The 72,089-nt window shown below is 43.3% G+C and overlaps 3 protein-coding genes across 3 annotated transcripts in view; all 3 read left to right on the plus strand.

The window, feature by feature from the left end:
• The first annotated feature begins 2,163 nt into the window (after nucleotides 1–2,163).
• Nucleotides 2,164–10,318, plus strand: LOC308295265 (H-2 class II histocompatibility antigen, E-S beta chain-like). Its single transcript, XM_080738280.1, has 7 exons — nucleotides 2,164–2,330; nucleotides 2,638–2,910; nucleotides 4,109–4,325; nucleotides 6,971–7,038; nucleotides 7,768–7,881; nucleotides 8,203–8,261; nucleotides 10,212–10,318. The coding sequence occupies exons 1-6, from the start codon at nucleotides 2,270–2,272 to the stop codon at nucleotides 8,238–8,240; spliced, it is 771 nt and encodes a 256-aa protein (XP_080594406.1). The 5' UTR covers nucleotides 2,164–2,269; the 3' UTR covers nucleotides 8,241–8,261; nucleotides 10,212–10,318.
• Nucleotides 10,319–23,157: 12,839 nt separating this feature from the next.
• elmod3 (ELMO/CED-12 domain containing 3) lies at nucleotides 23,158–42,782 on the plus strand. The gene is made up of 10 exons (XM_080737962.1): nucleotides 23,158–23,369; nucleotides 28,327–28,396; nucleotides 30,350–30,412; nucleotides 31,522–31,610; nucleotides 32,028–32,151; nucleotides 32,349–32,471; nucleotides 36,578–36,708; nucleotides 37,845–37,921; nucleotides 39,357–39,484; nucleotides 40,305–42,782. The coding sequence occupies exons 1-10, from the start codon at nucleotides 23,280–23,282 to the stop codon at nucleotides 40,532–40,534; spliced, it is 1,125 nt and encodes a 374-aa protein (XP_080594088.1). The 5' UTR covers nucleotides 23,158–23,279; the 3' UTR covers nucleotides 40,535–42,782.
• Nucleotides 42,783–65,556: 22,774 nt separating this feature from the next.
• Nucleotides 65,557–72,089, plus strand: part of aebp1b (AE binding protein 1b) — a 75,668-nt gene continuing 69,135 nt past the window's right edge. The window contains exon 1 of the mRNA XM_080739515.1: nucleotides 65,557–65,906. Coding sequence (XP_080595641.1) covers nucleotides 65,645–65,906 — 262 coding nt within the window. The 5' untranslated portion in view covers nucleotides 65,557–65,644. The remainder of the gene's footprint in view (nucleotides 65,907–72,089) is intronic.

Below are 72,089 nucleotides of genomic sequence, written 5' to 3' on the forward strand. Positions count from 1 at the left end.
CACGGGGGTCGAGCTCCGTCGGGATCGGTTTCCACAATATCACGAGGCTCTTGATCCACTTTTGGAACCCGGTTCTTCGCGACTGGCACCATCTTCAATCTTTTTATCTTCAATACCAACGGCTACAGTGATCTTTTTCTCTTCTTCATCATCATCATCATCATCACGACCACCACCACCATTCGTGGGCGCTGCCTGGTCCTGAGTCACCAACGCGGGTAGGTTTGTAATCCTAATTCTAACAAAGTTTGTTTCTATCCGTGGATCTGCTCTGCTGCTGGCTGCTGCTGCTGCTCCTCGGCCAGGGGGGGTGGGTCGCACTTCGGCGGAATGATACCAGCAAGTTGAGGCTGAGTTGGCCTAATACATCTCAATATTCTAGTACTGCTAAATACTACTACCTACTACAATTACTATACTACTAATACTATAAAACAACTGATTTCCGACAAAATGATCGCTTTTACCAACGTGTCTCTCTCTCTCGCTCTCTCTCTCTACTAACAAAAAAAACAATATAATCCCTCAAGGCTAGCAGGCGGAGCCAGGCAGGGGCGTCAATTGGGTATGGCAGGGGTATGCAGCTGCCATACCTTGGCTCCAGGGGGAAATAATAAAAATGTACTTTTCATCGTGCCTGTTGCTAAGGTATGGCAACATGCCTGGTGACACCAGTCATGTTGCCATACCTTAGCTTGTTCTGAACTGACGCCACTGGAGCCAGGACAGTCTGTTTACTTTTTTTTTATGACGCGGTTTCCGGCTGTCCTCAAAACGACCCGACGACCAATTATACATTGAAAAGTTGCGCAAGGACGTCTTTTATCATAATCCATAAAAAACATCAAACGAACGAACGGCCGTATTGGCCGTCCCCACTCTCTAGAATTGGGGCGAACAGGAACGTCCAAAGCAGTATAAGAGTTAATACTTTAATATTAAACAAATACTGTTAATGTAAATGCTAAAACTGAGAGAGTGTAGGCTACACATGAATGGTCCTTTCTGTTTTGAGGACAAGAGAGACAAGAGAGAAAGAGAAAGAGAGAGAGAGAGAGAGAGAGAGGGAGAGGGAGATGAGAGACGAGAAAGAGAACAAAAAACGATAGAGGGTCGGGGGAGGGTAAGGCTGGGTTAGGAGCGTTGTCATTGTGAGTCTGTCTGTGCGTGTGTGAGAGAGACTTGTTTTTTTTCATTGTCGAAATAATACCGTGCTGCCTTGTCGAACTGTTGTTGTGTAGGACAGTTGGGATTCGAAACACTGGCGCCCTTTTTTTCGGAAAACGGTGCCGTCGAAAGAGCGGCGCCGGAATCTCGCGATCCCATAGTCGAACTATCGCTGCGTCAAGTTGCCTGCCGTCGAACATCTGACACGTCGAAAAAGCGAGATTTCCCCCTTTCAAATATGGTAGCCATGTTTGTTTACATCTGCAGAAAACATAATGGCTGCTAAATCATGAATGCCTGAACGGATTTCCAAGCGGATTTTTTTGTTTGATTGCAACTTAAGTGTTACCCCCCCTCCCCCCAGGCCCTAACTCGCAAAGGCCCAGCTTGGCTTTACTAATTAACATACGTTTTATGCCCATATATGGAGATCCCTGTCCCAATGTCATCAATATTAAGGACATATCTGGGAATGCCCATATTTGGTCATGCCCATATATGGGTATGTTTTAACATAACATTGTTGACTATCATGCAGGGGTCTCCATACATGGGTAACTGGTCCAATATATCACATCACTGGCCAGATGGCCAAGAATTGGCGCGACCTCGCCCTGAAGGGTGAGGTCGCATGTGACCCTGAGGTGTTTTACTAGTTATAATTATTATTATTATTATTATGAAGTTAGAGAGACCTAGTTCACCCTCTGTTTTGGATGCCATGTGGTCCAGCTGCCTTTTCTTTTTTTTTCAAATGTATAGGGATTATCTGGAATAAGTATGAGAGGTAAAAATTGAGTCAATAATGGTTTGTGTAGCAGGACACACTTGTAGAATATACATTATTAAAACTATCTGCTTTAGTTTTGGTTTAGTGTCTACCTGGTAACAAGTGATGAGAGTGAATAGTGTTTTTTCATTGGTTCTTGTAGATTAGAGACAGTTGGAGAACCGAGTCAGTGTTCATTTCTCTGAAACATCTCAACTCATCAACACTTCAACTAAACTCTGAAACATCTCAACTCATCAACACTTCAACTAAACTCTGAAACATCTCAACTCATCAACACTTCAACTAAACTCTGAAACATCTCAACTCATCATGACTTCATCTCATCTCTGGCTCTGTGTTTCACTGAGTTTCATCTGTTTCCATGCAGCAGGTAAACTTTATTTAATTATTTAATAATTCACACTAGTCTGAGTTTCAACATGTTTCATCTGTTGAACCATTTAAACCCTACTTATTAACCTGACCGGAGTACCTCAGGGCTGTACGATAGGCTCCGACGCCCCATTGTCCTCTACACTAAATATCATAGACATGGACGATCTACAAGCTCACAACGTGATGTATAGTGTAGAACTGATATACTGAATGGACGCTATATGGGTCATGTGGTTAAATAGAGCAGGACAGGTCAACTTTATTTAATTGAACATTGATGACATATATGTTTCTATTTCCAGATGGACATGAGTTCTATTGGGCTTCCCGCTGTGTGTTCAACTCCAGTGAGCTGAATGACATACAGTACATACTGTCATATAATTTCAATACTGACGAGTTCATCAGGTGGGACAGCAGAGTGGATCAGTATGTTGGATACACTGAGTTTGGTGTGAAGAACGCAGAGGCCTGGAATAAAGATCCTGGAGTACTGGCTGGGCAGAGAGCAGACCGAGTGGCATTCTGCAAACACAACATTGAGCTCTACTACTCCAATGTTCTGGACAAGAGAGGTGAGCTGATCTCAGAGCAGCACTCAACACTCCTCACCTCATAAACTAACATAATAATTAATAATATTGTGAGCTGATTAATTGTGTTAATATTAATCTTATCTTCATTTGCTGATAAACATTGAAAATAGCTGATCTACAAGCTCACAACTCGTTGTGTCACCAATGCCATTGCACTACGACTATGACATTTAGATCTAGGCTATTGTGTTTTCACCTGTCATGTCTGACATAGTGACACCATGCAGGAATAATGTGGTCAAATTAACTTAAAAAGATTCTGTGATAAAACAAACCTCTGTTGCTTTCATTTTTATTTTGATTATTGTCTTTGCTAATTTATTTTGCCCAATGTTAATCAATTGATAACAATTTCACAGGATTAGTTGTTTTTCTACTCTTTTGTTCATTTGAACTATTTTCATTAAAATACATTGCTTGATTTATTGCTGTATGTAAAGCATGGGTAACTGTAAAATATTCAATATAATGTTTAAATTACATGACATTTGTATTCTACACTGTAGAAAACTGTAGAATGTTGTAGAAGCTACTCTATTCTATTCTATGAAACGTTGTTCTGTGGTGCCACCTGGTGGCCAAACATTGACATTATACAAACATATTAAGAATAAGATAATAGTAGTGTTCTCACCTTAATTGAAGTCTGCCAGTCAGCATTGATGCCGACTTTGGCGAAGGAATTACCCACAGTTCATAGCGTTACCAGGGGAATCCTCTAAATATCAACCAGTTGAGTATGTAAATTATTCATGAATCGCAGTTAGAGCGTCAACAAACAGTAGTGCTTTCTCACTGTTCTCAAAGGGAGACAGAATGGAAGATACTGTAGGCCTATATATTTAGTCAAACATAAGGGGACGCATGATAAGAAATGTACAAAGTAAATACAGAATATGCAAATACAATTTAAAATGAATTACATTATAACCCTTAATCTAAACAAATTAAAACAAGCAGATTAATGAAAATATTATAATAATATAATAATAATCGACAATCACAGCCTTTAAAGCAATGACTGTAAATAAGGAAGTAAAGAGTTTTAGATGTGATGTAAAGTGTCATGAATGAAACATTCATCTTAAGTGCTGTTCCATTCCTTTTATACCATAGTGTCCTTGCAGTCCTTACATTGTTATTGGGCCATAATAATTATGTTGTTGTTCTTTTTCAGTGGAGCCCTACGTGAGACTGACCTCAGCAACCCCCTTCACTAGCAGCAAACACACTCACATGCTGCAGTGCAGTTCCTATGACTTCTACCCCAAAGTGATCATCGTCACCTGGCTGAGAGACGGAGAAGAGACCACCTCTGATGTCACTTCCTCTTATGAGCTGTCTGATGGAGACTGGTACTACCAGTACCACTCCTACCTGGAGTACACACCCAGGTACCTAATAGACTATACATTGAAAAACACACCTACTATGTGAGTTAGTAGCTTTTTTGCAGTCTATTTCAAGTATAGCTTTGAGACAGTTTTTTTTTCTGGCTATTTCCAGTTGCTTTGAGACAGTTTTGAGCAGTCTATTTCCAGTAACAGTATAGCTTTGAGACTGTTTTGCTATTTCCAATGCGTAGCTGTGAGAGGTCTGCCGATTGCAGGAATGCCCAATAGAAACACGGGCTCCTACAAATTCACGCCCCCTATTGTGACAGCGGCCCCACTTCAGCACTGCAGCTGCCAATGCAATCCCAATGAGAGGCATCGTGAAATAACATAATTTGAGTGGTTGAGGACGTAGCGATTTCTTTTGTGTTCCAACAAAGTATCCCATGTGTTTAATTTGGCCTTTTTAAAGTGGCATATCTGTCATCTTGATACACTACCTCCAATATACTTTAATATACTTCATCAATGGGGGGAAAGTGCTAGCATTGGAAATCTTAAATTTAAGTGGTCGCATGGTACACACGTCATGGACGCATCCCTTGAGGTTTTCAATACCCAGATATGCTTGTTTCTCGTGTATAATTAGGCTATTTATTTTTTGAAAATTATCGCATCTCGCTTCTTCCAAACGGAGTATTGCAGGTTATTTTTTCGATTAATACTAACCTGGAGAATTCACTCTGTAGTTGAAATAGCCAGGTTCTTAAAAGTCGGTGCTCCTAAACGCACAGCAGTAAAGACAGTGATGTCACTAAAAAGCGACATGTTCTCTGTCTGCCATCTCCTCTCTGCCCTGTTAACATTATGGGTAATCCATTCAAGTGGCAAATTAAATGTGACACACATCATGTATTTAGAAAACAAGAAGATATGTTGACAAAGCCGGTCCATACATCTAGAAACATATTTTTATTTAAATCAATATAGTCTTCAGTTTGTGTAGGATTATTTTAATATTAGGCTAACTACAAATGAATTGCAATGGCTTTCAGTACACCGTTCTCCCTTACCCTAAGTGGGGCCGCTGTCTCAATTGTGGGCGTGAATTTGTAGGCGCCTGTGTGTCTCTATCCACCTGTTTCCGCGAGAATTTACTGTAGCATTATTTGCGGGACACTTCCGGTTAACAGCAGACATACAAGCTCACGTCGCGTCGCAGATGCAACCATTGTGAGCTTGTAGATCACTCTCGGCTGCGGCGCCGGAAGCTGCCTGCACATTCTGCGCAATGCATGATGGGATGTTGGAAAATTGTGGATAAGCTATAAGAGCTGACATTGCATTGGCTGAATTCTGTTCAGTGTCTGTGATAATTGGCAGTTGCCATATAGAGCATCGCAATGAGGTGTCGGATTCGGAAGTAAACAGCCCATTCATTTTCACCATAGGGTTTTTCATTATCAGCCACTAAGTCGTAGCAATTCAATGTACCACTAGGCTGGTGGTTGTAAAATGGTTCTAGATGCTCCTGATGCTCCTGTAGTGTATGTATGCAATCACTCTAGTTTTAGTAAAAACACATTTTAATCAAGATCGCATGGAGAAGAACTGCATGCATTACCCATATTGCTAAAAATGTACATCTGGTGAAATCGACATCTGTGATTGGTCTAGCGTCTTCTTCTTTCATGTAGGTCTATCTTGTGGTTACCGCGGAAGTAGCTTACTACCCCTGTCTTCCCGGCGGATTATTGCACTTCAGCAGAAATCCGTGAGCGAGTGTCTTTCTTTTACAAATATGATGCACTAGGTTAAAGATGACGATAAGAGCGTCCACAGAGATGAAAATCACTACATGTCAGGCCATGCTGGCCTGGATAACTAAACTGACCGTGATTTAAGGGATATATTTCAGGAAACTAGTGTCATTCGCAATGCATTCTGGGAGTGTAGTTTCCACAATTTTTTTAAATAATGTTGTACACAGTCTTGTACCCTTTTTTATCAGCTTTCTAATCAATCTTTGCATTTAAAAAAAAGAATGAATATTGTCATGATTCCTCACCAGCCGAGGTGGCTTTGTCTGAGGCTTAAAAACGTTTAAATAAATACTTTATGAAATGTCTATGGAAGAAATGAATGAGGAAAACGCTTCTGACTCCAGAGTGAAAACGGGTGGGTCTTCAACTGTGATGCTCTATGGAGCAGGCAATGCTTCCTGTGTCCATGATCTATATCCTGTGTGTGTGTGTGTGTGTTAGGGTGACCAGATGTCCCCCTTTGCGAGGGACAGTCCCACATTTCCATTACTTTTCAGGCGTCCCCCAAATTGAGACTCTGTCCCACATTGTGACACAGCAAGCTAGACTGGACCACACTGGACTACTATATTAATAATATGTTATAGGGCATTCCATTTTAAAGTAAATCTCTCATTGTCTCTTTTAACTGCAAGATATGTTTTTAAGACTCTATAGGGGGGTAAATAACAAATAATTAGGCAGTATTAGGGCTATGGTCGAATATGACATCAAAGCTTAAGCATTTATTAGCAACTTAAGTAATAATTTGCTATGCCCAGTTGCCCACCCGTCCCACATTGTCCCACACAAGTGGTACTTCTGTCCCTCAAATGAACAGTTTGGATCTGGTCACCCTAGTGTGTGTGTGTGTGTGTGTGTGTGTGTGTGTGTGTGTTACAGATCAGGAGAGAAGATCTCATGCATGGTGGAACATCCCAGCCTGACCGCACCTATCATGATGGACTGGGGTCAGTTACTGCTGTAATCTTCTGTAATCATCTTTGTTTACTAGTGTAATGACTGCAGATAATCATCTTTGCATTAATATCAATGGTAAATGGTTCATTAATATCAATGGTAAATGGTTCATTAATATCAATGGTAAATGGAGCATTAATATCAATGGTAAATGGTTCATGGTAAATGGTTCATTAATATCAAAATGGTTAATTAATATCAATGGTAAACGGAGCATTATTATCAATGGTAATGCCTTGTGGTCAGAGTGTCTGCTCAAAGATTGGGAGGTTGGGATTGGATTCCCTGGCAGGGACCAAAGACTCTCTGTGAAGTCTATGACTTACTCTGTCCCAACATTCCTCTGAATACACATTACACAGTCTGTTTATAATCATCATAGTATAAAGATTCCTATTAATACACATTCTACAGTCTGGTTTATAATTATCATAGTATAAAGATCATCTTAATACACATTCTACACTCTGGTTTATAATCATCATAGTATAAAGTTGAGACATGTCTTCTAAAATCTATAATCATATCATCTGTTTTGGATGTATTTATAGCTCTGAGAAGTCCTCAGGACTCATTATTATTTAACAGACTCACAATGACTGTGTCGTCTGTTGTTCTATTATCAGATGACTCCATGCCAGAGCCAGTGAAGAACAAGGTGTTTTAATAAACTGTAATAATATCATATATGTAATATCATATCATATTTCTATCATCAGATGACTCCATGCCAGAGGCAGTGAAGAACCAGCTGGCCATCGGAGCATCAGGTCTGGTTCTGGGTCTGGTCTTGTTCCTGACTGGATTCATCTACTTCCACTGGAAGAAGAGAGGTGATTAACATGTTCATTTAATGTGTTTAATAAGCATGTTTAATTAATTAATCTACTACCAGTGGAAGAAACAAGGTGATTAGCATGCTTAATTATCATGTTCCATGTACATGTTTCATTAACATAGTTCATTAATTAATTAACTATACCAGTGGAAGACGGCGAGGTCAGATCAACAGATATGTGGAACTGTCGTCAAAAGGCCTGATTGAAATACACTGATATAATGACAACATATAAAACAATATTATCTGTCTGTCTGTCTGTCTGTCTGTCTGTCTGCCTGTCTGTCTGTTTTAACTGTCTCTCTTCTTCTACCAGGTCGTGTTCTGGTGCCGACAACAAATGACGATCTTTAGACTCCTCCCACACACACCCAGGTTCACTTCCTCTTTCTTTTTAATTCACTTTTATTTAAAATGTATACAAGTGTATAAAACACATGCTTGTGTAAGAAGTGAAACAACTAGACTAGGACCCTAATTAAAACTAGGGCCGGATCTAGCCTGTAGGACTGGAGGGCAAGAAGAAACAGAAGGTGGGCGACCTTTGGGACTCAAAACCCCCAAAATGCATAGAAAACTATGCATTTTGTTATACCTATAATACACAATATAAACACAACAGATCTTACACCTGCATCTGGATACTGCATCACAGGTTATAACAAGTTCTATTCATACCATAATGCCCTCAAGATTTTATTATTATCATTAGCTTACTTTTTTTTGCAGATTTGGGTGGGCTTAGATCCCATAGCCTGAGAGGACGTTCAGGTGATCCAGTCAGGAAGTGATTCAGTTCAGTGAAGAGACAACACAATGCAGACAAACTCTGAACCAGTCATTTGAACACAATGATTCAGTGAACTGAACCCAGTGATTCAGTACATTGAACACAACATATCAGTGAACTGAACCCAGTGATTCAATACATTGAACACAACATTTCAGTGAACTGAACCCAGTGATTCAGTACATTGAAAACCCAGCAGGATCAAAGACAGAACCTTGTGGTCCAAAGGAGAGTTCTCTACCAACTGAGCTACTCTTCCTACTAAGATACACTACTGACTAAAGGGGAGCACACACTGGACACGGGCGGCCGCGCAGCGTCGCGCCACGGTATCGACGCACGTGAAGTGCCGCGGGGTAACCCCAACTGGATGCGGCGTGCTGCCACACAACACATCCATTTCCCCCGGTGGGGAGAACCATGGGAGAACATGTTCACCACGCGGCAACGCTGGAAAAATAGAACAGTGGCGTATCGGCGCGGCAGGCGAGGCGGCAGACCCGCGACTGCGCGCGTCTGACAGCGGCGGTGTGGGTTAGTTCATTGAAAATAATGGGGCCGTATGTTTTGACGCGCCGCTTCGGCACCGCCTCCGCGTCCAGTGTGTGTTCCCCTAAAGTATTGGTCACATGTTGTTAGAATGGACTGAGTTGTTTCTACTCTAATGGTTACTGTAGTTACAGGGAGGATGCTGGGAGCTTAGCTTTTTAACTAGTTTACTAATAACTAATGTACTGTATAGCATAGTTTTAAATTATAACATTAACCAACTTGTCAAACATTTAACAATTCATGAATAACACATTAACTAGTTATGTGTGAATGATTGATTTACTATTTTCTAACCCTAACCCATTTACTATAAGGGAAGGTTGCTCTGTATAAGGGAAGTGTTTACATTTTAACACATTTATTACCCCAGCAAGCACATCAGGACCTGGACCAATCAGTGACGTCTGGATTGGAGCCAGATCACAGCCCATATGGGGATGGTCTTGACGTCATTACCAGGACGTCATATGGACTTTTTTTGTTTGACAGACAGGATTATTGTTATTGTTTGTAATGTTAGTTGAAATATGAGAATATAATGTTATATTCTGGGACATATCTAACTAGTTATGATATTTATCTAGCCTCACGTAGCCAGGCTTACTCATCTGCGAAGAGAAAAGCCTGGTTATGACCATAGGCTGAAACGGCATGAAACTGTGCTACTTCCACCGGGAGAATTTCACCGGAAACTGCAACACATGATGTAACTTTGTTAACCGCGGCACTTCCAGTGTCTGCAGATTCATGCCATTTACATCGCCTATTGTGGCCATGGTGATATTTATCTGGCCTAGAATATCACCTGATTTCAACCAACATAAATCCTGTCAAACAAAAAAGTCCATATGACGTCCTGGTAATGATGTCAAGATCATCCCCATGTGGGCTGTGATCTGGCTCCAATCCAGACGTCACTGGTCCTGACCTGACCATGCTTGCTGGGACATTCTGATTCTTATTGGTTCATTGTCTTTTCACAGAACACCTGGATGTGTTTACAGAGAGGCAGACAGTCATTGCTGCCCTCTGGTGGAGAGAGGAGGAAATACATGTGTGTCCAATCACCTTTTAAATAGGCTTACTCATAGCAGCAGCAGCAGCAGCAGCAGCAGCACAGTGATGACATAATTAACCTCTTTCACAAATGTGTCTTTTAAACCAAATGCTAACTGGATAGCCAAGGCTAACAAGAATTAGTGTTCTCCTTGTGTTTCGCCCATGTTATGTGGTTTTAAAGTTCTGAAAGTTTCTGTGAGGTTAGAGTTGGGGTCGATACTCGACTTTTAGAGACAAATGATTTTGGTTAGGCTCTGTCTAAACTACAATTGGTTAGGGTTAGTGTTAGGTTCATCACATTACTGTTGTGTGGGCAGTTCATTATATTACTATAGTTTCTGTGGTCAGGATATTTGCATAATATTTCAGTTCTACACTATATTGAAACAGTAAATAAATGATCAGAGTTATTCATAACATTAATATTAATATCCATCTGAATGGAAGTCAGTCAGCCATGTTTGTGAAAACGGTTTTATTGTTATTTTATAATTGACCGTAAGTCATTTGTGTAGGTTAATCATTTATAATGTGTGATAATTAATGTGTTAGGATCATTATGACATCACTATTTCCCTGTGATGGGTGGACCTAGAGCCTCTAGGGTGGTCTGAGGTGATGGGTGGACCTAGAGCCTCTAGGGTGGTCTGAGGTGATGGGTGGACCTAGAGCCTCTAGGGTGGTCTGAGGTGATGGGTCGACCTAGAGCCTCTAGGGTGGTCTGAGGTGATGGGTGGACCTATAGCCTCTAGGGTGGTCTGAGGTGATGGGTGGACCTAGGGCCTCTAGGGTGGTCTGAGGTGATGGGTGGACCTAGAGCCTCTAGGGTGGTCTGAGGTGATGGGTGGACCTAGAGCCTCTAGGGTGGTCTGAGGTGATGGGTGGACCTAGAGCCTCTAGGGTGGTCTGCGGTGATGGGTGAGAGTCTCTAGGGTGGTCTGAGGTGATGGGTGGACCTGGTTTAGACAATGAAGGGCTGTCACAGTCTAGGAAATGAATGGTAAACAGTGATGACATGCAATAATTTATATTAATTAATCATTTATATGTAATCATTATGTAATCATGAGCAGAGGAGCAGATCTCAGTACAACTTAGAGAGGAACCACAAATGAATCTTCTCATTAATAAAATCACCAACATAGAGTTAACGCTAGGATTTTAAACTAACTATAATGTCCACAATAATTACAGTTTGTCTGACATTTGGTATGAAATAATAATGCTGTATCCATGTTCAATGCATGAAACAAACTATAATGTTGTAATGATGTAAATAACTCATTATAGGTTGACATCACCTGACTTAACAACAAATACATTAACATGTCTGCATGTTGAACTGCAGGGCTTACAAACATTGATACTGTTACATTAATTTAAATAATTTGATAATTCTAAACTAAACAGTCAGATCAATGTCTAAAATACTTATACAACTGGGTAGGGCTGCCTTTCAGTTCATGAATAATCATACTTAGCACTATTTAAAGGACACTTAGTTAAGTGTCAGTGCCACATGAGAGTCAACAGTAACAGAAAGGTTGTGCAAACGTTACTAAAGTAAATAACAGAATAAGTGTCTAATTTGGAAAGTTTAAATATTCCTTGATCAGTATTTATTTATTTTCTTTCCGTTTTCAGCTCCACTGCTGTGTTTCTATCCATTCATATTGGCTGAACTTCACTCATTAATTAAACTATTTAACAGTTTAGTTAACAGTTAAACTAGTTAACAGCTCAGTGGATTGTGTTGTTAATGATCAGGAAACAAACCCTTCATAATGTATTGTGTTTACTGTATGTGAGAATAATTTCTAAAGTGGAATCAGCTTCTATTAAACATATATTTTAAATTACATCATTTATTTCTAAAGACGTTATTTGAGGAAACACCTAGCCTGATTTCAGACTCTGAGAGTGGGCGGTGTCTATGGTCTGGAACCAGGCAAGGAAACACCTCCTTCTCCCTGGGATCTGCACCCCTGACCATGAATGGTTTGATGTTCACATGTTAGATTGTGGCTTTAATTTGCTTGCTTTGATTGGAAGGACACGATGTATCAATAAAGGAATCTGAAACATAATTGGGCCTCATGTTTTTTAGGTTTCACTCATACAGTATTTGGTCTTAACTTTCTGTTAAGAGAATAATCTTCAGTGAACTCTGCTGAACTTGAACACATTGTTTTATGTTGTAATAATTATAATTGTCCTCTTACTCCATGCTGATCGCTGCGTCTAGAAAGGCTTGACTGCACTTAGTTGAGTGTGGCGTCAAACACCGATAATGGCAGATCTGCAAGCTCACAACGTGTCGCAGCACGATGCCATGTGTGCTTGAAGATCGGCTATTTTCGTTGCACAAGGAAGCATATCAATAGTTGTATAAGCTGTCAATAACTAGAGAGAAGAAAATTAAATTAAATAAAAAACAGCACTTGTGGAGACATGATTGGATGGGTCACCAAACAGAGTTGTTCAGTACTTCAGTTTGGTCATGAGAATAAAATCAATATAAACGGCTTAGTTTTTATCATGAGAATAAAACCAATATAAAACAGAAGATCTGCTCGAGACAGTAAAGCTGGTAAGAATATACTTCCTGTTTATGTTTTTAAAAGTGTCTGAATATAATGTTATACTGTAGCAAAATGTTGTCTTTATCCGAACACTGTTTGTGTGTGTGTGTGTGTGTGTGTGTGTGTGTGTGTGTGTGTGTGTGTGTGTGTGTGTGTGTGTGTGTGTGTGTGTGTGTGTGTGTGTGTGTGTACCAACACACACATTGGACCAACACCAGCAATGCAATGGTTTTGCCCAAACTGTGTTTTATCAAGTTCAGAGTCAACACAGCCATCTACCCGGGGATTTCAGAGCACTCTGTGCTTCCGTAGGTTGACAAGCTTTATGGAGATGTTGATTTCCTTTAGCCAGAAGCACTTGGCACCTGCCCACAAAGCCAAAACTACTAGTAAGGGTTGGGGTATTACTGACCGTGGTATTACTGGGCTTAACTGACCAACTGACTTAACTGGGGCGCATAGCTCAGGGGTAGAGAAACCATTATTAGAGCACAAAGGGTTCCCGAAAGGTTCCCAGTTTGAATCCGGGCTCCCCCTGAGTTAATGTTGAAGGGTCTTTGAGCAAGACTCTGAACCCCTAATTGCTCCCGGTGAGTAGGTTGGTGCCTTGCATGGTTTCCTCCGCCACCGGTGTATGAATGGGTGAATGTAATGTACAATCTATGTAAAGCGCCTTGGATAAAAGCGCTATATAAATTTACCATTTATTACCAACTGGCCTGACCTGAACCCCACAGAGAATCTGTGTTGTGTTGTCATGAGGAAGATGAGAGACACCAGACTCAACCACACAGATGAGCTTAAGGCCTCAAAGCAAACCTGGGCTTCCATAACACCTCAGCAGTATACCACAGGCTGACCACATTCATGCCACGCCCCATCGATGAAGACATTTGTTCAAAAGTAATCCAGACCAAGTACTGAGTGCATAAATTATCATAACATAACCAGAGATTTGACATTTCTGTTTTTAAATCCTTGGTTGTGTGTAATATTCTAATTCTAATTCTTGAGATATGGATTTTTGATTTTCAATGTCAATATTGCCAAAGCATGAAGTGCAGTAAAAACTAAAAAATAATAATGAACATATAAATAAAAACATGAATTTATATAATATGCAATACAGTCAAAAGGATCCAAATGTACTGTACTAGATGTTCGCGGACTTTCGGGTCGCTCACCTCTAGTCTTGTTGCGTCTATAGGATTAAAGGACAACTTTTGTCAACGTGCAGGCACATTTATCTGCGTTTGTTGGTGTGTGTGTCTCTGTGTGTGTGTGTGCGCGTCACGTTGTTGTTGTGTGCGTGCCGATAGAAGACGCAGTTACACAACGTTTCGTTTACCTATCGAATTCAGTTCACGTGCCGTTGGATCCACATGTTATCTACTCTTTTGGTGAGGGAGATGCAAGGTGTTGATCCATGGAAAGGACACGCAGTTTGTGTCGCACTTCTCACCCTATATCTAAGGGAGATACCAGCCACCTGTCTGAGGAAAACCATTTTGGCCGCGACCTTATACTTTGGGTCATGACCCACACTTCATGACCATAGTTGAGACAGGGCTGCCAAGTCTCACGCTTTGAGCGTGAGAGTCACGCTCTTCTCACGCCACACGCCACACTTGCCATTTCACACGCATTTTACAGCAATCCCACCGGCCTCTCCCAAAAGTTGCGGAGGTTTTCTCACTCGGTAAAAGTCGCACGGATAATTATGTGAATGCAGCTGCTCTGCTCCTCCACTCTCTCTCCCCTCTACACATACAAACATGCAGGCGACGGAGCGAGAGAGAGAGCCCTACAGACGGTGGTTACTGTTCCACTTCTCTTGAACCCTAATATCCCCATATTCTGAGGAGGGCTTTAGAAGAGATAGGGCGGTTTGCACCAACACTACTACTCTGCTCCCCAGTTAAAATATGATTATTTTGGGCACAGAGAGAGAGAGAGAGAGAGAGAGAGAGAGAGAGAGAGAGAGAGAGAGAGAGAGCTTATAGTGATGACGTAATGAACATAGAGCCAGGCAGGCAGGCAAGAAAACCACAATTCCCAGAATGCATTGGGACTGAGTCTGTAGTGTCCAGTGAACGGGGGAAGGGAAGGAAGCACAGATTGGAGGAGAGAGAGAGAGAGAGAGAGAGAGAGAGAGAGAGAGAGAGGATCACACAAACTGGAGGTATTTATCAGTTTATAAATGACTTCATTGTTGCATGAATGTGTTTGATGTCACGCACGCACCGTGCGTGTTGTTGTTATGATCGGCGTAGTAGTGTGCTGTGGCAGTGGTTCTCAACCAGTGGTCCGGGGACCACCGGTGGTCCTTTATGATAGTGATCCTATTAATGATGGAGAGTTGGTAACCAAATGGACTTGCTTTAACTCTTTAAAGTGTCGAATGAAACATAATGAACCCTAATACGGGGGTCCGTTACGCTCTCAAGAGTTAAATAATTGTTACAAATGTGCATTACTTCATTTACAAGAAGTCTGCACTAGTAGAAGAATTGTTGTTTTGATTGTTGTTATCTGATGTCAATACAGCATGGAAGGAATCGTGGACAAAATATTATCCAAAGACTACAAAATATGCTATTCAAGTTAAGTGTTGGGAGCTAGGTTCTGAGAGGCTAAATGTCATCAAACGGTGGTCCGCGGCTCAAACGCTGAATAAATAATGTGTAAATCTGCTGTGAAAAAGGCTTGACAAAGCATGGAACAGATTTATTTCAGCGTTAGCTGGGTGACATTACAGCATGCTGTGGAAGGGACCGTTCCACTAGCGCACCGCCTGAGGTCTTAATGTAGTTAAAACAAATAAAACAAAACATACTATTTCTCTATTCACCCAAACAAATGCACTTTTATGAAGTTGGAAGACTGTTCTCCACGGTGGCTAAGGTCCCAGACCGACACTTTTTGTGTAAAACGCAGCATAAAATAAAACATTACATGTCGGTCACGGCGGATAGTGTTTTATTCTTACTCGAGTGCGCTGCCTACAGGTCTGCTTTATGGCATTTTCCTATTGACCAGGTCCATAGGCGGCGCGCTTGAGTAAATAAAACAACATCCCATCTGGTCTGGTCGACATGTTTGATCTTTCTGCACAAAAACGTGGGTTCTACACAAAAGCTGTGGTTCTGAAACCTTCCCCACCGCAAAGAACGCTCTTTAGACGTCCTAGAAGAGCCTTTGTTTGGGTGACTGGTGAAATGGTTGTCTTATTGTTCACTACAGTTCAGAGCTTATGGTTATAGTCTGTGGTTAACATCACTGCCCCGGCATAGCGGCACAGAGTAGCAGACATGATAGCCTCAGCACTCTTCTTTGGATTACAATTTGCACTTTCCACGATTATTATTGTTCACTTTATTGACATGTTCACATTTAGTTCAGTTTAGTTAGGTTTAGGTTCCACCGGTGCAGGGACATTAACGCTCGTTCCGTTTAATTTGGGTTTTGGTGTTTTGTTGCTAGCTTTAGCTAGGCTGCAGTGTTGCCAGGTTTTGTGTGAGAAAGAGGCAACCCAGGTGGTTTATGAAAAAGCCCAGTTAAAGTTCATTGTTCTTCTAATGTTGTCTTTAGAACTGTGGTTTCTTCTGAAACCTCTCATCTCCATGTTTTAAAGGACAACTTTGTTTTTTTACAACAAGGGTTCATATTTTTGTAATTAGAGAAAAGAAAAGACGAGTGTTTATATGTTTTCATTTACTGCTTTCTATCATTTTAGCTATTTTAATAATTTTGATTGCGTACAATTGGCTAAATATGTATTTTTAGACCCAACAAGATTTATGGGGGCTAACAGTGTTACTGTAAAAAATGGCTAAAACGATAGGAAGCAGTAAATGAAAATATTTTAACACTCATCTTTTCTTTTCTCTAATTACAATCTAAAATATAAAGTTGTCTTTTAACTTTTTTTCTTTCTTTTTTAAATAAATTAAACTAATTAAGTGTGCTGATACTTGCAGGCCTACTGACCAGCTCTAACTAAAGTGTACTGATGCTTGCAGGCCTACTGACCAGCTCTAACTAAAGTGTACTGATGCTTGCAGGCCTACTGGCCTCTCTAACTAAAGTGTACTGATGCTTGCAGGCCTACTGGCCTCTCTAACTAAAGTGTACTGATGCTTGCAGGCCTACTGGCCTCTCTAACTAAAGTGTACAGTACTGATGCTTCTGGCCTCTCTAACTAAAGTGTACTGATGCTTGTAGGCCTACTGACCAGCTCTAACCAAAGTGTACTGATACTTGTAGACCTACTGGCCTCTAACTAAAGTGTACTGATGCTTGCAGGCCTACTGGCCTCTCTAACCAAAGTGTACTGATGCTTGCAGGCCTACTGCGAGACCTACTGGCTTGTGGAGGACAGGAAGCCGCGAGGATTCCAGGAAACAAATCCTGCATCGACGGATAACTCCCTCCTCCAATCGGCTCGTCCGGAAGGCTTTGTGTGCATCGGCAATCACACGCACGCACGCAGCCACGCACTCACACACGCAGCCACGCACTCACACACACACACACACACACACACACACACACACACACACACACACACACACACACACACACACACACACACACACACACACCCCGAGAGATAGAGCGCCACAAGAGAATACACTTCATCAACCGTAGCGAGGAGACGACTTCTGCCACACTGAGGGATAAAACATTTAGAATAAAAATCATGCCTGAAGAATACGATGACGAGTGCCACCTGGAAGACACCTGCGTCCCCATAAGGCTGTTCTGAGATCAGGTGCTAAGAGACGTTGGAACGCTGGGACTGAACGCGGTTCAGAAGGGCTGGTTGAGGACCGCATGGAGGCCGGGGACCCCCACGGAGGAGACCCTAGACCTGGGGGGCTGGGGTCTGGAGGACACGCTTACCCACAGACAGACTGACACTCACACACGCACGCACACACACACACAATGGAAGAAGACACTGAAGACACTGGTGTCACGACACCACACACTGAGGTAAGGATGTGTCACCTTAACCCATTTCATGAGTCGTGAAAGTCGTGTTTTTAGTTTTTTTAACACATTCTTTTAAAAAATAGAACAATATATCGAGGAAAATAAGTGGAAGAAGGCATCAGGCTTATTTGGAATCCTTTCCTTGGTGGAAGAGGTCATTAATTAAACTGATTAAAAGTTCAATAAGAACAATACAAAATAATACAGTTTACAGTTTAGGCATTTATTAGACGCTTTTAATCCAAAGCGACTTACAATAAGCAGATATTGTGATATATCATCACAATAATAAACAAGATAATATGTCAGTACATCAACAGCAATATAACAAATGCAAATGGATATCTATCTAGAAAAAAAAACACAATATAATCAAAGTTCTAAAAACCTAAAAAACAAATGCTAACTAGCTTCATGTATCGTCATTGATTTTTTCTTTAGTGCTAAGGGTTTAGGTGGAGTCTGAAAAGGTGAGTCTTCAGTCCACGGCGAAAGCTAGCGAGTGAGTCCGTTGTTCTAAGTGCGACAGGGAGTTTATCTGTGCAATAAATAAATAAAAACACAGAAACTGCACAAAAGAGAGAGAAGGCCAAAACAAACGACAGCAAAAAAAAAAAACATATTAGGTAAGATCACACATCAGTAGATGAAATAACGTGGACTACAGTGAGGAAGAAATAAGATTAATACGATTGTTTCAGATGTTTCTTAAATATTGGTAAGGATGGTGATGACTTAAGTCAGGGGTCTTCAACGTTTTCAGCCCAAGGACCCCTTAGTTGAGAGAGAGATGAAGCAGGGACCGCCACAACCTGTTCATAGATTCCATATAGTTTCATTGTTTGACAGCACAATCGTCAGTGTATTTGGAATCATGTCAATTTGTGTTTTCAGATATTTAACCACTTGAACCGTCAATACTTAATAAACTTGACTCTGCTCTTTTTCCCCTCTACACCGAAGCTCTTTGCAGAAAATAGCCGATCTACAAGCTCACAATGCCTCGCACTGCGAGGCGTTGTCAGCTTGTAGATCTGCTATTTTTGGCTAAAGTTCTCAGAATATGGACACTAGGGTTGAAGTGGTTAATATAAGAAAAGGAGAAAAAACCTTTCTATCACTCAAAGATTTGAAACAGGACCCCCTGTAGTAACTCTGAGGACCACCGAGAGGTCCCGGACCCCCTTTTGAATACCCCTGACTTAAGTGATGCATTTAGAGAGCTCCACAAATGAGGGTCTCTAAATGTAATGAATGATTGATGTTCAACAAAAAGGTAAATCAACATCTCTTTGCCTTGTGGGGTAGGAGTTAGGGATGGGCCGAAAGCAAAATTCTTGGCCGAAACCGAATACCGAATACTGGAAACATTCCACCGAATACCGAATACCGAATAGCCGAATAATACATGTATATAATTTATTTTGTATAATAAATGTTTGTACCATTGCTGTACCTTTGTTGTAAAGCTACCTGATTATGGCAAACCCTAACTTAAATAATAATCACCATATGGTTCCATAAAACATTTATTTCTCACTTTTGAATGCACACATAACAAAATAAAATATTTTCTCTTTGCAATGTTAGCATAAAACAAAGTCAAAATAGTGCAACTATTTCTGTAGTATCCTACAGAGATAAAAGTGCATCAGAACAAGGTGCTTAAAACTGCAGAATGATCTAGGCCTACAACAAAATATTATTGTAAACACAAGGGCTGTAACAGCCAGGCCTTCAACAACAAATGCACATACTGTATGTTGCAAAATGATCTAGGGCCCAGGGGTCCTCAAATACAAATCTTGAAGGTCCAGAAATATTTTTTTGAAACAGGTCCAGGTCCGAAAAAAAGGCGAAGGCGAAATAAGGCGGATACATTTATACAGTATGTACTGTATGTATGTATGTTTATTATAATCATTAGAATTGTTTATTTTAATTATTATTATTATTATTTGGAACTTTGGAAATCTCAGTTGGAACTGTTACCCCTGCTACCTGATGCTGGATAAGCGGTTGAAGATGGATGGATGGATGAATGGATAATTATTTATGCATGTAGAGTAGGCTACATTATTTACATTTATTGTGTAGCAATAAAACACTGGCTTATAGTTTAATTATTGGAAACTAAAGAGCATAAATGCAATATTAGGCTTGTCGTTCAGAATGGAAAATAAAGTGGAACTTAGCGTGAGGGGGAGAGGATTACTTGACATTCAGTTAGTTGACACACGTACTGCACAAGCCAGACTGACTGTGCTGATTGACTATGTCAAATGACCAGTCAAATCAGGGTCAACGAGTCATAGTTATTAACCTAACACAGCCTAGGATAGCTGGCAATAATATGCGACGACACATCACATTGTTAAAGACGCATGATCACGCATCGCGAGTTTCGCGACCATTTCTCGTCTAATGCAAGCAGTTGGAGCCTTACATCGTGGATATTAATGTGTTGCTGTTGTCCTCTCCAATTGAACAGCCAAAGGTAGAAGATCTCTAAGTTATTAATCCAGTGGGAGCAATGGTTTCCAAGAGGTTTTAGCAACTTTTTTAAGGCAGCGAGCGGCATGAGTGTGTGGAGAGGAGAGGAGAGGAGAGGGGAGGGGGGGGAGCAGCATGGAGAGCAGACTGCGTCGGAGACTCGGAGGGAAGGAAAACCTTTGATCTACAAGCCCACAGCACGTTGCACCCGCGACGCTTTGTGGGCTTGCAAATTGGCGTAGGGGTGTGTCTTGTGAGCCTGTGTATGTGTTTGAGCGAATGAGCACAATCAGCACATACACACCCACGCACACACAAACACACATCACACACAGTCAGTCCGATCGTCAGATACAACTGTGCGGAGATTTCTCAGAAATGTGCCGCGGTCCGGACATGGACTGCGGTCCGCCTATTGAGGACCCCTGACCCTGTCCTTCACACTATTCGGTGCTCAACTATTCGGTTTTAAAAGCTATCCAGCCGAAAACCGAAAATGCATTTTTAGCCATTTTCGGCCGAAAATTTTCGGTGCCGAATATTCGGCCTCATCCCTAGTAGGAGTGAACTTAAAGGAGTAGTTCACCCCCAAAATGACTTTTTTTCTATTGATTAGTCATGCCATGGAGACTAGAGTTCGATCATTTTTTTTGTTTTTTGTCGCATTCCTAAGACAAAAATGTGATAACAATAAATTTACCCCCATTCATTCCGGATGGTGACCCGTTTCGAAACAGGTCACCATCCGGAATCAATGGGGGTAAATTTACTCGAATCAAATTTTTGTCTTAGGAATGTGACAAAAACCAAAAAATATTATTGAACTCTACTCTCCATGGCATGACTAATCAATAGAAAAAAAGTCATTTTGGGGGTGAACTACTCCTTTAAATTACTGTATTGTAAGCATCTGCCTCCCCCCTCCCAGGGCCTGAATGGTTTCTCCCATGACTGTAAAGCAGAGGACCAGACCATCAACGGGGGAAACTCCAACCATAAGTCTGTGAGTCTTTATTCTGTCTTTATTATATATTATATAGTACAACATGTCACCTTTATTCTATCTTTATTTGACATTTATTTTAAGATTTTACATTATATTTTTGAATATATTCATGGGTTGCATTTGTAGTCCTAAACCCATATTGAGGACCAACACAGGTGTTCAATTTGTCTGATTGGCATAGAACTAATGGTCTACCTTAATCAAAAAACCTGTGTTGGTCCTCAAAATGGCTGGTGTAGGACTACAAATGCAACCCATGAATAGGGGCAATGCTCGGGGCAATGCTTGTCACTTTTGATGATGATGTCCATCCCTATGGACTTTATGGGATGCATGAGAAAAATGAATACCCAACTTAACTGTTCTGCTGCTGTAGACGATCCTCACCGTCATTCAAATCGGTGACTACATGACGCCGTTGACGGCGAGGACTGTCAATCTTACTGTATATACAGTAAAGATATTATTACTTACTTAATGTCGCTCCGGTCCCGCCCGCATCGGTAATGTCGGCGATTTGTTTACAACGCACGTTGGGCGTGCACGCGAAGTAAAGCTCCTCAATGTTAAGTCAATGGAGAGGCCCATAAAGAAACTTCATTTAAACAAAATAGCCATTTTGAGACATTTTGCAACAGATCTAAATGTAAACAAGGCACAAGGCAGGGCGCAGCCATCTTCCTCTTCTTGTCCCACACTGTCATGTGACTAGATGACGTAATCGTTGCCGTCAAGTGATAATCCAAAAAAGCAAAAACAACCCCCTTCCAGCCCTTCAAAATAATAGCGGCGGCCGACGGAGGAAACGACGCGGCACCAAGGCAACAAGCAACCTTCAGATTAAGAGGCACGGGTTGTGTTAATAATTCCTAAGGTTAATATGAGCATCAAATCAATATTTTAGTTTTTTTTTTCTTTTTTTTTTTTTGCACATGCATTCCATAAATTCGGAGCCCGTCCATACTGTCTCCGACCACTGAACCGTTCGTCCGGTTCAACTACAAAATGATGTCGCTTGCATCTTCCGAAAAGCATTACCCCCAATTAGAGATCGGAAAGCTGCACGCCGGAAAGTCAGAACTCTCTGACGAAAGGTTGGGTGGTTGGAGACAATATGGACAGGCCTTGAGGCTAGACCACACATGGGCAAATTACATCATCAACAAAGTCTTCAAAACAGACTTTCCCACACAATAATCTAGTTTAGTGGTTGAACTGGGGACCCCCCCACAGCACTAAGAGTTGAGGCATTACATTTTGTTAGATCTTCATGCTCACAACGCCTCTCAACTCGAGGTGTTTGAGCATGTAGATCTGCTGTTTTCACAATTTCTGAGGGAGAGAGAGATATTTGACAATTTGGCCAATGTTTAACTTGCCATTTTAGAGCTGTTAAAAAGACCTTAAATTGCCACTTAAGATAGCCTGTGCAGATAGCCTCTATAGCCTACACTTAAACTTCATGTTGGTTTGTTTTTCTGTTGAGTGAGAAAACAATGTTGCACATTAAGCTAATCATTCTGGGGACCCCCCAAAATAATTTGTGTGTGTGTGTGCGTGCGCACGCGCGCGTGTGTGTGTGTGTGGGGTGTGTGTGGGGTGTGTGTGTGTGTTCAGATCATGAATGGAGTGCTAAAATGGTAAATGGTAAATGGTGCATTTATATAGCGCTTTTAATCCAAAGCGCTTTACATAGATTGTGCATTACATTCACCCATTCACACACACATTCATACACCGGTGGCGGAGGAAGCCATGCAAGGCACCAACCTACTCACCGGAGGCAATTAGGGGTTCAGAGTCTTGCCCAAGGACCCTTCGACATTAACTCAGGGGGAGCCCGGATTCGAACTGGGAACCCTTCGGGATTTATACCCTTCGTGCTCTAATACCAGTTTCTCTACCCCTGAGCTATGCCGCCCCCGCCCCCGCTAACCCTCCATAGTGTCCCGGACCACCCTGACCCCAGCAGTGCTGCGACCCCCCCGCTCTCAGCCCTGCCTGTGAGTCTCTCCTTTGTTTCTCTTTAATTAGTTATTCTCCATTTCACAAACATCAGGGATCCAACACTGAGGTCTGAGATCGGTGCGCTGGGCAGCTACAGTAGCTTTACACTGAGGTCTGAGATCGGTGCGCTGGGCAGCTACAGTAGCTTTACACTGAGGTCTGAGATCGGTGCGCTGGGCAGCTACAGTAGCTTTACACTGAGGTCTGAGATCGGTGCGCTGGGCAGCTACAGTAGCTTTACACTGAGGTCTGAGATCGGTGCGCTGGGCAGCTACAGTAGCTTTACACTGAGTCTGAGGTCGGTGCGCTGGGCAGCTACAGTAGCTTTACACTGAGTCTGAGGTCGGTGCGCTGGGCAGCTACAGTAGCTTTACACTGAGTCTGAGGTCGGTGCGCTGGGCAGCTACAGTAGCTTTACACTGAGTCTGAGGTCGGTGCGCTGGGCAGCTACAGTAGCTTTACACTGAGTCTGAGATCGGTGCGCTGGGCAGCTACAGTAGCTTTACACTGAGTCTGAGGTCGGTGCGCTGGGCAGCTACAGTAGCTTTACACTGAGTCTGAGGTCGGTGCGCTGGGCAGCTACAGTAGCTTTACACTGAGTCTGAGGTCGGTGCGCTGGGCAGCTACAGTAGCTTTACACTGAGGTCTGAGATCGGTGCGCTGGGCAGCTACAGTAGCTTTACACTGAGTCTGAGGTCGGTGCGCTGGGCAGCTACAGTAGCTTTACACTGAGTCTGAGGTCGGTGCGCTGGGCAGCTACAGTAGCTTTACACTGAGTCTGAGGTCGGTGCGCTGGGCAGCTACAGTAGCTTTACACTGAGTCTGAGGTCGGTGCGCTGGGCAGCTACAGTAGCTTTACACTGAGTCTGAGATCGGTGCGCTGGGCAGCTACAGTAGCTTTACACTGAGTCTGAGGTCGGTGCGCTGGGCAGCTACAGTAGCTTTACACTGAGGTCTGAGATCGGTGCGCTGGGCAGCTACAGTAGCTTTACACTGAGGTCTGAGATCGGTGCGCTGGGCAGCTACAGTAGCTTTACACTGAGTCTGAGGTCGGTGCGCTGGGCAGCTACAGTAGCTTTACACTGAGTCTGAGGTCGGTGCGCTGGGCAGCTACAGTAGCTTTACACTGAGTCTGAGATCGGTGCGCTGGGCAGCTACAGTAGCTTTACACTGAGTCTGAGGTCGGTGCGCTGGGCAGCTACAGTAGCTTTACACTGAGTCTGAGGTCGGTGCGCTGGGCAGCTACAGTAGCTTTACACTGAGTCTGAGGTCGGTGCGCTGGGCAGCTACAGTAGCTTTACACTGAGGTCTGAGATCGGTGCGCTGGGCAGCTACAGTAGCTTTACACTGAGTCTGAGGTCGGTGCGCTGGGCAGCTACAGTAGCTTTACACTGAGTCTGAGGTCGGTGCGCTGGGCAGCTACAGTAGCTTTACACTGAGTCTGAGGTCGGTGCGCTGGGCAGCTACAGTAGCTTTACACTGAGTCTGAGATCGGTGCGCTGGGCAGCTACAGTAGCTTTACACTGAGTCTGTGGTCGGTGCGCTGGGCAGCTACAGTAGCTTTACACTGAGTCTGAGGTCGGTGCGCTGGGCAGCTACAGTAGCTTTACACTGAGTCTGAGGTCGGTGCGCTGGGCAGCTACAGTAGCTTTACACTGAGTCTGAGGTCGGTGCGCTGGGCAGCTACAGTAGCTTTACACTGAGTCTGAGGTCGGTGCGCTGGGCAGCTACAGTAGCTTTACACTGAGTCTGAGATCGGTGCGCTGGGCAGCTACAGTAGCTTTACACTGAGTCTGAGGTCGGTGCGCTGGGCAGCTACAGTAGCTTTACACTGAGTCTGAGGTCGGTGCGCTGGGCAGCTACAGTAGCTTTACACTGAGTCTGAGGTCGGTGCGCTGGGCAGCTACAGTAGCTTTACACTGAGGTCTGAGATCGGTGCGCTGGGCAGCTACAGTAGCTTTACACTGAGTCTGAGGTCGGTGCGCTGGGCAGCTACAGTAGCTTTACACTGAGTCTGAGATCGGTGCGCTGGGCAGCTACAGTAGCTTTACACTGAGTCTGAGGTCGGTGCGCTGGGCAGCTACAGTAGCTTTACACTGAGTCTGAGGTCGGTGCGCTGGGCAGCTACAGTAGCTTTACACTGAGTCTGAGGTCGGTGCGCTGGGCAGCTACAGTAGCTTTACACTGAGTCTGAGATCGGTGCGCTGGGCAGCTACAGTAGCTTTACACTGAGTCTGAGGTCGGTGCGCTGGGCAGCTACAGTAGCTTTACACTGAGTCTGAGGTCGGTGTGGTGGGCAGCTACAGTAGCTTTACACTGAGTCTGAGGTTGGTGCGTTGGGCAGCTACAGTAGCTTTACACTGAGTCTGAGGTCGGTGCGCTGGGCAGCTACAGTAGCTTTACACTGAGTCTGAGGTCGGTGTGGTGGGAGCTACAGTAGCTTTAGGGCCGCGTCCACAGAAAGCCTATTATTGCGACCGGAGGTTACAGTTTAGTATGAGAAATGGCACATCATGTCTTCCTCCGTCCGTGTACGCTTTTTTTTACGGTCTATGGGTTTGCCGTTCAGACATCTTGCTCTGACATCACTGTGATGTCAGGGGAACCACACTAACATAATCCCCTTTATGCCCATATATGGATTGTATTAAGCCCATATCTAACAGGACTTCATATGGGAATGCCCATATATGGAGGCCACATCGGCCACATACCACACTAACAGAATCCATATATGGCCAAGACAGCCCATATCTGTGTGGCTGGTTCTACAGACTGAGATCTCCATATATGGGCATGAGTATGATGTCAGATGTCATAGACGTCATTTCACATAATGAATAACTGAGTAAGCATGTTTGAGCTCTCACAGCATATCTCCATATACAGTACATAGATCTCCATATATGGGTACCAGGCCTCTCCATATTTGGGTAACTGGTCCGATATACATCACTGGCCAGATGGCCATTGTCGCCCTGAGGCTTTTTAATTTTACTTATTTTAGTCCGGGAAAAAAAGGGTGATTTTTGGCTGAACGTGGTTTCGACGGTAAAAGTTTTTTTCTCAACTGATTCTTGTAGCTTGGGGTCACCTCTTAAGGATTCAAGATGATGACAAGTGATATCCATTGAGCATTTTTTATTACTAGAAGCTGGGCCGCCCTTCGGGCGGCCCAGCGTCTAGTCGGCGACCTGGCCAACTCGGGAACGATGTAAATAGGGAATGAATGCCCCGCCCTTTAATGCAAACCCCATTATACCTGTTGTCATAGGACCCGTTTTGACCATCTGTTTGCCTGTGTCCATTTATGCCCATATATGGAGTTATCTGTCTGTCTGTCTGTCAGCATCCATTTTATGTCCATATATGGAGATCACTGCAGATATAGTTCTGGGTCCATTGTATGCCCATATATGCCCATATATGGAGATATCTGTCTATTTGCGTCCATTTCATGCCCATATATGGAGATCTCTGTATCTGTCTGTCTGTGTCCCTTTATGCCCGTATATGGAGATCTTTGTGATTCTGCGTAAATTTTATGCCCATATATGCCATTTGCGTCCATTTTATGCCCATTTATGGAGATCTCTGTATCCGTCTGTCTGTGTCCCTTTATGCCCTTTTATGCCCATATATGCTATATATGGAGATATTCAGAGATTTTTTGTTGACTCATGTGGCGTACGTGATGTCAGAGCCTTTTATGAGTGATGTCACAATGAGTCAGCGCTTGCGCCGATTTCCTCCGGAACAGCCTGATGTCAACAATCAGCTCCGCATAAGGATATTCCTAACGTTTCGGGACGGTTTCGGAAAACCGCGAGTCGGGTCGGGTCGAGGCCCGGCACTGCACTCCGTGCCGCGGCGGGGAACGCGCGTGCCGAATCTGAAGCCGGTGGGACGAACGGTTCTCGAGATACGCGGATTACAGACAGACAGACAGACAGACAGACAGACAGACAGACAGACACACAGAGACTTCTCACATTTATAGATAGATTAACCCCTTAATGCCTGAAACATGGGCTCCCATTGACTTTCTATACAGAAGGAAAATACCCAGAAAAAGATTATTTTTCTGGGTATTTAAGGAGGATCTGAGGGGTCTAACTAGGGGGTTGTCATGATGCTGAATACATTGCAGGCATTTGTTTTGCACAAAAAAACATTCTGTGGGCTAGAAATGGCCTCAGAAAATAATACACGTATGGGTGAGTATTCATGTTAGTCGGAGGCTGTAGCTCAGGGCTTGCTCTAATGATTTAGCTAGGGCGCCCGAGTCTGCGACATTCGGGGTCGCCACAGCGGCCAAATCAAGTTGGGCTCCCATCGACTTTCGTGATGAAAAGTGATGAGTCATCACTTTTGTGGGTGTTGTGGTGACCCCAAAGGTCGCCGACTCGGGCGCCCTAGCTAAATCATTAGAGCATGCCCTGAGCTACATCTGTGCAAAATTTTGCACTTTTAGACTGATTAGCACGAGAAAAAAAACCATAAGGCCTCCGACTAACATGAATACTCACCCATACGTGTATTGTTTTCTGAGGCTATTTCTAGCCCACGGAATGTTTTTTTGTGCAAAACAAATGCCTGCAATGGATTCAGCATCATGACAAACCCTTAGTTAGACCCCTCAGATCCTCCTTAAATACCCAGAAAAATAATCTTTTTCTGGGTATTTTCCTCCTGTATAGAAAGTCAATGGGAGCCCATGTTTCAGGCATTAAGGGGTTAATAATAAAAAATGCTCAATGGATATCACTGGTCATCCTCTTGAATCCTTAAGAGGTGACCCCAAGCTACAAGAATCAGTTGAGAAAAAAACTTTTACAGGCGAATCCACGTTCACCCCACGGCTCCCGGACTATTTTTATTAACTGACTTATTGATATCAGATATCACCCTAGAGGGTCAATATGTAAACTAACTGGTCTTATTACCACACAGATATCAGCTCTGAAACAGAATGGTCTGCTGCAGAGCCTGGCTATGGGAGGGGAAGCGCCTAAGGCTGCAGGTAAAGCACGCACGCACGCACGCACGCACGCACGCACGCACGCACACACACACACACACACACACACACACACACACACACACACACACACACACACACACACACACACACGCGCCCCCTTTAGTCTAGCGGTGTCCTCTGGGCTCCATTGTCTCCTAGATACTAGAGGCCTGCTCTCCCTGGGGCTTGTGTGAAATGCTGCGGGTTCATGTAGCATTACGTCTGACAGAGTACAGCACACTGTATACAGTACAGTACAGCAGCAGGGGTCTTCAACGTTTTCAGGCCAAGGACCGCTTAGCTGAGAGAGAGATGAAGCAGGGACCCCCACTACATTTTGTATTGTATTGTATACATAATTGTGTTATGTTCATAGATTTCTTAGACATACTGTACTTGTTTGACAGCACTGTCATCGTGTTGGAGTAATGTGTATTCTCACCCTAACCCTAACCCTAACCCAAACCCTAACCTTAACCTCAGTGAGGGAACATAGGGTTGAGGGAACAACCCCCATTTAAAGGTATATTCAGTGTTTGTATTTCATTCAAATAAAAATATAATTGGTACATTTTCCATTCATTCTCCTCACTAGAGGAGTGTGCTGACCATATAAGGACTTACACCATTGCCCGTGTTATGAGCATAGCTAGATTCCGTTTTCAGAGGTGGCCAGCCAGTCCTCGACCAATCAGGGTAGAGTATGGCCGTAGTTATGTTATGATGTTTAGTTATGATGGTCAAAATAAAAGTTTTGAGAACCACAGTCGCTCTGAATTAAGAACGTCTGCTAAATGCCTAGATTGTAAACTACTGAACTCATAAAATGCCACAGTCTCGTAGTAAATCAGTATCATACATATCCTGAAGATGGAGACGTAGCTGGAGGCCTACCGATATTCAGTGATTGGGTCTAATGATCAAAACGAGAACATTATAATTGTGTAAAAAATTTATAAAAAAACTAAACATTTCCACGCTGTAAGGCCAGTAAGGGACAAGATGACCCCCGGCCACTTTCATTATCACTGAATACACCTTTAACCACTTGAACCGTCAAATACTTAGTCTGCTCTTCTTTTCCCTCTACAAACCGCTTTTCCAAAAACAGCCGATCTACAAGCTTACAACGCCTCGCAGCGCTGTTTTTGGCTTATGTTCCAGTGGGGAACATTAGGGTTCAAATGGTTAATGTAAAAACCATGATCTTATATATCAGGGGCTTTCAAAGTGGGTGACGGGGCACCCTGGGGTGCCGTGATGCCAGTCTAGGGGTGCCGCGAGATAATTTGATAATATTTGGAATTCATCAATATCACTACATCAATATCAATTCACTATGCTTAGTAAAACAGACCTGATTTGCACTGTACTTGAGTTATTTTTCCATCTACGACACCTCTCTTCACCAAAAATAGCAGATCTACATGCTCACAACGCGTCACGTTGTGACACGTTGTGACACGTTGTGTGCTTGTAGATCGGCTATTTTTGGTGAACCTTCCCCCCAGAATAGACATGCTGGGGTTCAAGTGGTTAAACGTCAAGTATAAAATTATTTTCAGTTCTGATGGAAACGAATATTTCTCCAATAGGTTGTAAGATTCTAAAAAATAACAGTGTAATTCAGGGGTGCCGTGGATGAAAAGGTTATTTACAGGGGTGCCCTGAGTCAAAGAAGTTTGAAAACCCCTGCTATGTATCACACAAAGATTTGGAGGTCCCCCTGTGAGTCTGAGGACCCCTTAGGGGTCCCAGACCTTGGGGGGTGACAATATGACAGAGGTGACCGAGGCAGTGCCGTTGGTCCCTGGCCCGTGGGCTATACCTGTCACGTGTGTGCGTCGCAGCCGGTGAGTTTGTGATGTGGACTGGACGGGACTGGACTGGACTGTGATCGGTGGGTTAGTTTCTGTTTGCTCACCTTTTTCCCCCTGTTTTCTGTTCTTCCAGAGGAGGACTATGAGCTGGAGAGAGCCAGGGAGGAGTGGGAGGCTGTGGAGGGCAGCCAGCCAGGTGAGAGACTACATCACACTGTCAGGGTTCCCACGGTCATGAAATTCCTGGAAATATTTTGAAATTAGAAAAATATTTTTCCAGTACTGGAAAAGTTTTGGAATTGATCAAGGGTCCTGGAAGGTCCTGGAAAGAAATTGCCATTTATTGTCTTTTGGTTTATTGTATTTGGTTATTATTTTGTTAATACCTCTGAAATGACGAATTAAACATTGGCCAAATTGTCAAATATTAGAGGCAGAAATTGTGAAAATAGCAGATCTACATGCTCACAACGCCTCGCGCTGCGAGGCGTTGTGAGCATGTAGATCTGCTATTTTCTCAATAAAACTGTGTTATACAAAATGCCTCAACTCCTAGTGCTCGTCAGGGTGCCGGGGTCCCCAGTTCAAATATGATTATTTCGGGGGTCACGGTCTGAAGTTGAGAACCACTGGCATACACTACCTGTCTTTAGGCATTGCGCATAGGAGTAAGCGACTCGTTATTGAGCTGAATTATTGTTATATAGTCCTGGAAATCGTGTTAAATATTCTGGAAAAGTTTTGGAAAGGTTTTGGAAATTAATTGGTAAGGATGTGTGGGAACACTGCACTATACTTACTGTATAGTGTTTCATTTGGAATGTGTGATGCAGGCCTAGACTTCGTCATTTTAGAGGCACGGCCACTTGGCCTTTGGTGTTGTCCATATTTTGAGGGCACAAAGGCCAAATGCCAGGGCAGGAAGGCCATCAAATAAAACAACATTTTAGTCCATTGAAAGAATGTGTTGAAATGAAGGTTTAGGGATGATAATCTAATCTGCAGTGAAATAGATCAATGATGGTATTTACAATTTGATCCATGCTCAGCCCTGCACCAATCAAATACACTGGATTGGTTTAAAGATGGTTTAATGTAGGGGTTGATCAGGTTTTGGAGGTATGGAGGAGCCATACCTTTGGCTGCTTTGAAGGCCAGCATCAGTTTTCTCTCTAAAGGGTTTTAATGTTCTCTCTCCAAACAGCTCTGTGCGAGGACAGCGGTCCTGTCCCTCTAAAGGGTTTTAATGTTCTCTAAAGGGTTTTAATGCTCTCTAAAGGGTTTTAATGTTCTCTCTCCAAACAGCTCTGGGCGAGGACAGCGGTCCCGTCTCTCTCATCTCCTTCAACGAGGCCCTGCAGCACTTCCAGACCACCGACTTTGGAGACGTGCTGGTAAGGGGCAATTCTCGCTATTTCCACGTGTCATTATTTCGACTAAGGGTTAGGTTTTATGGTTAGGTTCAGGCATAGTGGTTAACATTCACCCGCGGCGAACAAATAGAACGTCGAACAAATGATATGTCGCAATATCGAAGAGTCCTGTTAAAATACGCAGTGAGAAGGGGAAAGAGACAATTGTTCAATCTGATACCAGGGCAGTGCTCTGTCAAGGGAGGGGGGGGGGGGGGTCATAGAACAGTAGTTTGGGAAGTCCCAGCCCCTTTCTTTCCTGAATAAAGGTGAAGTTTATCTAATCGCACCAAGCACAATCGGTAGACGGGTTCTGATGAGGGGTTGATGAACTGATATGTGTGTGTGTGTGCGTATGTGTGTGTGTGTGTGTGTGTGTGCGTGCGTGCGTGCATGTAGAAGAACATCCAGCCCACCATCCACAGGACGGGTCTGGCAGCCATCACACACTTCCTGTTCGGCCCGCCGCGGCTTCACCGCCACCTGCTGGCGGAGAGAGACCTGGTGTTCGCCATCGCACAATGTGAGCTCTCACACCCTCCGGTCCACGTCCACACCTTGTTTTACCACTCACCCTCCGAGCCATATCCTCACATTGTACTGTACTGTACTGTACTGTGTGTGTGTGTGTGTGTGTGTGTGTGTGTGTGTGTGTGTGTGTGTGTGTGTGTGTGTGTGTGTGTGTGTGTGTGTGTGTGTGTGTGTGTGTGTGTTGTCCAGGCCCCCTGGACACCAGCCAGGTGGTCCACATGCGTGTCCTCCAGACGGTGTACAGGAGGCTGCTGGACAGCAGGATGGACTGTCCTCGCTACGGGGACCACTGGGAGAACATCGGCTTTCAGGGTCAGTTCACCACACAGCACACACGGTGCCTGTCCCGATTCCCCACTGAGGCCAGGATTCTCGGGATTTCAAATCCGACCGCCGAGTGCTTTTCCCGACTTACAAAGACCTTCTAAAGCTACATTCACACTGCAGATATATAGTTGAACGTTTAGCTTGGTAGTTCAATGTTATCTCTATGGAAACCAGCTTCCATGCTCGAAAAAAAGCTTGGAAATGAAAAGTTTGCTTTTTTTTCACTAGTCCTCAATTTTATAGCAGCTTTTTTTTAGCGTTCACACTGCAACATAGCTTGCTTTGTTTTGCCCAACCAATCAGAGCACAGCATGGTCTGAGTAGGCGGGGATTCAGCCCCCCGAATCAACTCGTCTGACCACAGACGGAGCGGCAGAAATTGCGACATAAATATTTCAACTTTTTTTAAATAACGGCGCTATATATGTAATATTAATGATAATTTGGCTTAAATATGGACTTAAATGAAAGGATATACAACCAACAAGTCGTGAAAACCCCGTGTCCTCCCGTGAGCGAGTATTCCTACCGTAGGAGACGGTGGAACCACCGTCACTACCACCGTCTCCTACGTTTGGAAGAATAGCCTTCCGTGAGATCCCCCTGCGTGCAAGAGAGAGAGAGACGCTGACACTGAGTAGGCCAGCTGCCACCGGGTACTTAACATTCCAATCAATTAGCATTCCCTTTGTTCTACGGCTGGGCAGCTTTCGCTTTCGTTTCTGCAGAAGCGACACTGTTCGTTTGCTCGTTGAAACTCATATAACTCGGTGGCGTTCCCCACTGCTGTCCCTTCTTCCATTGGATGTTTATTTTGCGGCGCTTTGTCCGCTCTGGCCGTGGTCTGTGTCATCTGCCCAGGGACAGGAGCAGTGAGGGGAGAAGCTATGTGAACGACGCGGTGTGTGTGTGTGTGTGTGTGTGTGTCTCTCTCTCCCAGCCCACGTACAGGCAACGGTACCGACCAAAACGGCTCGTGAAGTTATTTAACAGCTTGTTTGAATGTTCTATTCTTATTTTGTTTACCAGAAAAAGCTTATGTAGTAACTTATCTCCCATCTAGAGAGGCTATTTTATATTATAGGTTTCCGAATGCACTCCTGTTAAAACAACCTGTTTTCTCTGATTGAAAGCAGGCTGACTGGTTGAGTGACAGTTACCTTGGACCGCTCATTTGCATAAAAATAAAGCTGCATGGTTTTGACCAAGCTGCCTGGTTGTTTAGCTCGCTTATTTTTATAACTATATATCTGCAGTGTGAATGAGGCTTAAAGCAGGGTTCCCCAATTAGTTTTCCCCAAGGGCCGAATTATGTCTAGGGTACCAAGCCGAGGGCCACAATATTGAATTATGTCTAGGGTACCAAGCCGAGGGCCACAACATTGAATTATGTCTAGGGTACCAAGCCGAGGGCCACAATATTGAATTATGTCTAGGGTACCAAGCCGAGGGCCACAACATTGAATTATGTCTAGGGTACCAAGCCGAGGGCCACAACATTGCAGGGGGCGACGGTGGCGTTCCCGCTACTCCAGCGACAGTTTTCATTGTTGTCGGGTCAAAATCTTGTATGTACAAAACCGTTCGTTTTGAATTTATCATTTTAAAAATGATTTAAACTAGTGAAAACAGCCGATCTACAAGCACACAACGCCTCGCACCGCGAGGCGTTGTGTGCTTCTAGATCTGCTGTTTTCACTACTTTTGTGCGACAGCCTTGTATGATTTGCGAAAGAACGTACAAATTTGGAGATACGAGATTTCCACCCGACAATGACGATACTTGTTGTTGCAGCTCTTATACCACCATTATTACTGGGGTTGGTGTGGGCCAGACAGTAGCCGCGGGCCGCCTATTGGGGAACCCTGTTCTAAAGCAGTGCTTTTCACTCTTTTTATCCCCCACATTGATGTGTATTTTGTCACACAAACGGCACAAATAGTGACAATAACCTTGCATCGTCTAGAATGAAGTGCTCACAATGAGGATCCATTACTAATTTATTATGTTCGGTTATGATTCTTTTTGTTTATTCTTTTTATAATCGATACTAGGCATGTAATGACGATTCAAACTGGACAATTTAATAAATAATACATATCGATTTTAGATTATTATTTCTATAAAAATAATTTTTCCAATGAAGATCATGGAAGAATATGGAGGGATGTCTGGGTATAAATTGAATGTATCAAAAACGCAGGTCTTACCGCTCAACTACGTACCAAACAAAGAAATTAGATCCAAATTTAGGCTCAATTGGAAAGCGGAATCAATAAAATATTTGGGCGTACTAATCACCCAGGAGGCTGACAGACTCTATGAAACAAATTACAATATAATAAATGAAAAAATAAAGAGGGACGTGGCAAAATGGTCAACATTAATACTAGACTTTAGTTCAAGAATTGAGGCGGTTAAAATGAACCTTCTACCAAGACTGCTGTATCTTTTCTTGTCACTCCCGGTTAAGATACCAGAGACACAGTTTGTAGCTTGGAATAGGTTGATTTCACGGTTCATCTGGGCGGGAGCTCGACCCAGAGTGAGACTCAAGACTCTCCAACTGGACAAGGGAAATGGGGGACTAGCGTTGCCAAATCTTAAAGAATACTATTATGCGGCACAATTGAGATACATAGTATATTGGTGCTCCCCTACGTATATAGCTCGGTGGAAGGACATTGAGGTGGGTCGGGCTCTCCCCCAAGCCTGGTTAAGTGGAAAGGAATACAAGGGTAACAACTCTATTGTAAAGGAGACACTGGGAGTATGGCACGAGGTGGTTAAAAAATACAAAATGTCAGGTGATAATAAACTTCTGATATGGCCATCTCAGACATCAAAATTCAAACCTGGTGAGCTTGATAAGACCTATGAAAGATGGAGGGATAACGGAATGACAGCTGTATGTACACTTATAAAGGGACAACACTTCAAATCTTTTGAACAACTTAAGAGGGAGTTTGGTTTAGAAAATGGCGATTTATTCAGATACCTACAGCTAAGGCATTTCTATGATACAGAAATTAAAAAATACCTATCAGCTGAGGGTAATGAAGTAATCCAGGTATTAACAAGTGCATATAAACAAACACCCTCAAGGATTGTTTCTAAACTGTATAGAGGATTGCAGAGTCAGCATGGAGGAAATACACTGTATATAAAATTGAAGTGGGAATCTGAACTCAACTGTCTGAGAGTGATTGGCATTCTATTTGTGAAACACAACAGTCCTCAACTAGCTCTAAAGGTTGGAGGGAATTCGGGTGGAAAAATGTGTTACGCTTTTTTATTACACCAAAAATCAAAAGTAAACAATTAGGAATGCCGCAATATTGTTGGAGACAATGTGGCCACTTGAATGCCGATCACTCACATATATTTTGGTCATGTAAGAAAATACAGACATTCTGGGACAGTGTTCTAAGTATATTGGAGAAAATCATGGGTTATAAGATCATTAAGGACCCCACGGTATTATATCTTGGCCTGATACCCGAAGACACAGTTGGAGAAGAGGACATTCACCTGTTTAAAATCCTGACACTGGCGGCTAAAAAAGCAATCACAAGAAGGTGGTTGAAAGAGGCCCCTCCTAGTGAGGAACATTGGTTGGACATTGTGGAAGAAATCAGCCTCATGGAAAAAATTACGTATAACCTGAGGACCAAAGCAGAGACTTACGAAAAGCGATGGGAAAAATGGTATTTGTATAAGAGTAAATAGTGTCCCCCCCCCCCCCCCCCCCCCCCTTGTGTTGTTGTTGTTTTCGTTTTGTTTTGTTTTTTTTGTTATTGTTTGTTCATGTCCCTTTCAGGTTTTTGCTGAATGTGGTTTTCTGCTTGGCAGTTTGTTGTTTGAAATAAATAAAAAGTTAAAAAAAATAATACTAATAATTTTTCCGTTATTTGTGTGGAAAATACATTTGTCCTAAAAATCGTGAAAACTTGTGACTCATGATTCGAATCGTATTGTGAGTTGAGTGAATCGGTACGTGCCCAATCGATTCAATGGATAAGTTAGTAACTGGTGTATGTATGTGTGTGTGTGTGCGTGCGTGCGTGCGTGTGTGTGTGTGCGTGTGTAGGTACGGACCCGGCCACGGACCTGCGTGGAACAGGCTTCCTGGGCCTCATGCACACTCTGTACTTTGTGATGGACCCTGAGACACTGCCTCTGGCCCGGGACATCTACACTCTGTCGCTACACCCCCAACAGGTGAGACCCTGTCACTACACCATACACAGGTCAGCGGTGTTGTACCTGCCTCCTTGTCGTACGACGTGCTGCATGATGAACATACTGTAGCTGATCTACGATCTTGTAGATCTGCTATTTTCTGCACACGGAAACTTGCAGGATGTGGGATATTTAGAAAGGTTTGCCTTCACAATAAAAGCTTATCAGCATTATGACGATGACAGTGGGAAAGGATAACGGATTCAGTGTCATTTCACATTGCAAAGGGAAGCAGGAAGAGTGGGCAGTGGGCACATACAGTATTTAAACATTGTGGGCACCTCAATGTTAAATTGGATGAAATTATTTTGACAAATAATAGTTTGCAACATATAAAAAAAAAGAAAAAAAAAAGAAATGGGGGGAAAAGAACTAAAAAGAACACAAATTGTTCATTTTTGGAACCATGAACATTTAGTTCAAAAATCTGAATTATGAACAATGAACTGAACTAGTTCATTTTAAAAATGGAATTTTAAAAGTGAAGTGAACTTTGAACTAGTTCATGTAGAAAGTGATCTTTCCCAACACTGCCGGTCAGGTGACGCATCCACCCCTCTGCCTGGACAAAATTAACAATCTCCCTGCCAAAAAAGACGTTTCTATAATAAAAACGTATTTTTAACTATGGACCTCCCTGCCAGACGTCTTCTGGACGTCTTTTTTAAATAAATAATTAAAAAAAAAAATTGAAAAAAAAATTTGGACCTCCAACAATGTACTAGGCATGATCGCGATTGCGAAATTGCATGTTTAACCCCCATACCAACCACATCTTTCAAACATGGCAGCCATGTTTGTTTACATTTGAAGAAAACATAAGGGCTGCCTTCTCCTGAATGCCTGAACGGATTTCCAAGCGGATTTTTTTGTTTGAAAGCTGTGCACATGCATAGTGCACGATCTGTGCACGAATGTGTGCACCAGCGTGCACACTATATTTTTTTAACCCTTTGTTGGCGAAACGGCAATATAAGAGGTCCCACTTTAAATATGGCACCGACTGAGTTAAAAAGTATGGTATCCTGACCTCATCAGGTCCATGTTGTTGTACAGTATGTTGTTGCACAGTAGTTCCATCCTCATCAGGTCCATGTTGTATTTTATTGTTCCAGAACTTTCCATTCAGCGTGATGTCAATCAACATGACACGTATTGCTCTGCACGTGCTCAGAGAGGAGGCCTTATCCAAGTAAGTCACCCTATAGCAGGGTTCCCCAATAGGCGGCCCGCGGGCCATTTGCTGCCCACGGGGGGCTACTGTCTGGCCCACACCAACCCCAGTAATAATGGTGGTACAAGAGCAGCAACAACACTAGTATATCGTCGTTGTCGGGTGGAAAAGCCCTGCTTCATCATACAAGGCCGTCGCACAAAAGTAGTGAAAACAGCAGATCTACAAGCACACAACTCAACAGTAAACAAACATACAGTGTAAGACAGGGTATCTGCACATTTCTGCACAAGTTTATGACCTTTTTAACGTGTGCATGTCAATCGTGCACGACGGTTCACGGATCGCGCGCGCTCTGCGTTCATGCCGTGAAAACAACAAGCTCTGGAAAACAACAGTCCTCATGTTAATCCATGCGTGCATGTTCATGAGAGCTGCCTAGTAGCGTAAACCAGGAAGTAATGTTTTTAATTTAGTTTGATAAATATTATGAAAATAGCAGATCATTTCAACGTTTCTGACTCTTATATTATTTGACAGTTTGACAGATGTTTGATCAGTTTTTATAGAATAGTTTGTTGATTACTTTTGACGCAGTAACGGTCATTTTATTTTATTTTTGAGGTATTAATAAAAAGGTCTTAAAAGTCTCTTCACTGTCATCTGGGGACCCAACAAGAGTAAAGGAAATTGCAATAATCCAAGACATAAAAGCATGCATTACCTTTCTGAGGTAAGCTTTGAGCCTTGCACGTGGCAATGAAGTATTTCTGAGACCTTCATGGTTTTCAAGGCAGTTTTAGAGCGGACTTGACCGTTTTGAGTTGCATGGTTGTGAAAACGGTCTAACATAGTTCACGAGCGCGCGCGCGCGCGTGTCCTGCAGAGGTCGCAGCGCACGGCAGTAGTGGAGAGAATTTGGTCAACGAGAAACTGAAACTAAATGTGGTGTCATTGACGTTGGCATAGGGTAGGATCAGATCTCACGTCAAGTTCAGAGGAGGTGTAGGATTCGTCTACACCACTTTGTTCCACTGTAGACGTGCAGAGCAGCATTGTCAAACCATCTGACAGGCATCTGGACACATATGCACTCCAAAATGTATATCCAACACACGAATAACACACGAAGTTCTTGTGTGTGTGTGTGTGTGTGTGTGTGTGTGTGTGTGTGTGTGTGTGTGTGGTCTGTCTGTGGGACGCGTACATGAAAGGGAGTGAAGCGCGCAAACTATTTCTATTGGCTTTCCTTTCGTTGTTAGGTCGTATTCCGGTTGTTCTGGGGGCGTAAAATTGGGGCGTTTATTTAAGGGCATGTTATTTAAATGACGCTAGGTTTCAGCCGGCAACGCTGAAATCAAATGTAGGCTGTTTAGGACACCCAATATTTAGGGAAAAGAGTATGCAGTTTTTTACACTCCATTGATAATGTTGTGTTGTGTTGTATATTTAGAGAGTGTAACCGGAGGCAGCAGGTTGTAGGTGTGCTGAATGATTTCTACGTTGCCACCTTCCTGCACCTGTACCAGCTGTGGAGGAGCGGGAACAAGACCATCCACGACTCAGGCTTCGTGCTCAAAGGTACAAACACACTCCTGACCTGGGGGCCGGTGGCACCTGCAGTGAGTAGCACTGTCACTTCACAGCTAGAAGGTCCTGGGTTCGATTCCCGCTGGGTGCGCTGTGGGCGCTGGGGGGCGTGTTCCCTCCTCCGCGTCATCAGCACCCACACCCTAGGTGGGGTTGGTGAATGGGCCTTTCTGTGTGGAGTTTGCATGTTCTCCCCGTGTCTAAAAAACATCCTGTTCTCTATAATGCCTCCCCCTGGCCAGCCGGGGCGCCTGATGGAGGGGAAACTGGTTGGAATAACGTGTTCATTCCACGCGCTACGTCCAGCCGGGGAATCTCCCCCTGTCAGGTGAAAAGAAGCCACCTGCTCTCTCCTCATGCACTGAAGGAAGCATGAACTCAGTTCGGGGCTCTGCCCAGGTTGGCAGAGGGAGAGCAGAGCCCAGGATTACAGCTTAGGTGATTGGCACTGGGTGAAAAATGGGTTACAAAAATCGTGGGATAAAAATGTAAGAATGGAAACACACCTGACCTGAGCCTCTAACCCTGCAGCTGCACTTCTTTTATCTCCGTTGCTGTCGAGCAGAAACCTCTCCATATTTAAACTTTTTTGTGTTTTTTGTAGTTCTTTCTTCTTTTTTCTTTATGTATACGATTGACCCAACTTGATGATCGAAATTATTTGAATTAAATGAAATCACTTACCCTAACTTTAATAAAGATAGGCTAAAGTGATATTTTTGGGCTTAAAACGGAACGTTATTTCAGTTAAAAGGCTCCAATGCCAATGGTTTCCATTGTGTTGAGGTGGTGTGTTTCTCTCTCCCGCCAGAGGTGGAGCTGTTTGCCAAAAAGAACCCCAAGCTGATGCTGCGTCGCCTGGAGCTCTTCCTGAAGGAGAGGCGTTCGGGGGACGGGGGACCCTCCTCCCCGGACCCCCAGGGACCCCCCCAGCCTTCCCCCAGCCTGGGGGGGGCCCGGGGGACCAAGAGCAAAGAGATGCACTTCACTGGAGTGTGTGACTTACCGCCGGACATGGAGGGAGAAGCCAGACTCATCTGACCCCGGTCAGGGAGGCGACCTGGCATTTCCCAGGGACGTTGAGCGCAACGGTGGGGGCCAGTGGTGGGCAAGGAGGTAGGGAGCGCCTCGCTGTGTTCACTTGGACCGCACGGAGGCGCCGGAAGTTGCGGGGGAAGAAGATTTACTATTCTGTCCCTAACGGCACATAACTCGGTCGCGGCGCTCGACACAGCGACTCGCTCGCTCGGCACTGTCTCACGTGGCTCATGGTCGCCTGAGATGGCCAGGGTTCCCACGGTCATGAAATTCCTGGAAATATTTTGAAATTAGAAAAATATTTTTCCAGTACTGGAAAAGTTTTGGAATTGATCAAGGGTCCTGGAAGGTCCTGGAAAAAAATAGCTATGCATTGTCTTTGGTTATTGATTTTGTTAATACCTCTGAAATGACAAATTAAACATGGGCCAAATTGTCAAATATTAGAGGCACAAATTGTGAAAATAGCAGATCTACATGCTCACAACGCCTTGCTGCTATTTTCACAATAGAACCATGTTATACAAAATTCCTCAACTCTTAGTGCTCGTCAGGGTGCCGGGGTCCCCAGTTAAAACATGATTATTTCGGGGGCCACGGCCTGAAAAGGTTGAGAACCACTGACACTACCTGTCTTTGGGCATTGCGCATAGGAGTAAGCGACCTGTTATTGAGCTGAATTATTGTTATATAGTCCTGGAAATTGGGTTAAATATTCTGGAAAAGTTTTGGAAATTAATTGGTAAAAATGTGTGGGAACCCTGCGTCCAAAACGGCCCATAACTCGGTAACGGCGCTGAGTCGGCTCATGCGACCGTCGTGACGCTCGACACAGCGACTTGCTCGCTCGCTAGCTCGCTCGGTGCTGTCTCACGTGGCTCATGGTCGCCTGAGACGGTGCGCCTCCGTCGTCATCACCGAAAACAAGCGCTCCTTTCCCTCGCAGCCCCCCGCGCCCCCACCGTTGCGCTTAGGGTCATTGGGAAAAAACTTGGACGCGTCAGAGAGAGAGTGTGAGTGTGTTACCATACTTACATGTATGAGGGCAAAACGTCCCCAAAACGGGGGTAATCGCCATGCTGGCTTGTGGTGGAAAGTTTTTGTCAAAATTCCATTTTTGCCAGGGACATTTAAAGTGACCGGACAATAATATGACCAGAATCACACTAGGAGCCTAGCCTTTAATGACCATAACAGGTCTGTCAACATCAACACTACTTCACACGTATATTAATACAAACGTGTGTGTGCTGTCTTCGGGAATACGTGTGTATGTGTTAGGGATGGAACGATATGAACATTTCATATCACGATTATTGTGACCAAAGAAATTGCGATTTACGATATTATCGCTATAATCAAAATCCATTTATCCTGGGGCGGAACATTTGCCAAAAAATAGCAGATCTACAGTAGCTTGTAGATCAGCTGTTTTTTGGCAAAGACATTTGATAGAGAGCGAAAAAAAGACTATTAATGTATTATAAGTACCTTTTACCAATCATAGAGGGTTTAAGTGGTACCGGATATGCAGCTCAGCAAATAAAAGGTGAGTTGATCCCAGTGCATGACAGAGGACGATATCACCATAAATTAAATCTCCACGATACGATTATCCTGAGTGTTTTTTTTATCACGATAAATGATAATATCATGTATCGTCCCATCCCAGTATGTGTGTATGTGAGGGTCTCTCTCTCTCAGGGAGAGAGAGCAGCCATATAACATACAGTAGAAACTGCTGTCTCAGCCCTCAGAGCACTACACTTTGATCTGCCCGTTCAGTAGGGAAAAACAGGCTTGTGACAAAGAGAATGGACACACACAGACACGCACACAATCTAATGTACGTCCGGGATCTCCCGGAGAAAGAGAGCGTTTTTTTGCACTTTTCTGTGGGTTGGGTGGGAATGGATAGCTTCGTAAACCCAGACTCTCCACTCCACTGAATTGGAATCAGAAGGCAGGAGGAGTCTAGTTTACTGGGCTAGGGCAGTGGTTCTCACCGTGTAGGTCGGGACCCCAAGGGGGGTCCCCACATTATTTTGAGGGGTCCTCCAGATGTTTTGCTAAATGTTAACATTGTTTTATCACTCAACAGTAAACAGACCGACATACCGTAAGGGCATCTGCACATTTCTAAAGTGACAAGTTAAGGACTTTAAATACATTGTTGGTACCTCTGGTCAAACATTGGCCAAATTGTCAAATATTAGAGGCAGACATTTTGAAAATAGCAGATCTACATGCTCACAACACCTCGGAATGGAATAGATGGAGTCAAACTAATGTAATGCCAATGTTTGACCAGAGGTACCAAAGATTTATTTAAAGTCCTTAAATTGTCACTTTAGAAATGTGCAGATACCCTTACTGTATGTCGGTCTGTTTACTGTTGAGTGATAAAACAATGTTAACATTTAGCAAAACATCTGGAGGACCCCTCAAAATAATGTGGGGACCCCCCTTGGGGTCCCGACCCACTGCTACAATTCCAAGTGCTTGTCAGGGTGGGGGAGGGGGGGTCCCCAGTTGAAATATGATTATTTTGGGGGTCGCAGGCTGAAACGGTTGAGAACCACTGGGCTAGGAAATGGAAGCCAAATCGGTATAGCTGCCAACATGTGTGCAGTGTAGCTTCCTAAGAGGTCCACCATGACCTACTCTTCTCAAGACAAACTCCAACACTCCCCTCTCAAACCTTTAATGTCAAGGACCCCCACAACACTCAAACCTTTAATGTCAAGGACCCCCACAACACTCAAACCTTTAATGTCAAGGACCCCCACAACACTCAAACCTTTAATGTCAAGGACCCCCCACAACTCTCAGAGTGTACAGAGTTCCAGTGAGCCAACATGCACAATATCATCCTCCTGGACTCTTGTTTGACCGGAATGCAACTGAGCCTTTATATACAGTAGGAGGCCCTGTATGGAGGATAGATATTTTTAAATGAAATGATTTAATTTTTGTTCCTTTCCAAAGGGACTGCAGTCATAGTTGAGGTTGCATCGTTACAGTTATCCATATCTATGTATGAAAAGCACTTCACTTCAGAACCTTGTTTTCCTTCCTGCTCGTGAACAGGTCTTTGACTCGTGAAAAGGTCTTTCACTCAACACAGTTACATGTGAGTCCATATCCACCACAGTGTGTGTGTGTGTGTGTGTGTGTGTGTGTGTGTGTGTGTGTGTGTGTGTGTGTGTGTGTGTGTGTGTGTGTGTGTGTGTGTGTGTGTGTGTGTGTGTGTGTGTGTGTGTGTGTGTGTGTGTGTGTGTGTGTGTCTGTTGGACTTGGCTAGAGTCAAAGTTCTGCTTTTGGTCTTTCCATACATTCCATTATAGAGCATGTGATTGTGATGTTTTTTTTTATGTTATAGTTGGAGAGAGTGCGCGAGCGTGTGTGTCCGCAGAGATGTAAGGCACAGTGTGCAATCCCAGCTCTCGCTCAAATCGATAATCAAAAGAACGATCGTGCTTTGTGGCGATTTGAAACCGTTCCTATCCTTCAGGGTTTATGTGTGCGTGCGTGCGTGCCAGACTCATACTGTGCATTCAATCACTCGTTCCTTCCCCGTGCCAATTATCTAATGCAGGGGTCTTCAACAGGGGGTCGGGGACCCCTAGGGGGTCCTCAGAGTTACTACAGGGGGGCCGCCAAATCCTTGTGTGATAGGATCATTCTTTTAAATGAACAACTTGAACCCTCACATCCCTATTCCAAGGAGAACTTTAGCCAAAAATAGCTGATCTACAAGCTCTCAACGCCTCGCAGCGCGAGGCGTTGAGAGCTTGTAGATCCAAGGGGTCCTTGGCCTGAAAACGTTGATCTAATGTAATCCTGGGCGCTACACTCCCTCTGCCAACCTGGGGAGAGCAACGGACTGACCTCATGCTTCCTTCTGTGCATGAGGAGTCCAAGTCTGAAGCGTTTCTCCTGCTACGAAGACAGAACTCAGAGGGTAAAATAACAGAACAATAACAATCTCAGAACTCCCCCAACCCTTGTTGTTGATGTGATCTTTCTTACGTTGTAGTTTTTCATGAAGTTGTTTATTATGTGTTTAAATAATCAGAGGAGCAGGGCGAATGTATGTGAATCAGGAGGGTTTTGTAAATAGAGAATCAATGATTGTAACTGTATAACTGTATGTGACTGTATGTGACTGTATGACTGTATGTATGACTGTATATGAATGTATGTGACTGTATGACTATGTATGACTATGACTGTATGTGACTGTATGACTGTATGTATGACTATGACTGTATATGACTGTATGTGACTGTATGACTGTGTATGACTGTATATTGATTGAAACTGTATGATATGACTGTAGGCAGGGCATTATTTACTGAAAGACCTTTCTTACCTCGACACTGGACAAATCTCTCTCTCTAGTTTCCCCCTTTCTACTCTCTATTTTCATTGTCTTAAGTACGACAGAAAGTTGTTGGTCGCAGACAGTATGGACAGGCCTTTAAGTTAAGGCATACAAGCTGCTACTTAAGACAATCAAAATAGAGCCCTCTCTCTTTCTCACTACTCTCTCTCTGTATCTCTCTCTCTCTCTCTCGCTGTCTCTCTTTCTCACTTTCTCTCTATTCTCTCTCTCTTTCTCTCCCTTTCTACTCCCTCTTCGACGTGTGGCAAAAACATAACTGGGTTGTATTTAGATTTTTACATTTGACGTTCTGTCGTAGCATATTGGCCTTGTGTTGTTTTTTTAACACTTCTGCTTGTGGTTTCCGTCTAGACCGGATCAGAAACTAATACCAGGCTTTCCTCCGAGTTGGAAAGACTGGTGATGCGAGGTTAACTTCTCACATGGTCAGTGCACTCTCAAAACTACAGTACCCATCAGGCTTTGCAATACTCACCAGGGTTGGGAGGAAAAGGAGGAACCGGAACCGTTAAAATCCTAAAGGATCCCAACCCTAACAAACAGAAATCATTTTTTCATATGATTGTAATACATTATAGAGGCTGTATGTATTTATGCCCTGATTAGCACTCATATTGCTGTGCACGCTTTGGTCCCATCCAGATCCCATTTACTGTGTGTGTGTGTGTGTGTGTGTGTGTGTGTGTGTGTGTGTGTGTGTGTGTACTGTATAAAGTTGTTTATACTTATAGATCACATTCTTATATGACCACTATGGGTCAGAGACTTTGTATCTCCCTATTTTAAACCTTTTATGTTCAATTATTTTATTTTGACAAATAAATGCCCTATACCTTGGTAACACAGTAAAGGGCCCTTCTACAAAGCTACGAGCTTAGCAGATAGACAACTGTTTTAGCAGTTTGAAAGTAAAACAGTGATTTAAAATGTTCTGCCCAATGGTCGACGATATTACGTTCGTTCCGTTCGGAATCTCTTCGGTTGTGTACCAAGAATCAAGACAGGGAAAAATAGAATAAAATTAATCGGTAGAAAATAAATGTGTGTGTGTGTGTGTGTGCGTGCACATGTGTGTGTGCGTGCGTGCGTGTGTGCGCGGGATGTAAGACGCTCTAAAAGGGGCGTGGTCAGACATATAGCTTCCTGGGTCATAGGTCGTTAAACACAATCACTTCCTGTCGCTTATGAAGGATGTTCTATTGTTGCTGTTGTCGTTTTGTCCCTATAAAAAAAACACCCATCATGACTGTACCTTGATGACTGTATGACTGTACCTTAACTGTAACTTGATTGTAGAACCTATTTTATAATGAGAGTTATGACAGAAATATTATGTGCTGGTGTACATTACATTGTATTGTATGGAGAAAGATACATGAATAAATATATGCAGTTTAAAAGAGTTACGCGTCTTGTGTTTCTGGACGCGAAACCAAAGGGTTGTTGCCACCTGTGTTGATTTTGTCGACCTAAACTATGACGAAAATGTTTGAAAAATGGAAATGCGTTTGTAAGTGATGGTCTACGACAAAGTTATTGATATTTTCAAGCGCAAGCCCTGTTGTCTCATGTTTCGAGACGTATTTGAAGGGACACATGTTTACTTTGACCACTATCCGATATAGCTATAGTGTTAATGCTGTTGTTGTAGGCCTAATCACAATGTTGAAATATGTCACTATTTGGGTGTCATGTTTGCCTTGTTTGTAATGCTGCATAGGCCCTACTGTGTCTTTTGAGAATAGCCAGGAATCTCATTCCTGGATACGCTACTGAGATATAGTCCTAGTTTCATTACTACTGAGATATTAATAGTCCTCTAGTTTCATTACTACTGAGATAGTCCTCTAGTTTCATATCCATTTGAAAATTCTGACGTGTGTTTAGTAAAATATCTCCACTTTTCCACCAGCTTGCCAATCACAACACACCTGTTTGTGTGCCCCATTATGTTTGTGCGTCAAAGGAAGTTTTCATGTGTTCAGTGACGGTCATTTCATATGTTCAGTGACAGTCATTTCACATGTTCAGTGACAGTCATTACATATGTTCAGTGACAGTCATTTCACATGTTCAGTGACAGTCATTACATATGTTCAGTGACAGTCATTTCAGGTCGCTGACAGAGAATGTCGTCCGTGGGAAGCTTGTGGAAAAGTGGCGATATTTTTAATGAACACACGTTTTCTGCCAGAACCTTCAAAAGGATATGAAACTAGGGGAAGATATCCCAAGGAATTAATTATTCGGTGGCTAGGCCTACACACGTGGAGGAGATTTGTCCCACAGAGATCGGTCTGCTATTGTGTGAGTATAGGACTGATCTATCTATGGTTGATGTGTATTTGGAATACATGTAATGTATGTAAGATCACAGACATTCTAGGGCTAACACCATAGAGTTATAATAAGTAGGCTATAGTGAACTGTACCAGTGAACTGTACCGTCATGAAACTGTACCTTTTTCTATGCAAACTTCTAATTAAGTCAATCAAATCAGGCTAACACACACCCAGCTGTGGATTCATGTTGACCTTCGTGCAGTAGCGCTTGTCAACCACTAGATGTCCTACCAGACTACACAATGCAAACGTACAGTAGGCCTATAAGTACATGAGCAGGGAGAGACTATAGACTACCAATTATTTGTTTACAAACATTGAGACGGAATGCACAGGTGACTTGTTTCATGTAATCAATTCCCAACAGATCCCCAACATAATCATATTTTATCTGGGGGATTACATTTTGTATGAACATTACCTTTTCTATCATACAGTAATATTGTGAAAATAGCAGATCAACATACCCCAACGGTTGTGAGCATGCACAAAAACATGCTGGGTTCATTTATATAGGCTACCCAACTGATGAGTTATAAAATGGTTTACCCATTTGGGTTATTATAATGGTGTTTGGGGTTATTTTGTACAACTCATCAGCTGGGTTAAAATAAATACATTGTTTGATGGGTTGTTTTAACCTTTTAGGACTCAGTACATGGGTTGTCACTTCCCCTTCTTTTCTCTTGTTGGCTTGTCTCCTGCAAAAGCACTGCAGATCTCTTCTCTGGCAGATTAAAACAATAAAGGTTTGTGCTTACTTATGTTATCTAATTCACATTGACTGTGCTGCTTTAAGTTAAGCTAACGTTACTGGGGAACCCCTGCATGCCACAGACCACCATAACTCTGTAGGCCTACACAAATGGAACCAAATGGATTTGATCCTTACATTGTATATATATATATATATATATATATATATATATATATATATACCTCAATGTACCTCAATGAGGCAAGGCATCCAAACCGGAACCCTAAACCCTGACGGGGACAGTTCTCCACTTAGAAACATCACCACTTAGAAACACCCCCATTCAGAAAAAAAAACATTCCCACTTAGAAACATCCCCATTCAGAAACATCCCCACTTAGAAACAGAGACTGAGCATTCACCAGTTTAGCATTCACCAGCGTCGGCAGGATAGCATTTCACCAGGTTAGCATTCACCAGCATCAGCGGCAGGTTAGCATTTCACTAGGCTAGCATTCAGCGTCTAAAGACTTGTTTTGTAACTTTTCATCATTAATCATTCCATGACAATATTTTTGTTCAATGAAGTTTGGCCTTATAGATGTGTCTGTTTCTGTGTTCTCCCTTATTTTTTAGACTACTCATGTAGTGTGTTACAAAATCATTATATAAATATCCAAAATAGGACTGTCATTTATAGCTTGCAGCCCTTGGACTTTTGATATTTTGCTGGGTGGCTCCTGAGCCATCTTAAGCTGATTAGCCCTGATTTAGAATAATGGAGAAATAATGTTTCTGAATGGAGATGTGTAACCTAGGTTTAGGTGACACCTCCATTTAGAATAATGGAAGTCAATCTTCTAAATGGCAATGTTTCTGAACGACTTTCAGCATACATCTCAGGTCTTTGTCATTATTAAAGGACTGGCTTTAGAACACAGGTTTTCAAAGTGGGCGATGGGGCACCCTGGGGTGCGTGACGGCAGTCCAGAGGTGCCGCGAGATAATTTCATAATATTTCGAATTTATTTGGACACTTGAAAAAATATTTAGTTTCATTTTAAACTTGAAGTACAAAGTTATTTTCAGTCAGTTCTAACCAAAATGGCTGTTATCTCAGCGTTTTTCTCGCAACATAATCACTAATATATCGTCACTGTCGGGCAGAAACCTCGTATCTCCAAGTTTCAAATGTGTACGTCTTTTGGTAAAGCAAAGCCCTGCTTCATCATACAAGACTGTCGCACAAAACTAGTGAAAACAGCCGATCTACAAGCACACAACGCCTCGCATCGCAAGGCGCTGTGTGCTTGTAGATCTGCTGTTTTCACTAGTTTAGTACATTTTATAGATGATAAATAGGTTTTGGACATACAAGGTTTCCTCAAGACAACGACGAAATGCTATAAATATAAGGTGCTGGGAGTGAAAATTATAATGTAGGGGTGCCTCGGATTCAAAAAATATTTATGGGGTGCCCTGAGACAAAGAAGTTTGGGAACTCCTGCTTTACAACATGACACACTGCTTCAGGCCATCGATGTCTGCTTCAAGGCCTTAGACAAATGTGTTCCAAATGTGTTCCGATTTCCATATTTGTATAATACATGACTCCAAAGAATCCAGCATGGTTTGCGTTTATAGCATTATGTTTTGCATGACCAAATCTAAGATGCATTTTGTTATAGGTTTGTAGTTAAACTGTAGTTTAACCGTAAAGTAATACCAGTAAGACTCCCTAATCGGGAGATAAGCGACCGTAGGTGGCTTTGCAAGAATCGCCCTGATGGTGGCGCTAGAAGAGGGCCATGTGAGAAATGAGGGGTGGGGTCTGCGCGGCGCCGAGGCGGACGAATAGGTACCGGCCCCGGCTCTCCCGGTCGCTCCTAGCCGGAGTTACGGCATTTTATGTGAGCTGCAGTGTAGGGGGTCCTCCACTGGGGGCACCACCACTTTTGCATCCGTTCTGGAGCACCAGGAGTCGGTGGTCCCCGGGAATTCCCCGTGAGCAGCCCCGTTGGGGTGGTCATTTGGTCATTTTTGCACATTTGTTTTTTTTTTTTACATCTGGGGGTCCCCCAGGGAGCTGGGGGTCCCTGTAGCTCCAGGGACCTCCTTGGAGGTTGTAGTTTGGCAGGTAAGGAGTGTGTGTGCAAAATGTGGCATGGATGGGGGCAACGGTTGTGGAGATATGAGCAGGGGAAAAGTGTGACGTGTGATGTGTCACTCACGGAGGGACATTTTTTTTACACCTGGGGGTCCCCCAGGGACCTGGGGGTCCCTGGAGCTCCGGGGGTCCTTGGAGGTTGTAGTTTGGCAGGTAAGGAGTGTGTGTGCAAAATGTGACATGGATGGGGGCAACGGTTGTGGAGATATGAGCAGGGCAAAAGTGTGACTCACTGACTGACTCACTCACTCACTGACAGACAGCCTGTGGAGGTAACCGTAAAGTAATAAGCGACCGTAGGTCACTTATCTCCACAAATAGAGCAAAAATGTGTTTTTCCAAAATCTTCCTGATCCATGTTGATGACATGAGTGTAGACATACTGTGTAGTGATTTTCGTGATTTTAGGGCAAAATCTGAATCGGCCTCATGGTGGCGCTAGAGGGCCATGTGAGAAATGAGGGGTGGGGTCTCCGCGCCGCCAAGGCGGACGAATAGGTACCGGCCCCGGCTCTCCCGGTCGCTCCTAGCCCGAGTTACGGCATTTTATGTGAGCTGCAGTGGCAGGGGGTCCTCCACTGGGGGCGCCACCACTTTTGCATCCGTTCTGGAGCACCAGGAGTGGGTGGTCCCCGGGAATGCCCCGTGAGCAGCCCCGTTGGGGTGGTCATTTGGTAATTTTTGCACATGTGCTCATTTTTTACACTTGGGGGTCCCCGAGGGAGCTGGGGGTCCCTGGAGCTCCGGGGGTCCTTGGAGGTTGTAGTTTGGCAGGTAAGGAGTGTGTGTGCAAAATCTGGCATGGATCGGGGCAACGGTTGCGGAGATATGAGCAGGGCAAAAGTGTCACGTGTGACGTGTGTGACGGACGGACAGACGGACACCTTGAGCAGCTTTCTGTAGTAAGTGCGACCTACGGTCGCAATAACACAAATAGGCTAAGTCAATGAAACAACCCAGAATTGTTCATAATTTGACCCAGCATTTGGGTGGAGTATATACTAAATAATAGTGTTTGAATTTACTCAGATGTGCAGTTAATTTGACCCAGAATGTGGGTAGAATATTTAACTTGTCTGCTGGGTTCAAATGGACCTACCCATCTTGCTTGTCAAATATACCACTGCTGGGTTGATCCAGTAGTTACCCAGCGGTTGAGTTATACACCCAAATTGGGTTATTTTTAACCCATTTTGTAGATCGCTATTTTCAAAATGTCTCCCTCTAATATTTTATGTGACAATTTGGCCAATGTTTAATTTGCCATTTTAGAGGTATTAAAAAGTCCATAAACTAGTCTGTGACTTTAGAAATGTGCAGATACCCTCTATACACTTAAACCTTGGTTTGTTTCCTGTTGAGAAAACAATGTTGCACATTAAAGGGGAAGACCACCCATTTTCAATATTGAACTATGTCATTAATATACCTTAGAGGAGTTGTGTGGAAATAAAAAAAAGTTCCCCCCCTCTGTTGCCTAGAACTGGAGGATTGATTTTGGGGTTTGTCGTAGATTAGAGTTTATCATGATTGATTATGTGTGACGTTATAGAGTAGATCATGTATTCATTGATTATATTAATATCTAGGTCTGTATGATGATACTAATACTTGATAGTTAGGAGTCGAGAGGTCTTCAGTAGGCCTCAGTAACTATTGTTTTGGTAAAGCCTATCTTGTTATGGTACAGCTCGTTCCAGAGGCCTTGAAGCCACACAGTATAACTCTAGGGTCTGACCATTCTTCTTGGCAGAACTACTTTACCACTAAGAGTGTTAAACTGTATTTCTGTCCATGATATCATGTTTACATAAACTTGACCACCACCACCACCACCACCTAATATAATTGTCTTGTCTCCTCATTTTCTCATGATTATTGATTGATCTGAATTCCACCACAGGGTTTGTATTGCAAATCACAACGTGATGACATCACACCGTTGTACTTTACAATACAAACCCCCAAATCAATCCTCCAGTTCTAGGCAACACAGTAGAGGGGGAACTTTTTTTTAATTTCCACACAACTCCTCTAAGGTATATTAATGAGTTCAATATTGAAAATGGGTGGTCTTTCCCTTTAAGTTAATCATCTGGGGACCCCCACAAAATAATGTGAGGACCCCCCTGGGGGTCCCGGCCCACAGGTTGAGAAGCACTGCCGTAAAGCATTTCATCATTTCTCAGAACAGTATCTTCCCCCTACAGTGAGTGCTGTGTCATGGTGTGTAGTGTGAGCAGCACACTGACTGCTCCACTGTCTCCTTAAATCACTGACATTGGGCTTTAGTTGTTTAAATGAATGAGGATGTTTTTCCATGTTCATACAGTATATGTATACATGTTTTATAGGCTGTCATTTGTTCATACGTGTATTATTTCTACAACTACACTACCATGTGTGGAATACGAGAAGCACGCTTTATAAATCTGCTTCCATTGGTACCTAGTGAGCCTTCTGGATACCAGGAATTTTGTGCGTGTGTGTGTGTGTGTGTGTGTGTGTGTGTGTGTGTGTGTGTGTGTGTGTGTGTGTGTGTGTGTGTGTGTGTGTGTGTGTGTGTGTGTGTGTGTGTGTGTGTGTGTGTGTGTGTGTGTGTGTGTGTGTGTGTGTGCGCGCGCGCGTCTCTCCTCTCTCTTTCACTCCTTTCCCTCCCACTACTCATGCTCTCTCTCTCTCTCTCTCTCTCTCTCTCTCTCTCTCACTCTCTGATGTCATTGTTTCCTGCTCAGACGCTGACTCTTAGCTCAAGGGTGTGTGTGTGTGTGTGTGTGTGTGTGTGTGTGTGTGTGTGTGTGTGTGTGTGTGTGTGTGTGTGTGTGTGTGTGTTCATGGTCTGTAGAACACACTGCTATGCTTCAAGGCTGACCTGAAACGTTTACATAAGCCAAAGAATCACCGTCCTCACAAAGTATGGTAGCCACAACCTCTAGTATTAAACATTCCACCTCATTTAAGTCTAACCAACAACCCAAATACCTACTATAGAGGGTATGTGCATGTATGCTTAAAGTGAATGGCATATCGAGTGGCAAATCGAGTGGCAAAGTGAGTGGCAAAATGAGTTTAACGTCATTTAACATTGTTTAATGGGGGGGGTAGCCATTAAACAAAACGGGTATTTCTTACATTGATGCTCCTACATATTATCATGCAAGCACCAGTTAAAGTTACTTTCCATCCCTCATATACTGTGTGCACAGTGCACATCCCATAACCCACACACTGCACATCATTTTGGAGCTCATATCTTTGAACAGGTAAGGGCTAGTTTTACTGACTGATAGTTCCTTTATCTGGACCTGGCAGGTCTTTCTGTCTGTCTGTCTGTCTGTCTGTCTGTCTGTCTGTCTGCAGACAGACATCACAGACACATAATCACCAACAAAGACCACATATTGTTTTCTCTCTGCTTTTATCTCTTTTCCAGGGCGGTGCTTCAAAACCTCCACACACACACACACACACACACACACACACACACACACACACAGTGCTTCAAACCTCCACATACAGTAAAACCACTGCTCGGAGAGGAGCTTCCTCTCAGCACAACTGTACTTTTACACTTTATAGCCATTGTTGGTTAAAAGGGGGCGTGGCTGATGTCTCTTCATTAAAGGAGGTGTAATTGAGATATGAAAGCATTATGTGTGTCAGCGACTGTAACGCCCCACTGTGGGGTGGGGGTCAATTCAATTCAAAGGAGCTTTATTGGCATGGGAAAACATGCGTTTACATTGAATTGAAAATGGGGAACATACAGTATATACAGTTGGAGGGGGTACTGCATTGTGTAAACAGAGCTATGCCTCACGCTCAATATGATTTAAATAGTATACAAAAAAGTTTAAAGGTAGCAGCTCTGTTTATACTGTATGTGCAGTATAGGTCTAGATTAGGGATGTCTCCGATACCACTTTTTTGCTGACCAAGTACGAGTACTTAATTTGAGTACTTGCCGATACCGAATACCGATACTGTAAGTTACGTTTCTGTACAAGTGCTTAAATAGTGTGTGGCACTCCAAAATAAAATGCTTTAAAAAATTATGTTGTCATGCCTAGAGTGAGAGAATGTGAAAACACTGTTCATTAGTTGAACTAACACACACAAAACTATGTCTTAGGACTTTTGATATGTTGTAACCAACATATATTATGAAACAAAATGGTATCTGGCGCTGCCGTGAGCAATATCGGACGAGTACAGCAACATAGGCCGGTATCGGGGCGAGTACCGATACTGCGAGTACCGATACCACATCCCTAGTCTAGATGTCAATCAATGTTTGTTTTTTTAGTCCTTAGGGTGGTTGTGTTGCATTCTCCAGCCGCCTTTTATCACAACAGTTCACAAGTCTTGCTGCTGTGTTTGGGGTCCCCACTGTGGAAACAGAACAACCTTTCCGTTTGACATCTCTGCACTCTGGACAAAGTTGACAAGTTGAACGGCACACAGACAGACAGACAGACACACAGGCAGACAGACAGACAGACAGACAGACAGACAGACAGACAGACAGACAGACAGACAGACACGCAGGCAGGCAGGCAGGCAGGCAGGCAGGCAGGCAGGCAGGCAGGCAGGCAGGCAGACAGACAGACAGACAGACAGACCCTATTGCAGCTTCCATCCTCCCTCCTCCGTGACGATGACATTGTTATTGTTGACCTTTTGTCAGCATTGACTTCATTTTGTTCTGTTGCTTCCAGAGGCTGAGCTATGTGTCTGTATGTGAAGAAATTACTTAAGCGAGCGAGTGCGCACGTGTGTGTGTCTTGGTGCTTTTTCTAGTTTATATAGGCCAACTGTAGGTTGTAGAATTTATTTGCAGCTTAGGATAATTTAATGTGCATTGTCTTCCCACATTTAAGCTTGCAATTTAGAACTCTGTTGCTATGACAATCAGAAGAAAAGCGGTCTGATTTTGATCAGAGTACATTAATATCCTCTAAACAAAGCAAAGAGATCTGAAGACTTGGTTTCATAAAAGCCACATGTTGCATTTCTTTGGGCGAATAAATATGTTGATCTGGTAATAAATATGTTGATCTGGTCAGCAACTCTTTCATGACAATAACTTGGGGGTTTCACCCTGCACATGACCTATATGTAAAACCAATAACAGATAAAGTGAAGAAAAAGAGTTGAGCCGGAAGGCAAAAAGCCAATCACAAGCTTCCGCGGAAGCTTGTGATTGGCTGAGCCGGAAGTAGGGAGTGCTCTGTTTTGTTCACCTGGACCGCGCAGAGGTGCCGAAAGTCGATTTACTATTCTAGTTTTTAGCCCTGACCTTTGACCTCTGTTGACCTCTTGCACCCTAGCATCCCTCTATAGCCGATCTACAAGCTCTACAAGCAGTAGGTGACTGTAGAGAATGTAGATCTCCAAGCAGTAGGTAACTGTAGAGAATGTCCAGAACATCATCTTGTCACCATGCCAGCCATTTCCAGCGTTTTTAAGATCCAAAGTGTTTTCTTTTTCTTCTTTTTTTAAACCACGCATCATGTAAACGTGATGTTGGAAAGACTCGTCTCTCTTCTTTCCACCGGAAAAATAAAATGATATCCGTGATCATCCGGCCTTTAGCTTGAGTCTGTAGAAAAAAGCCGATCATAGCGGTGCACCAACCAAAACCCCAGTGCACGTAATGGGAGAAGAAGTCGATCAGACCACTTTGCTTGGCCCGGTAGATTGGAAATTTACAAAATGTGTTTTACTTGAAAAGAAAAAGCTTCTCGCGTAAAATATTTAGAAGTGATTAAACATGCAATTGCCTCTGATTAATTAGATTATTCTTTTTAATCGCTCTGACATCACTGTGATGTCATGGGAACCAAATCCCTTTTATTGCCATATATGGAGATCCCTGTTGTCATCAATATTAAGCCCATATCTGTGAATCCCTCTCTCTCTCTCTCTTGTTATCTTAATACTGTTTTCGATCTATGCTGTTTATTGGAGCATGGATGATGCTCTCCTAAATACCAAGAACCAAGATGGGTAGTATAAAAGGACTTAAAATAATACATCTGAACGTAAGGAGTCTCATTCCTAAAATTGACAGACTGAGGGCATTGGTTGAACAGCACAAACCTAAGGTAATTACACTTTCAGAAACCTGGCTTAACGATAAAACGTCCAACAACGACATTAAGCTAACCAACTATGTAACTTACAGAACTGACAGGGGTTCGAGATGTGGTGGTGTAGTCACGTATGTGTCAGCAGATCTAGCTTCTGAATTAATTGTGCCTACAGTTGAACCTGTTCATTTTGAAGGCATTTTTGTTAAGGTCATATTACATGAGAACAAATATCTAACGATTGGTAATATCTATAGACCTCCTTCAAGTCCTGCTGAATCCTTTGATAATATAGTCTCCACTATAAATTCTATTAATGATAAAAATGAACTTGTAATATTAGGAGATTTTAACCGTTGCTGGTTGGACAATGCTTCCAAGAATGCTAAAAACATTATTGGAAACTTGAACCTTACACAGCTAATAAGAGAGCACACTCGGGTCACACCCACATGTCAATCATTACTGGATTGGATCCTGGTCTCTCATCCTAATCGAATTATGAGTTCAGGTATTACTTCCGATTGCCTTAGTGATCATTGCATGGTGTTCTGCATCTGGAAAATTAGATTACCCAAACTTCCCCCAAAATTAGACAAGATAAAAAAATCAATATTGATGAATTCATTTATGATCTAATCTCAGTTAACTGGGATCGATTTCAAATCATATCAAATGTTCACGATGCCTGGAATTTCTTTCACTCTGAACTTACTAGAATTATTGATAAGCATGCACCATTCAAAACCATCAAGGTCAAGGGAAGTCACCTTCCATGGATCACATCAGACCTAATTTACACTTTTAGACAGAGGGATAAGGCATGGGCCCTATATCGGAAGACAAGGGATCCTGCAAAGTGGGAAATCTACAGACAGTTGAGAAATAAAAGTAAATTAATGACTAGAAACGCAAAATCAAATTATTATAAACAATCTCTCAATCATGATTTCAAAAATTCTAAACAATTTTGGAAACGAATTAAAACAATAAATAATTCATCTGATAAAAATGCTCAATGCAATCAATTAAAAGTCAATAACACCATTTTACATAATCCTCTTCTAATTGCCCAAGCCTTTAACGAACACTTCTCCTCAGTCTGTACCCCCACAATGCCTGACCCGTATGTTATCTGCAACAATGCACCACCTTGCCACAGTTCCTTCTCTTTCAGGAAAATTACTCCTCTTGAGGTTATGAAGGCCATAAAAGACCTCAAGGTGAGTAGTAGCCCTGGCTTAGATGGCATTGAGAGCAAATTTCTTAAACTGGCTCCACATGTTTTTATGTACCCCCTTTGTGATCTTTTTAATTTGTCTTTATTAACTCATGATATACCATCTATCTGGAAGTATTCACAAATCACTCCAATTCACAAAGCGGGCAATGTGTTAGAACCCAATAACTATAGACCAATATCAATTATCTGTTCCATTGCAAAAATATTTGAAAAATTAATTTATAATCAACTGTCCAATTATCTCAACACTAACAACATTTTATCACCTTTTCAATCTGGTTTTCGCTCTAATCATTCCACAACTACTGCTTTATTAAAACTCACAAATGACATATATTCTTCCTCAGGTAACGGCAATCTCAAAGGTGCAATTTTTATTGATTTAACTAAAGCCTTTGATCTGGTCAATCACTATATTCTCCTTGATAAACTATATGCTATTGGTCTCTCACGCAATGCCCTACTCTGGTTTAACTCCTATCTCCACAACAGAAAACACTGTGTTGTTATCCAGGGCAGTAAATCAGGCTTAGCAGTACAGGAACGAGGTGTGCCTCAAGGATCAACATTAGGCCCACTACTGTTCTCTATTTTCATCAACGATCTTCCCTCAATTTTCTCAGGTTGCAATATTCAGCTCTATGCCGACGACACAGTAATATATACATCTCAAACTACTTTAACTCAAATTCAATCAACACTGCAAACAAATTTCAATCACCTAGAATCATGGCTATTGGCTAATAAATTACTCATCAACAAAACAAAAACTAACATTATGCTTTTTGGTACCAACCAAAAGCTATCATCCATAACAATAAACCAACCATATCATATTGCTTGTCTCGACGGCACACAACTGAAAAGAGTTGATTGCATAAAATATCTTGGACTTTGGCTAGACTCTGAGCTCTCATTCAAATGTCATATTGACAATATTATTAGAAAAATGAATTTTAGTAGTGGTGTTCTCTACCGCAACAGAGAATGTTTCACACTCACAGTCAGAAAAAAACTAGTTCTGCAACTCATTTTACCCATCATGGATTATGCTGACGTAGTTTATCAGACCGCACCAAAAAACAATCTTTTACCACTTAACACAATATTCAACCGCCTATGTAGATTTGCACTTGACTGCCCGTATAGAACACATCACTGTACCATGTATGAAAACCTTAATTTGAGATCTCCCACAATGAGAAGACAGCAACACTGGTTTCAATTCATTTTTAAATGTATTAACTTTAATTACCCACAATATCTCAAACAGTATATGGACCCCTTCACATCTTCTCATCAACTGAGACATTGCTCACAAATTTATTTCAAAGTTCCAACTAAAGTTCCCACCTCAGTTGGAAAAAAATCCTTTAGTTTTAAAGCTCCTTCGGACTGGAACAATCTGCCTGCTTATATCCGGTCAATATCATCCTTTCATTTATTCAAAACATCGCTGTCCTCTCATTTTGAGACTACCGGTACTTGCTCATGTTTTCGTTAACAGTATAATAGATCTCTGAGACAATGATTCATATACATGCTCTGTGTTTTTTGTTCGTCCTATGTTTTTTTTTTTTTTTTTAGTTGTTTATTTTCTCCTATGTGTTGTTGTAGTGTTATGTTCTGTGTGTTATGTATGTACCTATACAGTATGTACTCTGTAAGCATTCTGTAAAGTGCGGAGCTCCTCTAAAACGAGATGGTTCATCTCAAGGGGTAATTCCTAATAAAGAAATTTCAATATAATGCCAATATATAATCACTGTGATGTCAGGGGAACCAAATCCCTTTTTTTTTGCCATATATGGCGATCCCTGTGCTGCCAGGGGAACCAAATATTTGGCCAGATGGCCAAGACATGGCCCTTTATGGCGAGGTCGCTTGTCGCCCTGAGGCGTCTTACTGGTCATATAGGCCTTTTCTTGTCGTTGGCGGTGTGGACAAAGGACAAATTGACAAGATTTATTTTTGTTGACATTGAATGAGTTGTTAAAGGAGTTCACCACTTTTCAACCTGTCTTCATATAATAGCACAATTTTTTTCTATTCAGTCTGGGTCTCATAGGAGAGCTGTCAAATCCTTCTACCGGTGACATCATCGTTTGACAAAAAATATACATATATATTATCATGAGAACAATGGCTTCCACTTTAACATTGCAACTTTTTCAGGAATAGAAAGCCTGCAGTTTCTATTAGCTTGCATTTCCCATTGATGATGTCACCGGTAGAAGGATTTGACCCACCCACAGCTCTCCTATGAGACCCAAACTGAGTAGAAAAAAATTGTGATATTTTATCATGAACATTAGTGAGGACCTATTATATGAAGATAGGTTGAAAAGTGGTGGAGTGCCCCTTAAGCATTGCCTTATAATAATAATAATACATGGCAGAAAGAGACTACGTTTTGCACATCCGTGTGTCTGTGCGCGTGTCCGTGTTTTTGCATAAACACGTTTGTTTATATTACTCCTACAGGTTTTGTCGAAACATATAGTCATGTGATCAACACAGATCTGTGACCAAAGGCGTAGGATATACACATCCCCACAATTAATACGGTGCTGGATCCAGGAACAAACAAGTGAATAAAAAAGGCAATGTCCGCCCACTATAATAATGCTCCCCCGTCTTTTCTTTTATTATTTTGTTTGGTTGAGAAATAATAAAAGTAAGCCATTTACCATGAGAGGGAGTGGGTTGTTGGCTGATTTACCACTGTTTCAGGGTTGTGCCACGAGCCGCAGGCGAGTGGTAAACAACTTCCACTTTTACCATATAAATGAAAGAAAACACAGTTGTAACTTGCAAGGATCTTTAGTTACAATCATTAATTGTTTCAGTGGGCGGGGTCCATGAACCAACTCAAGGTTATTGGCCTATTTACCACTGTTTTAAACCAATCAGAATCCAGTATTTGAACATGTGACTAGAAAAAGTGGTAGAAGAAAATATATTGTGTGCGGACAACACAGATCTGTCCCATTTTTCATATTCCATCCTGATTGGCTAAGATTGGCATCTAAAGTTTGCAGGAGCGGCTCATTTTGAACAGAATGCCTCAAATCATCAACGCAGCGTCCGATTGCTGTGAAAGTTTGCACGCACGTTTCCACTATAGGAAGTGGAAGAAATTACACCCTTTTCACATTGGCCTGTAAAAGTAGCCTGGCGGGGCCCGACGTCATACTGCGTTCACTCACTCATTCCTTCCCCAGTATAATGTCTGGCCTTCCGGGTATAGGCAGCGAGTATCCTGATTATTTTCTGATCGGGGCCAATCAGTGACTGCTGTCCGCACAACAAACGTAGTCTTCCTGACAACAAGTGAAAAGCTTCCCCTGATTGGTCCATGTGTAGATGGTGACGTAGATGCTTGCTGCAGCATTTTCAAAACAACAATGGCTGCCCTCGATGCAACAAGTGTAACAGTTAACGCTGAAACGATAAAACGAGCAATAAGTGAAGTTATTTCAGAGTTGGACTCAATTACAACAATTAAAAAGGAACAGGAGTATGCGCTAGCGGAGTTCATCGGCCGAAAAGACGTGTTTGTTTGCTGTTCTTCCGACTGGCTGAGAGATGTTTTGCTACGCTGATTGGTTAGAGGAGTCTGTCTGTCAAGGCAAGTACTCCCGCCCACATTTCAAGCTGCCAATAGGCCGAAGGCCAGACGTTATACTGGGGAAGGAATGAGTGAGTGAACGCAGTATGACGTCGGGCCCCGCCAGGCTACTGTTAAAGGGGAAGACCACCCATTTTCAATATTGAACTATGTCATTAATATACCTTAGAGGAGTTGTGTGGAAATAGAAAAAAAGTACAATGTGTGATGTCATCAAGTTGTACTTTACAATACAAACCCCAAAATCAATCCTCCAGTTCTAGGCAACACAGAAGGGGGGGAACTTTTTTTCTATTTCCACAAAACTCCTCTAAGGTATATTAATGATATAGTTCAATATTGAAAATGGGTGGTCTTCCCCTTTAAAGCACCGCCGGCAGGCCAATCTTGCTAAACTATTACTCCTACAATGTCCAACACAACTTAGTGTCGCCCCGGGGAATCAGGTCAACTAAGTACAGGTGAGCCATGAGAATAGGGTGGATCAAGTATAGGGTTTAGGTGGTTGAAAGACCCTAGTCTAGAGGGCGGGGGGGATTAGCACCTAATTATACCATGTCCACTGCTGTGTTCTGTTTGGAGCGGAGTGCAGGGACGTGCTGGCCATTGGGAAAAGCGGGACAACTCCCGAACGGCCGGTTCATTCCTGGCCGGTCCAGGCCGGCCATTAGGAAAAAAATAAAAATAAAATGTCGGCCTTCGTTCCATGTTGGGGGCTGGGTGGCCAACAAAGTAAATCGTCATTGTCGGGCAGAAACCTTGTATCTCCAAGTTTCAAATTTGTCAAATTTTTCGCAAAGCAAAGCCCTGTTCATCATACAAGGCAGTCGCACAAAAAACTATTCGAATATTCGAATAATCGAATATCAAAGTCACTATTCGACGTTGTTAACCGAAGTCGAATGTTTCTCTTTAAAAATATATAGTTTATAAAGCTTGGCTAGATATGAACTTGGAAGTCATAGAATGAGTTGTCAATGGTTCTCAAACCTTTTTAGGCCTTGACCCCCAAAATAAACATATTTGAACTGGGGACCCCCACCCTGACAAGCACTTGGAATTGTAGGTATTACATTTAATGTGACTCGGTTCCGCAGATAAATATTGTGAAAATAGCAGATCTACATGCTCACAACGCCTCGCAAAACGCGAGGCGTTGTGAGCATGTAGATCTGCTATTTTCACAATGTTAGCCTCTTGCTGACTTAATATTTGACAGTTTGGCCAGTCCTGTCGAATATTCGACTATTCGAAATTAGGGATGGTCCGATCAGGTTTTTTGGAACCGATCACCGAGCACCGATCACAAAAGTTTGATCACCCGATCCCGATCAATCACCGATCCGATCAAGTTATTATTTATATTTTCTAAATGTTAATGTTTTAACTTTATTTCATTAATTCACTCATGAATTCATTTAATATTTGCCTTATAGTTATTTACCAGCATTACTATGTATTTATTATCATAGCAGTAACTAATTATTCCTTCAGCACTTTGGAAATCAATACCCCAAAATGGCCTCAAGTGGGCATACTGAACGGCTGGTTGATCAGATGCACCGATCGGATCGGTGAATTTACCTTTTGATCTAAACCACCGATTATCGCCGATCATGCTTTGATCGGCCCGATCCGATCCATTGCCGATTGATCGGTAACATCTCTAATTCGAATACTTTGAGGTCGAATAATTCGAATACTAAAAATCACTATTCGTGAATGCCCTATAGCAGGCACGGAACTACGTTAGGCCAGGGCGGGCACTCGCCTGCCCTCGCGTAACGACTGCCTCTCCTCTGCGAGGCAGACTCTGTTGATGATTGTCATTTCGCCTGGATTTGGTATCAAACTCCCAAAACTCACCAGAACACAGGAAATTACATCTACTGTTGAATTGTTTGAACATAGTAGGGTAGGGGGTGTGGGAAGTGCATGCAGTAATATTGATACAGTGATATTCACTTAAGTGAATGGTTATTAGAACACATGGGTCTTACTAGGGCTGTCACAATTATGACAATCGTCTAATCGCAATTATTTGACATAATCGCGATTATTTTTCATAATCGTCATAATAGTTTCCATGTTAAAAAAGAAATCATAAGAAAAAGTCAAAAATTGTGGAAATAGCAGATCTACAAGCTCACAACGCATCACGACGCGTTGTGAGCTTGTAGATTGTCTATTTCCACTATCAATGTTCTTTTTTAAGTATAAAGTTGTCAAATATGTCATTTCTTTGTATATGTAGGTTACGTGTCATATCTGCCATGTGCAACTTCAAAGCCTCCAAGCCAAACAGAAATGTAATTGTCAACGACAAAAACACAATTAAATCGTGACAGCCCTAATGGTCTTACGTGGTCGTGTTATACGACCGCCATGTTTCAGGGCTAGGTCTTACATTGCTCCAGTTATCAAAGTGATTTCTGTATTCCATACTTTTTGTGTTTTAACCCCGCGGGTTGCTTTATACTCCTAAAGACTGTCTGCGCCTGCTATCCAGGCCATGGAGGGCAGACAGACTTCAAAATATCTGTTTTGGGTCTGGAGCTGTAAGTGTGTCATCTGCTCAAACACTTGCTGCTGTTCCACCATCATGCTGTTTGCTGTGTGTGTGTGTGTGTGTGTGTGTGTGTGTGTGTGTGTGTGTGTGTGTGTGTGTGTGTGTGTGTGTGTGTGTGTGTGTGCGTGCGTGCGTGCGTGCGTGCGTGCGTGCGTGCGTGCGTGCGTGCGTGCGTGCGTGCGTGCGTGCGCGTGCGTGTGCGTGCTGCTGAAGGGAACACCATGCAGAGCCCACAGACCAACCAAAACAAAACTCTCTAAGAGACCCCAAAAGGAATTCATGCTATCTTTCTCTTTCTCTTTTTTCTTGAATGAATTCCACTCCCTAATGATTAGTAAAGTTTGATATTGTTAGAGCGCACGCACGCACGCACACACACACACACACACACACACTCCCCCTCATGTGGAATTCGGAGAGAGAGAGAGCACTGCTCTCTCTATCTCTCTCCTTTTCTTGAACCCAGAGCTGCAAGCACTGTTGCCATGTCCGTTTATTATAAGCAACTTTGAGCTTGTAAATATTGGTAGTTGCGGATTCTTTTTTCAATATGGACCCCCAAATTAATATATGCAGCCTATTTGTCCCTAATCCCCATGAAGAGCAGGATATTAAACTTAACTAGAGATACTGTTCCTAAGAAACAGTGTGGGCTCGCATGAAACACCATGTATAGTGTGTGCCAGCGGCTACGTCATTGTAGTCCTTAGCGGCCATTTCTTGGGTCAAAAAGGTGTTTCAATTTTTTGATTGCATAGAACTAATGCTTTACTCCAATCAGAACACCTGTGTAAGGCTGTGTTTACCCAAGAAATGGCCGCTCTTAGAACTACATTTGGCACACCCTATGGGCACACAGATCTACCATTGGCTGCTCCTCATTGGCTAAGGGCCCTGCCTTTGTACTATCTGTCATTTTTTTGAGGAGAATAAACTTGACATATAAAGTTTTGGTATAACAAACTGGTCTCAGCTTTCAGCGAGCCCACAATAAAGCCATAAAAACAGGTCACGGCTCATAAAGGTTGGGAGACAGTGCTCTGTAGAGACAGTGTGTTTGATGTGTGATGTCTGACACCTGTCGGGACTCGTCAGCCAGGTGAGATGATTGGTTCGTCCGGCCTCCCATTGTTTAGTCAGCTGACCAACACACACACACACACACACACACACACACACACACACAAACACACACACACACACACACAGGGGGAATTAGAACACAGCCAACCCGCTCTTTTTTTCCTACGGTTGGATTGCTGTTGTGGCTCCGAATCTCCTCCCCTCCCCTCCCTGTGGCTATCCCTCCCCCCTCCCACTCCATCTCTGTCTGTCTGTCTGGCCCTGTGTGTGTGAGTGCGTGCGTGCGTGCACGCGTGTCTTGCCTGAAGTCTTGCATGTGTCTGGGTCTCCCAGCAGAAGGCTGTGGCTTATCGGGTCTCTCTGCACACACAGCACAGCGCTGAAGTGAAGCTCCCAGACAGACAGAGCCTCCCTGCAGGAGAGAAGAGAAGAGAAGAGGTGTGGACGCACATGGCAGCAAGCAGCAACGACTGACTCTCTACAGACCCTCTACAGACCTCTGTCTGTTCTGCAACGACTGACTCTACAGACCCTCTACAGCAAGAAGAGCTGAAGCAGAACTACTACTACTATTACAACTTCTACAACAATTACTACTACTACAACTACAAGAACTACTTCTTCTACTACTACTACTACTACGGAGTAAAGTGGGACCTGACACTGGATTGGTGATCTGTAACAGCTGCAGCCACAGTCAGCAGCCAAGATAGATTGAATTGAGAGAGAGAGAGAGAGAGAGAGAGAGAGAGAGAGAGAGAGAGGGGAAAAAACAAAAACCCTGGTTTGGAACAAAAGCAGCAGCGGCAGAGACGGCAGTGGTCTGCGTTGGATTGGGTCGGGTTGGGTTTGGAGATCAGATATCAGATCTCAGTGCAGGATGAGGACTGTCCTGCTGGCCCTGCTGTGCTGCACCGTGCTGCTGTTGCCCAGAGGAGGGCACAGCGCCCCCGGGGGGCTGCTCTCCTCGCTGCAGGCTGGAGGGGCTCAGGGAGAGGCCGGAGCCAGAGACCCCCACCAGGGAGAGGAGGAGGGGGACGCGGTGGCTCAGGACGTCCCGGCCGGAGGTGATGGATCGTGGCTGGACGCAGACTCTCTCCTGGTAAAGGAGGAGGAGGTGGAGGGGGCTTCCCCCCTGGCAGGTAAAGACAGGACACACATGACATGAGGAAGGTGTTTGGTTGGTTGGTTGATGTAAACCAGGGGTCTTCAAGAGGGGGTCCGGGACACCTAGGGGGTCCTCAGAGTTACTACAGGAGGTCCTCCAAATCTTTGTGACTTTTTTATATTAAGCACTTATATAAAAAAGCGTCCAAGTTTTGCGGTTCAAGTGGTTAAATATCTGAAAACACGAATTGACATGAATCCAAAATACACTGATGATTGTGCTGTCAAACGATTAAACTATACAAGTATGAGTAACTGGAGTCAGTCTGCTGCGCAGATGGGCGCAGATGGGTCTTCGAATGGGCGTAGCGTGATGGGCGTGGGAAAAGCTGCCACGAGCCTATAGCCAGCAGCTCGCCGTTCGGCTCCCACTCCCACTCTCGCAGTTTCTACCGTAATTACACTACTTAATGCGCAGCGAATTTTGGACGGGGGTCGGGGGCTCATTTTACCGGGGGTCCGCTCACTATCCCGACGGGCCGCTGTTCCGACTAGCGTCGGCAGGTTAGTTACTGAGGTACGGTTACTGAGGTTAAGTTTAGGGTTAGGGATAGAGTTAGGGGGTTAGTTTTAGTGTCGGCGACGAGTGGCACGCGTGCCGTGGACCACCTCCAGGGACCCCTGGCTATATAACAGGGGGACATGCGGATATATAGAGAGAGAACCAGGGACACGGGACGGCCGCCGTTCCACTCCTATCCGAAGTGGGCTGCAGAGGCGGCGGTCCTCCGCAGCGGCGCGACCACATTTGCGTCCCCCGGAGCGATGGTCCCCGGGCGCCGTCCGTGAGCCACCCCGTTAGAAGGGTCTTTTTTACGGCTACACAGGGTGTAGCGCGGCGCCGCCAGGGGGTACCCGGAGCTCCGCGATACCGCCAGGTGTCCCCGGAGGGCGGAGGTGGTCCGCGATACGTGCCACTCAGCCGTCCCACTCCGATGCTCCAAAGTCGGATAGTAGTGGAACGGCTGCCGCCCCGTGCCCCTGGTTCTCTACTCTCTATATATCCCCATATCCCCTGCCCTCGCCAGGGCAGGGGTACCTGGAGGCAGTCCGCGGCCGAGACCCCAAACCCAAAGACGGATGCGAGTGGAGCGGCGAGCCGCTGGTTCTCTCTCTCTCCCAACACTATCGAAGACCTTTCCCACACAAGTAACTCCCATTCGACACAAGTAACTCCCTCTCCCACACGTAACTCCCAATCTGCGCAGCAGCACAGAATCCGCCGCCATCTTTAACCTCCAGTTACTCCTGTCTCAAACTATATGGAATCTATGAAAAGGTTGTGGGGGTCCCTGCTTCCTTTCTCTCAACTAAGGGGTCTGTGGGCTGAAAACGTTGAAGACCCCTGTGTTAGAGTGTCATTATTTACATGATGTTCTGGATTTAATGTTTGTAAGTACAGTACATTTTGTTGTATGAGAGAGAGGTAGAGGGGGAGAGAGAGAAACACACTCATACACACGTACACACACACTCACACACAACACACACACACACACACACACACACACACACACACACACACACACACACACAAACACATTTACTTAGCAGATTTTAGGGTTTTTACATTGACTCATCTGAGTGACTCATGAAACTCAGCTCAATTCAAGTCATATACAGCATTCATGACATCATGCCATACGAGAGGTTAGAGTGGCCTAGGTCAGACACACACTCATTCATTCTCTGACAAGACCAGAAAGGATTAGTCAGTCCAGATGTTGACCTGTGTGTCTATACCAGTGGCGTCCGTTCAGAAAAAGCTAAGGTATGGCAACATGGGAAGGCGTGCGTGCAAGACACCAGTCATGTTGCCATATAGACAACATGCCTGGCCACGCCCCCTACTTCCGACCGGAAGCCCTTTTTTGGGCTTGATCATAGCGCGATTTCCTGTTTACGTTCATCTGATCTGATTCTCCTCTTAACTAATGAGACGGGATTGTTTTACTTTGTAATTTTACTTTGTAACTTATGTTAACAATGTCACTTAATGGCAACACTCATCCACTCTGCTGATAAATAAATGAGTTGTGACGATACACACCCGTTCTGCCGTCATTCAATGTTATGAGTTGGAGGGAAAAAAAAGAGATCTCAATTGAAACAATGCCATAGGCTTTCTTGGGCGTATGCTTTTAGTTGACCTTGTACTAGTGTACTGTCATGAAACTACCTTTTTTCATATGCAAACTTCTTAAAAAATAACGCTATTTAAATTGTTTCAAAAGCTTTATACCCTGTATATATATATAAAATGTCACAATGCGACATAGCTTTTTACACAATGCTGTACTCCCTCCAACTGCAGAACGCTGGTTGATCATGTCAAACGTCATCTTCTCCATTCTCCACTCTTCTGGGATGTCACCATGAAGTCACAGTTGGCTTGTGTTGTGTGATATGCATTAATGTTTTTACAAATAGGCCTGTCAACAACTCAACCCACTCCAGAATAGACATAATACACATTAGCCCACCTATTATGTGCATCCTATGCTGTGTTCATTTCACTATATCACTGTAAATCATCGATTTAATCCTAATCAAGGCAATATAAATATCCATTCATATTTAATGCTCATTTAATCATTAAATCCTAAACTGTCACGTCAAAACAATGAATACATTTGGCTTTAATAGATACAAAAACAAACTGGATTAATTGAAAATGACAAGTGTTTAAAAGCATTCCTTCAAAGCATCATTGGGAACATTCCTTATCTCAATAACACAATATACAGTACAACATTTGAAACCCTCAACAGTTAAAAAAAAAGGCATGGACAAGTCAAAGAAAAGTGTGTATAAATATTTTATTGCAATAAATATGATGAGGAGATCTCGACCCTCACATCTGGCTTCATTGGTCCTGCATGGACGTACAGTACAGGTCTGAAAGACAGAAAACAATTGCATTCACAGATACAACACAACAGCGAAGAGCTTTTATTTCAATTATAATCAATGTTGTGTTGTCACAAGTGAAAATAACTTTTACTTAGTTGTAACAAGAGTAGTAGTCACCATACAGTAAAAGATCGTAGCTAACAATGCTAATTAGCTAGCATGAGAGTTTTACCTTGTTGTTGTTGTTGTTGTTGTTGTTGTTGTTGTTGTTGTGAGTCGTGCTGCTTCTCTGGGGAGTTTGCTGAGTTTAGGATATGTTAAGGATGTCATCAATACTATTAACTGGTGTAGATAGAATAAAAACATCGAAGATAGCGGTGGCTTGCATATCAAGAGACCATGACCGCACCGCACCATCTAGCTGACAGCTGGAAAAAAAAAACTCCGTTGGTTTAACCCTTTCAGTTCATTGTCATAATCTTTTACTGCAGCGCTGGGCAGTGTTGCCAAAATTTGTGAGAGAAATAAGCGAAACAAGCCAACTCTTGCAATATAAATAAGCAAAAAAACAAGATAGTTTAGGTAAATAAATTGACTTGGCAACACGTTTATATGCATGCCTGACAGAGAGAACCCGGAAGTTCTCTTTCGACTTGGGGGCGGGGCCTCCCTCCTGCAATCGGCCAGGAATGTTGTCTATACTTTAGCAACAGGCATGATACATTTATTTTAAGAAGTATTTTTTCCCAGTTTCTTGGGCTGGATATGGCAGCCTAGAATGGTTGTTCAAGTGCAGCTAAACTTGACATGTTAGTAAACCTGCCACAATAATGCATTGCACCTGTGCAGCTGACCTGTGGAACCTGGGAATAAACCATTCTGTCAAGATGGGGAGAATACAAGTGTGGAGAATATAATTATAATACCTTGTTATTACCATTTTGTAAAATTTTGCTGTAATTTAACAACATAATAACCAGCACAGATAGACAAAGAGACATTCATGGATTTATATTTAAAAGGCAGCTGCATACCCCTGCCATACCCAATTGACGCCCCTGGTCTATACGCTGCCACATCTGGGGGCCAACAGGTGAGGGGAGGGAGGTTGGCACGGGTCACAGAAACGCACGCACGCACGCACGCACGCACGCACGCACGCACACACACACACACACACACACACACACACACACACACACACACACACACACACACACACTCTGCAATGGAAACACAGTCTTTCACCAGACGTCACAGTCTGCTAGAAGGCTAGTATGTCACTTTTCACAGTAAAAGCTTGTATGTCACTTTTCACAGTAAAGTAGTTATCATTTAGACAGATCTACAAGCTCACAACACGTCGCGATACCAAGCGGCGTGAGCTCGTAGATCGGCTATTTCCGCTGAACTTTTGTGCGACGCTGCTCTGCGACCATGTATGGGCGTTCATTTATGACAGGAGAAACAATCAAAAGTTTGAATGTGGAGATACAAGGTTTCTGCCCGACAGCTGTGGAGAGAGTGATCTTCCAGACTTTTCCATTGAGTGTGTGTGTGTGTGTGTGTGTGTGTGTGTGTGTGTGTGCGTGTGCGTGTGCGTGTGCGTGCGTGTGTGTGTGTGTGTGTGTGTGTGTGTGTGTGCGTGCTGATTCCAGCCTACATTCACTGCACTGGAATGGACTAGTGGAAGAAGCTGATCATTATTAACCACATGGACCCACTGTTCCATTTGTTTAAAAAAAAGAAAAAGCGATTATGTTTATTTACCCCCGTGCTGGAAAACTCATCAATAATGTTATAAAAAAGATGTATGTTTTATTAAGATAAAGCTCTGTAGGAGTGTCTGTCTGACTGCCTGTCTGATTGTCTGATTGTCTGTTTTTCCGGAGCCAATCTCATAAACCGCCAAATGTCTACTAGTAGACCTGACTTTGGTCACTGCTAGGCAGGTTTGTGAACTGTCCACAGCCCTCCTCTGAGACACAGAGGGGCCTTTTCCACAGGGGTTGAACCGGTTCACTTCTTTTTTCCCACCTAATTATATTTCCACTGAAAATGAACTGCTTCAGAGCCCTGACAGTTGGTTCTGAACTGGAACCAAACGGTTCCGTGTAAGCACCAAGGTTCCATGAATCTAGAACGCAACCAGTTCTAGAACCAAAGTTGTTTTGGTGGAAAGGGGGCTCAGAGTGAGTAGACGGAAATGAATATTATAATGAGCATTATAATGAAGTAGGAATGAAATAGTGAATATTATAACGAGCATTATTGCGACCGAAGGTCGCAGTATACCGTGAGAAATGACGCAGCTTGTCTCCGTCTCTGTCTGTCAGTCAGTCAGTACAGATTTTTACAGTCTATGGTTCTATGGGTTTGTCGCTCTGACATCATGCTCTGATGTCACTGTTCAGGGCAACCACACTTAACAGAATGGGTTTGCCGCTCTGACATCACGCTCTGGCTTGATGTCCCTTTTATGCCCATATATTTTATGCCCATATATAGTCGACAATGTGATGTCAGAACATGGCATTCCCAGATCACACTTGCAAATGAATTACGTCCTTGTCCGTTTTATGCCCAATATGGAGATCCCTGTCCCAATGTCATCAATATCAAGGGCATATCTGGGAATGCCCATTTGGTAATGCCCATATATGGGCATGTTCTGACATCACATTGTTGGCCAGATGGTCAAGAGTTGGCCGCATGTCGCCCTGAGGCGTCTTACTAGTAATGAAGTAGGAATGAAATAGAGAATATTATAATGAGCATTATACTGAAATAGTGAATATCATAATGAGCATTATAATGAAGTAGGAATGAACGCAGCCAGACCAGACACTTCTCATTTTCATGCTGCGTTGCGGTGAAAGGCATTATGGGTAATTTGCTGTGAAAAGTCTCTGAAAGTCGGCTCCATAGTAGACTTGGTAAAGTGGGAGGATCGGTGTTGATCAAGTTCACAAGTATTTGGTCTCTACTTGGTCAGATGCCAACTTGAGGATTGGAACTAGCCTTACATTAAGACATCTCACCGAGACTTCCGCATTGTGAGGTTGGGGCGACGGTAGGAGAGTCTTACAGACATTGTCATACACCCCTGCTGGATGGTCGGCAAAACTGGAATAGCGGCTCTACGCATGCACAAATGCGAAATATAGGACATCGGAGTAGTTCTGCCAACTGTTTGCGATTAAGTTGGAAGCCTTGTTGTTGCGGAAGTCTCGGTAGGGATATCTTAATGCAAGGCTAGATTGGAACAGTATTTTGTCATTCTGTCCTGTTTCTTAGATTACTAT

This window comes from Nannobrachium achirus (assembly GCF_963921795.1).
Source record: "Nannobrachium achirus genome assembly, chromosome: 12".
Lineage (NCBI taxonomy): Eukaryota > Metazoa > Chordata > Actinopteri > Myctophiformes > Myctophidae > Nannobrachium > Nannobrachium achirus.

Coding starts and splice junctions, on each gene's coding strand:
- elmod3 (XM_080737962.1), top strand. CDS start 23,280: ATGCCGCCCCCGCCCCCGCTAACCCTCCATAGTGTCCCGGACCACCCT. Junction 31,611..32,027: donor CCGACTTTGGAGACGTGCTG/GTAAGGGGCAAT, acceptor GCGTGCATGTAG/AAGAACATCCAGCCCACCAT. Junction 37,922..39,356: donor AGAGAGGAGGCCTTATCCAA/GTAAGTCACCCT, acceptor TTGTATATTTAG/AGAGTGTAACCGGAGGCAGC.
- LOC308295265 (XM_080738280.1), top strand. CDS start 2,270: ATGACTTCATCTCATCTCTGGCTCTGTGTTTCACTGAGTTTCATCTGT. Junction 4,326..6,970: donor TACCTGGAGTACACACCCAG/GTACCTAATAGA, acceptor TGTGTGTTACAG/ATCAGGAGAGAAGATCTCAT. Junction 7,039..7,767: donor ACCTATCATGATGGACTGGG/GTCAGTTACTGC, acceptor TTCTATCATCAG/ATGACTCCATGCCAGAGGCA.